Source organism: Neomonachus schauinslandi, chromosome 12 (genome assembly GCF_002201575.2).
Source record: "Neomonachus schauinslandi chromosome 12, ASM220157v2, whole genome shotgun sequence".
Taxonomy (NCBI): domain Eukaryota; kingdom Metazoa; phylum Chordata; class Mammalia; order Carnivora; family Phocidae; genus Neomonachus; species Neomonachus schauinslandi.
In genome coordinates, this window is record NC_058414.1 from 5185173 (window position 1) to 5257261 (window position 72089).

Sequence of the window (72089 nt, forward strand, 5' to 3'; positions counted from 1 at the left end):
TATCACCTTTGAAAAAATGTCTATTCAAGTTCTTTGTCCATTTAGAAATTGGGTTATTTGGTTTCTGTTTGTGTGTGTGTTTGTTTGCAATTGAGTCTTACGAGTTTCTTATGTGCTTTGGATATTAATCCCTTATCAGTCAGGTATGTGGTTTGCAAATATCTTCTCCCGTTCTGCAGGTTGCCTTTTCATTTTGCTGATGGTTTCTTTTGTTATTCAGAAGCTTTTTAGTTTGATGTAGTCCCACTTTGTTTATTTTTGCTTCTGTTGCTGTGTTTTTTGTGTCATGGTCAAGCCCAATGTCAAGGAGCTTTTCCCTACGTTTTATTCTAGGAGTTCTATGGTCCAGGTCTCACATTCAAGTTTTTAATTCTTTTCAAGTTAATTTTTGTGATTGGTGTAAGACAGGGGTCCAGTTTCATTCTTTTATATGTAAATATCCAGTTTTCCCAGCACCATTTATTAGAGAGACTATCTTTTCTCCATTGAGTATTCTCAGCTCCCTTGACAAATATCAGTTGACTGTATACGCATGGGTTTATTTCTGAGCTCCTGATTCTGTTCTATTGATCTTCATGTCTGTAATTGTGCCAATACCATACTGTTTTGATTACCATTGGTTTGTGGTGTAGTTTGAAGTCAGGAAGCATGATACCTCTAGTTTTGTTCTTCTTTCTCAGGCTGGCTTTGGCATCCAGGGTCTTTTGTGGTTCCATACAAATTTTAGGATCATTTTTTTTTTTATTTCTGTAAAAAATGCTATTGGAATACTGATAGGTATTTGTAGATTACTTTGGGTAGTATAAACATTTTAATGATATTATTTCTTCCAAACCATGCACACAGGAAAATTTCCATTTGTGTCCTTCAGTTTCTTACATCAGTGTCTTACTGCTTTCAGTGTAGATACCTTTCACCTCCTTGCTTAAATTTATTCCTAAGTATTTTATTGTTTTTGATGCTATTATAAATGGGATTGTCCTCTTTCTTTCTTGTTCAGATGTTTTGTTGTTCAGGTATAGAAACACAACTTGTTTTTGTAGGTTGACTTTGTATCCTGCCACTTTATTGAATTTGTTCATTAGTTCTAACAGTTTTTTGGTGGAGTCTTTAGAGTTTTCTGCATATAAGATCATGCCATCTGCAAACAAAGACAATTTTACTTCATCCTTTCCAATTTGGATACCCTTTGTTTCTTTTTTAATTTTTTTAATTTAATTTTTATTTTTAAGTAATCTGTACACCCAACATGGGGCTGGAACTCCAACGCTGAGATCAAGAGTCACACACTTTACCAAGTGAGCCAGCCAGGTGCCCCACTTTTTTTTTTTTTTTTGACTAATTTCTCTGCCTAGAATTCCATACTATGTTGAAAAGGAGTGGTGAGGGTGAGCACCCTTCTCTTGCTCCTGATCGTAGAGGAAATGCTTTCATCTTTCACTACTGAGAATGACATTACCTGTGGGCTTGCCCTACATGGCCTTTATGTTTCCTCTATTCACTTTGTTGAGAGTTTTTAATCAGGAATGGATGTTGGGTTTTGTCAGATGCCCTTTTTGCAGCTATTGAAAAGATCATGTGATTTTTACCCTTCATCCTATCACTGTGAGGTATCACACCTATTAATCTGCAGATGTTGAACCATCCTTGCATCCCAGAAGTAAATCCCACCTGGTCATGGTGTATGATCGTTTTAACGTGCTATTGAATTTACTTTGCTAGTTTTCAGCTGAGAATTTTTGCATCTATATTCATCAGGCATACTGGCCTGCAGTTTTCTTCTCCTGTGGTGTTCTTACCTGGCTTTGGTATCGGGAAGTGTTGGCTTCATAATGCGAGTTTGGGAGTGTTCACTCTGCTTTGATTTTTTTTGGAGGAGTTTGAGAAGGACTGGAGTTAATTCTTTTAATATTTGGTAGAATTCACCAGTGAAGCTGTCTGGTCTAGTCTTTTCTTACTGATTCCATCTCCTTACTTATTATTGTTCTGTTCAGATTTTCTATTTCCTCATGACACAGTCTCAGTAGGTTGGGTGTTTCTAGGAATGGATCCATTTTTCATAGGTTGTCCAATTTGCTGGTGCAGAATTGTTCAAGGCAGACTCTTATGATCTTATGTCAATTGTAATGTCTCTTCTTTCATTTATAACTTTGAGTCCTTTCTATTTCTTTCCTTTTTTTTTTTTTCTTTTTGGTGAGTATAGCTAAAGTTTTGTCAATTTTGCTTATCTTTTCAAAAGATCAACTCTTGGTTTTATTAATCTTTTCTATTGTTTTCCTTTTCTCTTTTTTGTTTACTTCTGCTCTAATCTGTATTATTTCCCTTTCTCCCACTAACTTTGGGCATAGTTTGCTTTTTTTTTTTTTTTTTCCTAGGTTCTTGTGGTATAAAGTGAAGCTGTCTGCTTGAGATCTCTCATTTTCCTTGATGTGTGCATTTATCATGATTCCCTGTTAGCACTTCTTTTGCTACATCCTAGAAGTTTTGGTATATTGTGTTTCCACTGTCATTTTTCTCAAGATCCTTTTTTAATTTTCACTTTTGCTTTAGCCTTTGATCCATCGGTTCTTTAGGAATGTGTTTAATTTCCATGTATTTGTGAATCTTCTAGCTTTCCTTCTGTTATGAATTTATGCTTCCATTTCCATTGGGGTCAGAGAAGATATTTGATATAATTTCTATCTTCTTGAATTTGTTGAGACTGGTTTTGTGGCCTAACATGTGGTCCGTCTCAGAGAACGTTCCATGTGTACTTGAGAAGAATATGAGTTCTGTAGCCGTTGAATGGAATATTCCGTGTATGCTTATTATGTCCATTTGGTCTACAGTGTTGTTTAAATCTACCTTTTACTTTTTGACTCTCTGTGTGGATGAGCTATCCATTGCTGAGAGTGGGGTTTTAAAGTCCCCAACTGTATTGTATTGCTGTTTATTTCTCTTTTTAGTTCTGTTACTATTTGCCCTAAATGTTTACGTGATCTGATGTTGGGTGGTAGTTGAGCATTATTTTTTTTTTTATTATTTGAGTATGGTTGACACACAACGTCACACTAGTTTCAGGTGTATGACATAGTGATTCACCAAGTTTGTACATGATGCTATGTTCACCACAATTGTAGCTACCATTTGTCACCATATATCACTGTTACAGTCTTACTGACTATATTCCTTAAGCTGTGCCTTTTATTCCCGTGACTTATTCATTCCATACCTGGAGGCCTGCATCTTCCACTCCCCTTCACCCACTTTGCTGATCTCCTCCCCCTGCAATCATCAGTTTGTTCTCTGTAATTTATATTTCTGATTCTGCTTTTTGTTTATTCATTTTTTTTTTAGATTCCACATATAAGTGAAATCATATGGTATTTGTCTTTCTCAGTCTGATTTATTTCACTTAGCATCATACCCTCTAGGTCCATCCCTGTTGTCCCAAATGGCATGATCGTGTCCTTTTCTTAAAGCTGCGTATTTTTATTTTATTTTATTACATATGTGTGTATATCTCACATATGCTTGGTTGTGTATTATTCTTGTTTTCAGGCTATGGTAGCCTAGGAAACCCCAGGTCTATAACAAACATATTCTCCAGGAGTGTTTTTTGAGAATCTGCTGATTCATAATGACAGAGATATTGGTCTAGGCTTCTGGCTTTCTCTAGAAAGATATTTCAGAAGGGAGGCCTCTGCTTCCATGCATGTCTTTATGACAAGGGTTCACTATTTTCCCGGAAACTTTTCACACACCAACAACAGAAACATAGGCAACTTTCCCCAAGAACTGCTGCATATTGCCTACCGAGTCAGAAGGGTCATGGTTGAGTGGAGATGCCGCTGCCCAGACAAGGGTTTCCTGGTGCACCTCTCTCCTGTGCTCAGCAGAAGAACATCACTCTTCTCCTTGCCAGGGACTCGTGCGTTTTCTTAAAGTGAAAATGCAGACTGGAATATCAGCCTTGAATGCTGCAGGCCTATTGGGTTCCATATTGCAATCCCATTTTTTCTTTTCTTTCCCTGATTGAATGAAAAACCAAGCACGGAGATAGTTCTCAGACACAGCAGGTGTCAACATGGACAGGCCAGAACTGTGCAGACTTATCTCTCGCCTACATGCCCCAGGTTAAAAATTTGCCCGAGTTAACAAATGTCTCACATGCATGTAACCTCTGGAATGTTTACACCTCTGTACATACTACTTTTGTTTTTCCAGTTAGTCACTTGACCATCACATGCCTCCTTGGCAGTAAGTCAACTCCTCCATCTTGAGGCTCCCACTCCTGGTGGCTTATCCAAGAATTCCATAGAGTAAGTGGGGTAAACAGGTCAGATCTTACTCAGTGGGGGCTAGAGCCCATCGGTGGTATGACAAGTTGTTGCCAACTTGTGTAAAGTGGAAGCTTGCACTTTCTAGTAACCTCCCAGGCATCTGCCAGGCATATACCAGACCCCAGGGCCCTGGGGGACAGGATGGATTCCTGGACTCTAGAGCAGGAGGGCCCCATCTCCAGCTCTGCTTCAACCAGGGCGAAACAATGGGTTGAAGTCACACAGAGAACAATCATTCTCACAAGGTCACCCCTCTGGGGCCAAAGGGACCTGCTTGTCCCATATTTTCACAACTCATGAAAGCACCAAGTGATCCTGGGAAGAATGAGGGGCGTGCGATTCTGGGTGGCTGGGCTTCCACCTGGCCTTTGTGACAGCCACCCCCTCTCTGAAGAGGAGGAAACAGCAAGCCCACACGAGGGGCAGGTGGCCCCGACACACAAGGCCACATGGAGCGGCATGACCTACTGTCCCAACACGAGTCCAAGGTGGATGCAAAACTCAGCCATTCTCATCTAGGGATGGAGCAGGGCAGGGCGGGGGCCTCTGGGGCTGAAGAGCTGCCCGGAAGTGGTGGCGAGACCCCAGAGACTAAGAGGGAGAGGCAGTGGAATGGGACTGCAGCAGCCTGCTCATTTAGCATCTGTCTCCAGCTGGGGATTAGCAGTGACAGGATATGTCCCCCTGCCTCATGTTCTCCTACTTCCTTCACTTCCACTAGAGACCGTCCTTAGGCTCCCAGGGCCCGGCAGCGTGCAGTCCAGGGGGAAATGACAATGCAGGTCTTTGGCTCGAAAGCTGGGTGGAGGGCAGGTGGGTGAGGATGCAGCTAGAGGTACTAAAATGGAAAGCTTTCCCTTTTTTTTTTCCATCATCTGTCTTTCAACTTGCCACAGTGTTTTTATGTGCCATTTCCGGTCATCCTAAGTAAAGAAAAACCAAAAATGCTAAGCTGTCAGCATGAATATTAGCACTAGCTTTATATTGTGTAATGTCAGTTTTAAGTGGGAGTGGAATTTAATTTGTGGGAGAGCTCATGCATACGACATGTGTGTTTTCCGTGGCTCGCACGTGACACATGTGTATTCCGTGGCTTGCATGTGACGCACGTGTATCCTGTGGCTCATATGTGACACACGTGTATTCCGTGGCTCATACATGCGTGCGCGTTTCCTTCATAGCAGAGCTGTGGAAGCTGCACAAAACAAACTCTGCTGTATGGGCGCCTGGGTGGCTCAGTTGGTTAAGCGACTGCCTTCGGCTCAGGTCATGATCCTGGAGTCCCTGGATCGAGTCCCGCATCGGGCTCCCTGCTCGGCAGGGGGTCTGCTTCTCCCTCTGACCCTCCCCCCTCTCATGTGCTCTCTCTCATTCTCTCTCTCTCTCAAATAAATAAATAAAATCTTAAAAAAAAAAAAAAAAACGAACTCTGCTGTTTTCATAGTTCACTTCCTGACGCACGCACATCTTGCCCACAAATAGGAAAGGAAGGACTGAACAGGGCCAGTGGGCTGTCCTATCTTACCATTTCGTTATGTGACATCATCTTCGGGGTAAGAGGTTGGCTGAGGATAACTAGCCTGCAAGTATAAATCGGTAGATGAGTCAGAAGAGGAAAAACTCAGGGCTTCTCTTCCTGTCAATGGAGAGTCGAGTCTTGTGGGTTGCCCCAGTTATTTGCAGGGAATCTGTGTGTGTGTATGTGTGTGTACATGTATGTGCATTTGTGTATATGTGTATACATGTGTTTATGGATATGCATTTGCATGCATGTACCGATGTGCGTGTGCATGTGTGTACAGGGACATGAATGTGTGTGTTTCTGTATATGTATGTGTGCATACACACGTGTTTGCCTGTGTGTGTACGCGTGTGTGTATGTGTGCGTGTGCCTGTGTGTATGTGAGTGTGTGTATTGCACAAGAGCGCATGTAGTTCAGTTGAGAACAGAGTAAGGGATGGATGTCCCTTTTCCAAAATATAATCTCTCTAGAGAGTTTTAAGCGAATACAGGGAAAGCTCCCCAGGCAATATCCTGAGCTCTAGAACCCGGAGGAGTGGAGGTGCATTTCCCACGTAGAGAGAGGGCCTCTCTGTGCTCCAGGCTGCAAGGGACTAGGAACAAAGCGAAGTGTCTGTGGGTGCTCTGGCCACGGAGACCATAAGATTTCCAGTCTCAGAACCACTGCCAAGACACACACAGAAAACTGGCACACTCAAAGGTTTGTCATCTCAGACAACATGGTTAAGTACTGGCATATTTCACTGTAGTTACTCTATGTGGAAGAGAGATCAAATAAATGGGAAAAGCCTAAACTCCCAAGTGGTAAGGAGTCGATTCCAGAAACTTGAGGAGCTGGTCCATGGTTGTTTCTCGGTCCTATGAGTTGCAAGTGTAGAGTAGTCAGCCCCCAATTTTGGACTTTAATCTTTATTCCCTCTTCATTGTTTTGGTCACTTAGCAGCTCTAGCTGATGAGAATAAACAGAGGAATGATGTTTTTAGGGCCAAGGAGAACACCCAGAGGCCATTTGAACCAACCTAGTTTAGCCTGACAGACGTGCTTAATGCCTAAGAGGAAGTAGGCACAACACGCCTCCCTCTTCCTTCAATGGGGCCAGAAAATGACCCAGCAGTTTCGTGACACTCAGACCAATGCTTCAAACACTCATAATTTCTCACCTGGACCACAGTGCCAGCCTCCAGTGGCTTCTTCCAGCTCCTATAATGCGCAGACTGCCTTAGAATGACCTGACTGGACACGAGTCCTGCCCCAGGCTACCAACCGACATCACTCTCCCGGAAGAGTCTTCACTGGTTCCCACTGCCTGAGAAAAGTCAAATCTAAGCACTGTGTGTAACACTCAGGGCCCTTCATAAACCTGGCCTCCACTTTGCCCTCAGGATTTTCAGCAGGATTGGATATGCCTAGCCCTGTCACATGGGGCTGGGATTATTTAGGTCCCGGGAGCCAGAAACCTGGCAGGGAATCTAATCCGATATTCATTCATTCATTCATTCATTCATTCATGAGGAGAGTGCATCTGAGCAGGGGGAGGAGCAGAGGGAGAAGGAGAGAGAATCTCAAGCAGACTCTGCTTAGCGTGGAGCCCTACATGGGGCTCGATCTCACGACCCTGAGATTATGACCTGAGTGGAAACCAAGAGTCGGGAGCTCAACTGACTGAGCCACGCAGGCACCCCTCCAATCCAATTTTTAAATGTTGAAATTATTTAGACACTTTAAAGCACTGTGCGGTCTATACCAGACGTGTCTGCAGGGCAATATACAACTCAGAGAGACTGGCAATTATGAACCCAGGAGAGGAGCATGCCAAAGTTGAAAATTTCCTTACTGCCTTTCCTCCACTTACCTTGGAGTTTATTGTTCTTCTAACCACAAGTCAAGGAGAGCACTCTACCCCAATGACAGCAGGATGGATGTGTGTTCTTTCCAAGTGGACAGGAGATAGTCTTCAAGGCAAAAAAAAAAAAAAAAATTCTGGACCATAAAACATAAAAGGATTCAGATCATGCAAAGTGTGTTCTGTGACCGCAACAGAAGTAAATCAGAAACCAGCGACAAAGTCAGTATCTGGAAAACCCCAAATATTTGGAAAATAAATGCCACACAGCTAAATAGGCCAGAGGTAAAATAAGAAGTCAAAACGGATATTAGAAAATGTTTTGAATTGAATGAGAATGAAAACACACGGTATAAATTCTGTCGGATGCTGGTAGGTCAGCCTGAGGACAGAAAACAGTAAAGAACTGTATTAGGAAAGAAGCAAGGTTTCCATGAGGTGACTTCAGTTTCCACTTTAAGAAACTAGAGCAAGGAATGCAAAGTAAATCCAAACCAAGCAGATGAAATAATAAAGAGCAGAGAGGAAATAAATAAAATAGAATGCAGCCAAACTTCAGAGAAAAATCAATGAAACCAAACATCGGCTCTTCGAGATCAGTAAGACTGGCCCCAACCTCTAGACAGGCTAATCAGGAAAACCAAGAGAAAAGATAGAAATTATGGGCACCTGGAATGAGAGAGGTCACACCACTAGATTCTACAGATATTAAGAAATAAATAGGGGTGCCTGGGTGGCTCAGTCGTTAAGCGTCTGCCTTCGGCTCAGGTCATGATCCCAGGGTCCTGGGATCGAGCCCCGCATCGGGCTCCCTGCTCAGCGGGAAGCCTGCTTCTCCCTCTCCCACTCCCCCTGCTTGTGTTCCCTCTCTCGCTGTGTCTCTCTCTGTCAAATAAATAAATAAATAAATAATCTTAAAAGAAAAAAAAGAAATAAATAAAAACATCATGGACGTTATCCTAATAGAATTGACAGCTTAGATAAAGTGGACAAATTTCATGAAAGACACAAACTGCCAAAGTACATTCAGAAAGAAATCACCTACAATTCCCAGAGTCTGTTAATGACTTTGAATTTGTAAACAAAAGCCTTCTTCCAGGCCCAGATGGTTTCAGTGGTGAGTTTCACCAACACTGAAGGAAGAATTAATAACTCTACAGAAACTCCTCCACAAAGTGGAAGAGGAGGGAATGTTCCCCAGCTCATTCACTGAGGCCACAACCAGAGAAAAATATTTTAAGAGGATTTTAAAAAAGGATAACCGATGCCCTTCATGAGCATAGATGTAAAAAGTCTTAGCAAAACTTTAGCAAATTGACTTCAATAATATGTTTTTTTTTTTTTTAATGTAATGTGATGAAACACAGTAACAAAGTGGATTTATCTTAGGAATGAGAAGTTGCTTTAACGTTCAAAATTTAATCATGTGTTTTGTTTCACCATGTCAATAAAATAAAAAGTAAAAACCATATGATCACCTCAATTAATGCAGAAAAGGCAAGTAAAAGTCAAACATCCAGTCCTGATTTAAATATAAAACACTGAGCAAATTAGGAACTTAAGTGAATTTACTCAACTTGATCAAGACACCCCAGGAGATGGGAGAAGACGCTGTTGGAAACCGTCAGGTCTGGAGACAGCAGAATTAAAATTCTGAATTACAGGGCACATCGATCACTGCTGACATCTCAGGGGTATCCATGGGGACTCAGGGAAAGTATTTTATGGAGCAGAGATACCAAGGGCTTCAGCCACAGGGTGAGGGGCACACGTGCTTTTCTGTAAGATACCCACCGTTGCCTCTAAGACCTCTCGTTCGGTCCTATGGAGGGTCCATCCTTCGTGGCTCCAGAGAGTGGGAGCTAAGAACCTGGGGGTGGGGGTGGGGATGGAGCCAGCTTTGGGGAGCACCAGGCTGACAACTGCTAAAAAACAAAATTCAACTGAGTAAAGTTGAAAAATTTGAAGATATAATTGGCTTTATTAAATGATTCATGAATCTGGCAGCATCCCACCTAGGAAGGAGAGGAGAGCTCCAGTGAGCTCCACAAAACAGAGGTTTTTAAAGGCAGCGAGAGGGCATTAAAAGAGAAGAAGAAAGACATTTTTCATCAAGGAATGCACTGCTTAGGCAAGGTTGCCTTCCTGAGGGGAACAGAAGGGGCGTATCAGTACATTTCCTAGTATTGACCTGGAAATTCCATGTGGGCTGGTTAAACGTTGCATTCCTGGGGGTGGAAACTGTGGTTGGGTTAGGTCTTCAGTCTTGGCTTCCTGACTTGGGGCCTCGACCTAAGTGACACCATTTTGGGGCCTGAGGTTTTCTTTTCCAACTGTGAGTTGGCTTTAATGGTCCCACAGATGCCTGGGGAGAGAGAGGCAGAAGTCTCTGCTTACAGACTAGGCTTGTTCTCTCCAGAAGCCAGCTTCCAGAACTGTTCGTATCTCCGCTAAGAGCAAAGAGAGAAGCCCATAGCGACACAGTGACATCAACCCGCTGGCCATTTGCTCTGTCCTGTGACTGTCCTATCCGAGACTGAGGGGACCCAATAAAACAAGAGTACACTCGGGAGAAAATATTTCAGCTCTGACTCATGGGACTCAATTCGTCATCCCCACTGTCTCTTCTGGACATCTCGGTCCCTGCGCTGGTACGCCTTCACACTCTCTTTCCAGGTGTTTCTCCGGATGGGGCTGCCTGAGGTGCCCAGACTGACTGCCCTTTTTGGAGCTGATAGACCTGCGTTGTCTGGCCATGCACTCAGATGCTACCTGGACCGACTCTTTTCTGGCATCTTCTCATTTTGTTCAACAAAAATGTGCCACGATGCCCATCCTGTTCCAGGACCTGCAGTAAGCAAGGAGAGACAAAGGTGAATGGGATAGTATCTGTATCCTGCTGCAGAGAAGCTGGAAGGTCCTCCTTGGGGACCCTAATGGTGATTCAGGGTTACAGACCCACAAAAACAGCCTGGGCATCGTTGCTGGATCCGCGACCCGTGGAACGTCTCACGCTGAACCAGGCGTTTGCCATGTATTTTTGATCTGGAGGTGGGTGCAACCTTGGCAATATACACTCTCTTTCAGGATGAATCTAAAAGTTCCTTTTTTTTTATTTTACAGGACAGAAGAAAGTAAGCTGATGTCTGCTGTCCCAAAGAATGAAAGGTGCCCAGGCAAAGTCAGCCCAGGCAGTGCGGAGTCCGACCCCAGGAGCCATCTGCAGAGCCAGGAGCATGTTCTGGAAGCTGGTTTCTGGAGAGAACAAGCCTAATCATGTGAACCTTTTGAAAATGGACTTTTGAAGCCAAAGAATTAGCTGAGAGATAGAGTCAAAGTGCAGGAGATAAGGCAGCTAAAAACGCAGGTCTCCTGAGTTGGGGAGCAGGGAGAAGCACAAATGCGGAGGCCAGGTGTGGGGGAAGAGAAGAGCAGAGCCAGAGGGGCCGGGACACCTGCATCCCAGGAACAAACTGCCCTGATGCCTGCAAGTGCAGGTCCTTTGCCTTTTGCTCTATGCCTCTGGACTCTACGTTTGCAATGCAGCCAATGAGCCCCGATGACCGGGTGCTGCTTCTGGCTTCTGCATTCTGAGACTCATGCTCCAGGGTGCACCACCACGCTTATGTTCCTTCCCATTCCTGAGTGAGAGGGCGTGGGAAGGGAATGGTGCCAGAATCCTCTGCAGTTAAAACCAAAACAAAACCAAATCTCCAGGTGGTGTCCTCCCTGCTCCACGGGAAGCCTGCTTCTCCCTCTCCCACTCCCCCTGCTTGTATTCCCTCTCTCGCTGTCAAATAAATAAATAAAATATTAAAAAAAAAAGAAGAAGAAGAAGAAGAAGTGTCCGGGCTTGCGGGACCCAGCCTCACCTCCCCCTTCCCCACACAGCTCCAGACTCCACCTCACCTGCCCCTGCCCCGGCCACAATCACCCGCCCGCAGGCAAAGCAAACTCAGTGCGGGCCTCACCTCCCATGCAGCCCTCTCTGAAATGCGTGTGTTTAAAATGATAAAAATGTAAAGACGGCATCAAGAGCAGTAAGGAAGAATAAGTTACACCCCCCATGCAGTTTTAAAACACTAAATAGAACTTTAATATTTTTTACATTTAAAAATAACACTTTGAAATGTTTTCAAATTATTTTTTTGTATTTTATTTATTTACTTGTTTGAGAGAGAAAGAGAGCACACATGAGCAGGCAGAGGGGCAGAGGAAAAGAATCTCAAGCAGATTCTGGGCTGAGGATGGCGCCTGACGCCAGGCTCCACCCCACAACGAGGAGATCAGGACCTGAGCTGAAACCAAGAGTCGGACTTAACTGACTGAGCCAACCAGGTGAAAACCGAAACGTTTTCAAGTTATTTTAGACTTACGCATCAGTTGCAAATACGGCCCAGAGAGTCCTTGTGTAGTTAGCATGTTACATCACAGCAGCACCATTTTCCAAGCGAGAATACTGCTATTAGCAGTGAATTATGTATGTATGTATATGTATTAACTAAGTCCTCGACTTCAGCTAAAATTCACCCGTTCTTTCCCTGATGTCCATGTACCATGGACTTCTAGAATTCTTTTTTTTTTTTTTTTTTAAAGATTTTATTTATTTATTTGAGACAGAATGAGAGAGAGAGAGAGAGCACATGAGAGGGGGGAGGGTCAGAGGAAGAAGCAGGCTCGCTGCCGAGCAGGGAGCCCGATGCGGGACTCGATCCCGGGACTCCAGGATCATGACCTGAGCCGAAGGCAGTCGCTTAGCCAACTGAGCCACCCAGGCGCCTGACTTCTAGAATTCTTAAGCTGACTGGTTACGATGTGACAGATATTTTATTTTTTAAACATATTAACTTACTAAAAATCCTCAAAACCCCTCCTGAAGTAATGATTTACCCCCACTTCACAGAGGAGGAGACAGGGCATTATATCATTGACTGCGTTCAGACAGGTAGTGGGGACAGAGCTGGGACTCGAGCCTTGCTCTGGGACTCAGCAGCCCACACTCAGCCACGATCAGTGGCTCCTCCAGGATAGACTCAGGGCTGGACACCTCCTGGGGGGCCCTCCCAGCCGCAGTTCTGGGTGCAGAAGACACCTGATGGGGCTCTTCGGGGGGCGGGGCAAGCTGAGGCACTTTTGGAGTGCAGGGCTTTGAGAAAAGACAAAATACCCACTTGACAGATCTCATCCCACTGTGTGACTCTTAGGGTCGATTGGAAAGTCAAAATAAAATTCTAGATGACGCTGTTTAGGCCAAACTCACTCTTGGGACCGGACTCTCTTCAACTTAGCTCCATGTTCTGCTTGGGTCTAGTTTTATTTTAAGGTAGAAACCATAAACTAGAAAGATGTCAGCTCAGAAATGTTTGAATTATGAGCAGCTAGATGGAGAACAATATCAAACAGGAAAAAGGTGGCATAGGGAAAAATGAATAGTCTGTTGTGAAAGCTATTGGTTCTGCACTGTCCTTGGAAGTTAATTATAATGCGCACATTGCAAACAACCTGTTAATAAGCGTTAGGGTTTGTTAATAAGTGGAGTTTAGAGGGGCGCCTGGGTGGCTCAGGCGTTAAGCGTCTGCCTTCGGCTCAGGTCATGATCCCAGGGTCCTGGGATCGAGCCCTGCATCAGGCTCCCTGCTCCACGGGAAGCCTGCTTCTCCCTCTCCCGCTCCCCTTGCTTGTGTTCCTGTTCTCACTGTCTCTCTCTCTCTGTAGAATAAATAAATAAAATCTCTAAAAAAAAAATAAGTGGAGTGTAGATACGGGGCTGTTCAACTCAACTCCCTTACATAACGATTAATTGCTGTATTTTCTCTTACACCCAAGACACATTAGTGAAGCTTCATGGTTCTTTTCTTTCACATAGAAAATGATTTCACATTCCATTAAATACTGACCCATGTCACATTTGTTCTTGTTTCTCACTTTTGAACATCTTGAACAAGGAACGTTTTCTGGAGATATATACTAGTTTGCCAGGGGGAAAATGCATGGCGAGCATTACCCAGGGAGTGGCTATCAATGGATCAGTGATACGCAGAGTAACAGAACAGGTGTTGTTCAGTGGTTGGACCTGGGCCCAGTATTGTTTAACATCTTTATCAATGGCCTGGGTGAGATGGAATGGAAAGCATGCTTTGTACACGTGCAGCTGATACAGAGCTGGAAGGGGACAAATCAGGCCCCAGCACAGGGGGTTGTAATTCCAATTGACCTTGGCAGGTAGTGGTTTCCACAATTCAGCAACATGCATAGACGAGATTCCACGAGTGGAGAACAGTTAGGAGAAAGAGAGAAGTATAAAGACAGTAGAGAGGGCTTTTGATTCTTCAGCGGTTTGCCAGCTGATGAGGGACCAGGGAAGGAACACAGCAAAGACGGTGGCCTGGGAGAGCAGGTGATGTCTTCTGCACGCAGCCAACATGGTGATTTCTTAGAAAAAGGAAGAGAGTATTGCCCAAAGGTAAATTTCTTAGAGCTGTACCAGGCTCAGAGATTGGGGAAGGGTTGAAGAGAGAGGTGGTGCAAGGTGTGGATGACTTGACCCAACAAAGGATGCATCTGCAGGTTAGTCTGGGAGGAGCAAAGCCAAAGCTGTCCCTCTTGTGAATGGTTATACAACCAAGTGGGGCTGAACAAGAAGGCATGATTTTGTAATCCCGCGGAAAATAAGTAACAAAAGCAAGCACAAGTAAATAAATGAATTCTTTAAGGTCGTGTAAGGTATATGCCAGTACAGATAAGAAATAAATTATTAATATAGAACATGCGGAACTAAGTGTACATAACATAGAAAAAGCTATAGAGTTATGACTTTTAAGAGAACCCTGAATCTTGTGTTTGGAGACTGAAGAAAGCCAAAAATCCTGCCATACTCATCACATTTCCTTTGAGAGCTAAACAAACAAGAAACAAAGAAGTAGATAAATACATACATATTTACCTAAATAAGGTGTGGGTAGAGGGTGGGATCTCCTGTACTCTATTGAGCTACCGTTCACGGTTCGTAAAATTCACACTTTTAAAGTCCTCCTGGGACTGCAGGTAGACCAAAGCCCTTGTTAGCCTATGAATGAGGTAGCAGGAAACCACTGAAAATAATTAACAAACTGGATTTGGTTAGTTTAAAGAGCAGGAAAGCTCGGAACCAGAATTTCCAGAGGCAAACAACCGATTTCCTAACTGCAAAAGTTGCTAAAGGAGGAAATGAAGTTACTGCCACAAAGACTTTTGAAATTCAGATAAATTCTGATTTTTATGTGTGCTTACATGACAGTAAGATTATACCCTAAGATTTTAGGGCTTTGTGTGTGTGTGTATGTGTTATTTGGTTCTGCTCTGTTATTTGTAAGCTCTCTGATTGTGTTACATTGCGAAGGGCAAACTCATAAAAAGGAGCAATCGAGAAGCAGGAAAGCAAATTGTTATTAGCCATTTGGGCCAGCGTATAATGTAAATATTTTCTCAGACCCTGACAAAATAGTCATATGAGCAGCTGAGTGTTTCTTCTGTCCTTCGTTGAATAGCAGTGCTCAATGTTGGAGTTTTTAATCGGCTGTCATCATGAAACCAGATGGCATAAAATGATGCAATGGGAAATATCAGTTCTCCCACCAACAGGGCGAGAAGTGGGCTGTGGTCAATCTCAAGCAGGCCTAGCTGGGTGGAACCAGACCAATGATCGTCCATGGTCACTGTGATGGGCTTGCCCTTCTGGTGATCTGTCCTGCTATAACTCACTGTGGAGACCCTGCCTTCCTGCCTTGAAAAGAAATACCCTTTCCTTAGTTGTATGATAACATCTGAACGTTCCCCCTTTCTCCCACTTTCGATGAAGGGGAAACAAATAGAATGTGGACAGCAGCTATGGGGGTATTTCACAGATGGTGCCAACTGATCTACAAAAGCCTTTTGTTTTCAGGTACCCTGCCATCTGACAGGTGTTGATGGTCCAGTGGACTCAACAGTTGGCAAGCTGGTTACCACCCCCGGTGAAGTTCATGGCTCAGATCCATACTGTCTCAAGGGAGAAAAGCCCTCAGTTGAGGGGGTGGGGGGCCACAAGGGGGCCAAGCAGCTCTGCATGAACAGTTATCCACTTCACATGATCAGGACCCAGAGTTCTCTTTAATCTGTTTCACAGTGTAAAGGTGATTCCCAAAGTTTCTTTCAATTCAGATGAAAATGCAAAAAGGTATCAACTCTCAGTAGGCTGATAAATGAGCCTTCCATAATTTCTACTCTCTCCTACATTTCCAACCCCCTCTGCCTTATTACCTCCTTCACCTCCCAAGCTGAAAGGGAGCGAGCATCCACCCAGCAAAAATGTGCCAAATGCTGTCTCCAGTACAGATGCCCCTGAAAATAGCAAAAATTAATACAAACAAAAACTGTGTTCTACTCCCAATGAAAGGAACGAAAAACTGAAAAAGGAAGTCAGGAGGCATTGCTTCCATTTGGAAATTTCTAAAGAATATTAGACTATGGGGGCTCAGTTGGGGTTAGGTGTCTGACTCTTGATGTGGCTCCATTACAAATTTTTTAAATGAATTTTTTTTGTAGACATACATTGGTGGAGGACACATATTTAAAAATTCTCTCCCTCTCCTTTTTGCTGGGAAGGAATTGGGGAGATAACAGATCAGAGGATCTCTGGCTTCTCTGCTCCAAGATATAGTAATTAAACTCCATTCCTCTTAATCATGTGCAGTTTAGGCACATTTCCAAAGAAAAGAGGAGTAGATGGTTGTTTGGTTGGATGGATGGGGTTGTTCATTAACCAACGGGCTTGCACTGATGTTAACAGGAGAAAGAGATCAACATTCCCTGTCATGGTTCTTGACTCCGCAACAATTCTTTAGCGCACCGACGGTCACAGGTATGACCACTGACACACCGTCAGGCCAGCCGCCTGCAATTCAGAGATTCATGTGGAGCCGCCCAGAACGGTGAGCACATATGTACTGCAGTGTCTCTTTCTGGATCCGATGTTCCCATGACACATGATACAGTCTGTCCAGTGGCAGGGCTGTTCACGTTTCAGGTCTGAGCTCTGATAGCACCTTCCAAATAAGGAAGAGGATAGCAGGGTGCGCCTTGTGAAGGCAGGTGTTGAGTTTCAATCCATGAGGAAGAACGTATGGGATCCCTGGTGTCAAGTTTGCCTTGGCATCCCTTCCCTTCCGGAAACTTCAGACACTCAGGGACCTGTGCGGTAATTCCTTGTTCCATGAGCAAATCTTTCCCCCGGGGTGTAGCGGCCTCACTTTGACTTACACATGTGGGAATGTATGCTAAGCTGTATTTGTTAACTTCTTAGGTTTAAATTTGCTTGCTGTGCCTACCAGTGACCCTAGTTTAAAGCAGATAGTGACATGAGTGGATTGCCCCACAATCCCTTGTCAACTGTGAAAATGCGAATAGAACCTGAGGGCGGACACTTTGTTTTCTGGCTACAGTGCTGCATTTGAAGTTAGACACGTAGCTCATAATTATCAGTGATAGAAACTAGGGCACATCACTTGGAGCTTCTAAGGCTCCCTTTCCCCAGTCTATAAAATGGGACAAAGAATAGTGAATGTCTTGTAGAATTGTTATGAAGCAGCAAAGCTTGGTAGACTGTAGATTGCCAAACTCATCTAAGGAATGACAAGGAATGTATTTCCTCATGTACCATTTAACTGACTGTTAAGGAAAGTCTGAGCAAAAATCTCACAGAGAATTGTGCCAGGAAGGGAATCAGCCATGACTCTGTGGTCTCTCTGCAAATCTTAGTTGTGTTGTGCATGGATGCTTGAATTTCAGGCTCACTTCTCCTTGAAAACCTTGATCTCAGTTTGGAAGTAACCTCAAAAAGCCATAGTGTCTAAATACTGCTCTACAATTTTATTTTATTTTTTTAAAGATTTTTTGAATTTTTAAGTAATCTCCACACCCAACATGGGGCTCAAACTTGCAACCCTGAGATCAAGAGTCGCATGCTCTGCTGGTTGAGCCAGCCAGGTGCCCCTACACTAAAATTTTGTGTATTTTTTTATTTTTATTTTTTAAAATATTTTATTTATTTATTTATTGGGGGGGGGGACGAGGGGCAAACAGGGAGGTAGAGGGACAAGCAGAGTCCACGCCCAGTGCCCAGCCCGATGCAGGGCTCAATCTGACTCCAAGATCATGACCCGAGTGAAGCTAAGAGTCAGCCACCCAAATGATTGAGCCACAAAGGCACCCCCACACCACATTTTAGAGATTCCATAGCTTTGGTCCAAAAAGGGTGAATTGACCTTGCGAGGAGGCTGCATCCTGACCAGTGGGTCGCTGGTGAAATGGTGAAATGGTAGAGAAATGGTGGCCTCAGGCCACATCAGCTCTATACCCTTTGCCTTCAGACTGACGACTGTCTCTGATTCCATTTTTTTCTGGCTATGATTTGTTTTCCATGTAGTAAAGACACCTCCTGTTGGTTATGACTAACATCTCTTCTTGGCATCAATACACCTCATCACAGTTTAAGAAGTTGAGGGGCACCTGGGTGGCTCCATCATTAAGCATCTGCCTTTGGCTCAGGTCATGATCCCAAGGGTCCTGGGATCGAGGCCCTCATCAGGCTCCTTCCTCGGTGGGAAGCCTGCTTCTCCCTCTCCCGCTCCCCCTTCTTGTGTTCCCTCTCTCACTGTCTCTCTCTCTCTGTCAAATAAATAAATACAATCTTAAAAAAAAAAGTTGATACCTGGTTTCTACGTTGCTCTCTTGTGGATTTGGTTAATGGAAATCATCCTCTTTAAACAAATCGGTACGGGCTTACACATACGCAGAAACTTCCACCTGAGGGCTGATGATAAGACCCTGAACTGAGATGAGTTTACGGTGGAAAAGGAACCTGGCCTGACCCCAGACCATGGTCCATCCACTTCCTTTGTTGAAATCCAACCGCCCGGTTTTTGTGGTGGTTGGCTGGTCCTCCCTGCACTACCAGAGAGTACCAGAGGTGGCGCGCTGACACCCCCACCCCTCCCCCCCGCCCCCCCGCTGCTCCTGGAGACCTCACTAACAATCTCTGTACAGGTGTGCTCGCTGGGTTTTTACAATCAGAATGCTGAACCCCCAGAGGGTAAGAAATGAAGATAAATTTTAGAAGTGGCGGTTGCATGTGACAGGGTAGTAGTTCAGTTCATTAAGCGACCTTTCCCAGACTATCGGGTGACACTGTGTCATTGGATGAGATGTCGATTCTCCAAGTAGCAGCATGTGGGAAAATTTACTTGGGATTTTGTCCCGCTCTGACCCTGATCCATAACCATTTTCTGCAGCACCAGCCTGAAACCGGCAGCTTGGGAGGCTTGGTGCACTTTACCTGCTAGACAGGTTTCCCTTGGGTGGAGGGGTTTGACAAAGACAGCCTTTATCCGTCACCTAGAGTAGTTCCACTTAGCCACTGTTCATTTTGGTATGACCACTTGTTGGCAAAAATCCAGGATTCCCTAATTGAATGAAAACTTTGTTTACAAGGTTTCCCAAATGTATCACATTTATAAAAATTAAAACAAATTGTATCTGAGTCACAAATATGAGCCTCAGTTCGACCACAAAGGATATAGTCATTAAAAAACAAAGAAATCTAGAGGGAGGAGAGAGCCAGAGTGAGCTTTCAAAGTACTATGCTGCTATGATTTCTATTGTTGGTTTAAACTAATGTTTTTATCTCAAAGTGCTACTTCTTTGAGTTAATCCTTTAGATCGGCTTTCATTTACTAAGTGTTTATTAATTACCAATGGATTTATTGAGAGCCTACTATGTTCTAGAATCTCTTCCAGGCACTGGGAACTCTGAGCTAGATCAGAAGTCACTTCTGCTGGAAAGGGCCTTCTGATCCATAGCTCATCTCTTTGGAGTTCTGTTATTCTGTTTAAAAAAAAAAAAGTGGGTCCCATTCACCTAATAAAATCTTGTTTTCAGTCTACAACTTGCATTTTCCATCTAGTTAAGCTCTTTTCTTATTTACTTAAATTTTGTTATGTGTGTTCGTGTGGCCAAGTGCGCAATTCTTCAAGTTCTTCATGAGTTTTTTTTTTAAGATTTTTTTTTATTTATGAGAGAGAGAGAGAATGAACAGGGTGAGAGGCAGAGGAAGAAGCACACTCTCCGCTGAGCAGGGAGCCTGATATGGGGCTCGATCTCAGGACCCTGAGATCAGGACCTGAGCTGAAGGCAGACGCTTAAACGGCTGAGCCACCCAGGGGCCCCAATATCTAGTCTATTCTTGATTCATATTTGGGTTGATTTTAGTTTTTGTCTATTATGAATGAAGCTGCTATGCACATTCTAGTGAGTGTGTTTTTGTGGACACAAGCATTCATTTCTCTTAGTGTTACATCTGGGAGTAAAATTACTGGACCGTAGAGTCAGCATATATCCAGGTGCAGAAGCTGCCCACAGTTTTCCGAAGTATCTGTACCAATTCACATCCCCGCCAACAAAGTATGAGAGACCCAAGTGATCCACACTCACACTGTACTTGGTGTTGTCATTCTTTTAAGTTCCAACCATTCCAATATGTTTATAGAGGAGTTTCACTGTGGTTTATAGTGGAGAACTGCCCTGGTGACTCACGCTCATCACAACTGAGTAAGTGGATTTTCTGGTTTCTATATCTGGCTCTTATGAATTTAGTTAATGTGAATCATTGTCCTTGATCAAATCAGTGCTGGGCTCACAGAAAAAGTTGAGTTTCTACATGGAAAGCTGAGGATAGACCCCAAACTGGGATGATGTTACAGTGGCGAGGTGAGCTCAAGAGGGGGCATGCAGATGGCCATGCGCCATTGTCCTGGACGAGATTCTTTGTCTTTTCCAGAATGATGCTCAGTGGATTAAACGTCCATCCTCTGAGCTGCTTCCTTGTATTGTCCAGCTTCTTTAACTTGTGTTCCCTAGATCCTGACTCCATATTTCTGTGCAACCTTCCTGTCTCCAGCCCTCCCTATCATGTGGGTCCCTCTGTTCTTCACACGCAAAACACAGACTGGAATACAGTGAGGCCCAGTGGCTTTTCCTTCCCCTTTCTCAGCCTCACTTGTCATGGGACACTGATGGGCTCCTCCCCTCGCTGCTGTCCATGAAGCCGGGTTTCCCAATCTCCCCACCCTCTAACCACTCCTTCACTCATTTCCTTGCTGGCATTTGATTCACTACTCGTTCTTTAATGAGGGAGCCCCAGATCTCTGTCTTTGGCCCTGTTCACCCCACATACATACACTCACAAGACAGCTCAACCATGAGTGTGGTTCTCATGTTCAGGCTGACAACCCTTAAATCTGCACTCCGACTTAGATCCAGGGATGGTTCTGAAACAGCCTATGATATAAAATTTAACCTCTCTTCAAAAGCAGTCATACAATGTAACGTGTATAGTCTATCTCTGGCTTGTGGCATGTGGGAAGTTTCCACCCGGCAGAAGGGATACTTCTGGTTTGATCTCATCGTAGCTGGAGGATTTTAACTGGGTCTCGACATAGAGGCAGCTCATGGGAAGCTGGTAAGAAGGAAGGTCTGAGATTGAAAGACCATGTGAGTGAAATCATAGAGGTGAGCTAGTTCAGGTGAGTAGATTGTCCTGGCCACTTTGAGCTCAGCCCTCCGTGTAGTCTCTAACAGCTCACTGCAATGTATGGACGCCTTTCGGCTCTCCTGTCATGGTTCCTCCAGGATCATGTCTCTCCCCCATAGTGGCTGAATACCATGTAAGGTCCTCATTTCTGTTCTTAGCACCTGCCTGCCACACCTTCTTAGAGGTGGCGGTCCCTTAGTCATACCCTCAGCCCCCTGAGACCCACTCTGCTCTGACTGTCCTGTCCCCCTGACTTCATTCCTTCTTCTGTTTCCATCCCTGCCACTTGGCATTGGCTCCCTGCGTTCTCTGTCCTTTAGTGACTTTGGTTCCTTTGGGAATGATTCAGAGATCCATGTTCCTTCCTGCGTCCTTGGGTCACTGAGGTAACTCTTCTCCTGGTTCAGCCCCACCTTGAAACACGCTTGCCTTGGCTCTGTGCCTTCAATGACTGTCCACCAGCACTGCCATAGCTAAATAAACAGGTGGGCACTCAGTGAGACAGTGGGGTGGCCGGGCCGCGTGACGGACAGCCTGGCCCGCGGACCAGTGAGTTTGGACCTCATTCTGATGAGGGCAGGAAGGAAGGGAGTAACACAGTAGGGGTCATGTTGCAACACCGAGGCTAATGTTTGCAGAATGAGTAACAGAGTGAGGGGCCGCTGAGCACCGCTGCTGGGATCCAAGAAAGACAGGGTGGTTTGATACGGTGGGAAGTGGATGGATTTCAGATGTTGGGAAAGAAGAATGAGTTGTCCATTTATAACCTTAGTGACTGTGCTTAGAACAGAAATGAGGAATCTAAACAGAATTCTGGGCTTGGCTACTAGGTGCTAAGCTGTAAATATGTTGGCTGAGCCACGGCTAAGATGTAGATACCCTGTCATTCCCATCTAATTATGGACACAGAAACACTTCCTCACTTGTTCCCAGGTCCTCACAGTTTGGATTATAAAATATGTATATTTTTCAAGATTAAACTTGATTTTAAAAAAATTACCTTGGCCATTAAGCAAATCTGGTCTTTAGCCAAAATATTCATGTTGTGTCTAAGGAGAATAAAGTTTGCAAGATGGAGCCTCAGTGACAGCCGTGTGGGATGCTGTGATCACTCTGAACTTGAGGGGCTTGGGCCCCTTCCCCACTCCAGTCCAAACAGCACCACCTTTTATGAACTCATACTTTGGGGTTCTAGGCAACATCTTACTTGAAAGCTCACTTTCTGCTACTAGAAAAACAGTTTAAACGATTAGACTAGGTTTCTTTCTTAAATTATTTTTTCTTTACTTAGAGAGAGTGCAGGGGAGAGGGGCAGAGGGAGAGGGAGAGAGAGAAACTCTAGCAGACTCCACACTCAGCTCAGAGCTCGACATGGAGCTTGATCTCAGGACCCTGAGATCGTGACTTGAACCAAATTTAAGAGTTGGATGCTTAGCTGACTGAGCCACCCTGGATACCAACAATTAGACTAGTTTGTTATAACATACATTAGTTTGTAAATGGTGAGACAATGATTAATATGCTTTTCTGCTTCTTATGTTCTTCTGTATATTCCTGGACGTAGAAACCACATCATTACATTTAGGGGGCTTCCCTTTTCTTATAGGAACCTTACCTTTCTCTATACTGAGAGAGAATTTTCAAGCACACACCTAAAGTTTGGTTTCTTCTGGAGTACAAGGCAAGTGTCTGCCTCTGATTCTTCCAGTAAAAATCAAACAAAAATTGTGTTTGTCTTATGGTATTCCTGGGACATTTCAAGTATTTCAGAAAATAAAGATATATATGTATATATATATGTATATATATGTGTATGTATATATATATATGTATATATATATGTATATATATGTGTATGTATATATATATATATATACACATATGCTATATTTTTGTGTATTCTATATAGATCCTTTGATGTTATCATCTTTGGTGGGGAATAGAACTACTCCTATTGGTTAAGTACAGACATTGTATCCTGAGCATGGAGACCCATGGATTGGACAGAATGTGTCAATCATTGTGTCCTTACTTGTCCTGAAGATAACATTCCTCCCAGGTAATGCAGAGAAACGTGCTAATGTCCAGACTACAAGGCTGGGAGACCGACTTTGCCCTCCTGTGTCCTAGAGGTGGTCCTGAGCATCAGTGATGTGTGTTGATGACAACGGACCAGCTGGAGGGCAGTGACTCAGGAGAAGAGTGGCCTGCCCTTAGGGGATTCTCTTCCCCGGGGAACTTGTACCTGGCCCTGGATCTTGCCTGGATCAGTCTTATGCCTTTCTCTCCCTTCATGCATAAGCAACCACACTCTCTCTCCCCCCACCTGCCACCCCACTGCTTCCTTTCCTCACTCACGTTTGACCTGACTTCAATGTGCCACCTTGGTTATTCATTGCCTTACTGTGGCCTCGGAGCTGATGGTCCTCTTGGAAAACATGTTAATCCTTTCTCTGTCCTTCATGTCCTTCTAGAAAACTGTGGCGAGGTGGGTAGAGAGCCAAAGGCAACTAAGTGAGGGCCTCAGTAAAGCCATGACCTCACCCTGCCTTTTGTCGAGGATGGAAGGTGTGCTTGACCGTGTTCTCCTTATCTACTGAAACGCACATTAACCCACAAAGAAACAGAGGGACTGTTTTACTTACCGTTTGGGCAAACACAGTAAGTAAATGATGGCTCTAACTCAAGTAAAGTCTGACTTCTCACTCCCTTTGAACTTGTCAGTTTGCAAATCTCCCTGCTTGGCTGGTCTGACATAAATGATCCCATAGTGGAAAATGTCAGCAGCACCCAACACTTCCGGACGGGAGAAGCTATTCTGGGTTCAAACACCCGACTCTCTAGCCTAATAGGCATCATTTTATCAGGCTTGCTTTAATGCTCTCCTTTTAGCTTGCTAAATAGGAAAACATTCATCTTTATTGCCCCCTAGTGATGAATGGTTGCAAACACTTAACCACCAAAGCATTTACTGATACTAAGTTGTATTGAAAGTCCCGTTGTTTCATTCTGCATATAAAGGTAAGGCACACTTAAGATAGAAAAATACAGTGTATCTGGACCTCTCTTTTGAAATTCAGGGGTATTTATCCAAATGCCTACTCTGCAAGTCTGCGTGGACCTCCATGCCCATCTCGAACTTCCGGTTACCCCAGGAAACCGCCCTCGCCACAGTGCTCCCCACCTCCTCCTGCTCGGAGCTCCAGCCATGGTCTTCAAGATCTCCCCAACCTCTCTCTTTCTCCCATATCCCGCATCCTTTGCTGGTGTCCCTACTTCAAAATAAGTGTACTGGAATCCAGTCTGTTCTTGACACCACTGATTCCACACTGCCGATCCAAGACACTGTCATCTCCCGCCTGGATTTTGGCAAGAGTCTTCTTGCTGGTCTGCCTGCTTCCAGTGTTATCCACTGAAAGTCTGTCTCCCACAGGGCTGCAGAGCGCTATCCTTTTAAAACAGAAAAATCCAGTAGTGTCCTCTTTACTCTCAAAGCCTTCCCAAGACTCTTCATCTCATTCAGACCAAAAGCCAAAGCCCCGCAATGGCCTGTCAGCCCTCAGGATCTGACCACTGGCTATTTCTCTGATCTTACCTCTTACTACACTCCCTGGTTATCCACTGGTGTGCTGCAAATGTTTAACTGGCACCCCAGGTGAAAGGGCCCTGATCTGTACCATTTGTCAGTTTCCATGGTGTTAATTCTCCCATTACGGCCAATTCCAAGCTACCAGTGTGAAGTCCACTTGCACACAGAATTCTGAAATGTTTCATAGTGGACCTTGGCTGGCTGGTAGGGCAGCTGCAGCCCTTGACTGGCACCCACTCCAGGAGCTCAGCTTGGCCACGTGGGCTCCTTGCTCATCCCCGAACATGACAGGTGTGTTCTCACCTCCTCTCTCTGTACTGGCTGGTCTTTCTGCTTGGAATGCTCTTCCTTCCGCAGTTATGGGGTTTAATCCTGTTCTTTCTTCCAGTTGCCTTATCAGAGAGATGTCCTCTTACTAGAATATTTAAAACTGCGCTTCCTAATCACCATCCCCTGCTTAATGTTTGTTTGGTATTCATCATCACCTGACATATTATTTTTTCTTCTTATTTTTTTTTTTTTAAAGATTTTGTTTTTAAGTAATCTCTACACCCAGCATGGGGCTCGAACTCACAATCCTGAGATCAAGAGTCACATGCTTCACTGACTGAGCCAGCCGGGTGACATCTTATTAACCCATTTACCTGTTGTTCTGGGCTGATTGTGTCCTTCTCTTTCCCCCAAAATTCATATCTTGAGATCAGGATGTGACCATATCTGGATATAAGGTCTTTAAAGAGGTAAGTAAGTTAAAATAAGCAGTGCCCTGTGGGAAATCTAGGTCCACCATGGGAGGGACACAGGATGTGGGGCTGTGAAAACTATGCATGTACCCTTAGTAGATGTAGACATATCACCAAGTCTCCAGTCAGGGCTCCTGGAAGAAGAGCTCTCTTCATGTGACATCGTAGGGTGCTTCCCTACCTGCTTGCTGTGCATCCCGTCCATGAAGATTCAATGTTCCAGCCTTATGCTCTTTTTTTCAAGTGTCTTGCACTCAAGACGCTGACCATGCTTCTCTGCTCCTTGTCCACAGATGTGTGACACTATGCTTGCCCTTACCTTGAACTTGTTCCCCAGACCCCAGCACGGGCAGAGTCACAGAGGCCCTGCTACCTTGGAGCAAATGTCAGTGACTAAAATCAGGGTCAATAAATAGTTTTCTGGGCTGATACTTCTTTCTGCATATGAGGATAAAATCGTGATCCCAGGGTTGCCAGCCGGCTGGTGGGGCTCCTGGGAGTATCTTGATGTTTTATTTGCCTGAGATCCTTTTGGAACTTGGAGGGCATATATAAATACATTAATTTTCTAGTATTTTTAATTTTTAGTTTTTAGTATTTAAGAATTAAGAAGCAGTTGTGCTCCACTCATTCAAGAATGAATAGGTCTGGGCCCTAATCTTTAATGGGTATTAACATCACAAAAGGAGAGACAGACCCCAGGGAGGCACACAAAGGATCTGTGTATTTTTATCAAAAAACTCTGAATTAGAGGAAGGCCCAGAAAATGCATGATCAGGGGACATGTTGGACACCATCATAGGATGTGTGCGGTCAGGAACGTGCAGGCTTGCAGAAGCTCTACCGGAGCATGACCCTGGGTCTTTCAGCAAATTCACGTCAAAGAAAAAACCAGAGATCTTTAGGAGCCCTATCAACCAACTGCGAGTGTCGACATTTTTAGGAGCTGATTCAAAAAAGAAACTAAGAAACAAAAGACACATTCAGAGACATTTGAATGCTGCCCGGATATTGGCTGGCTGGCATAAAGAATCAGTGTTAATTTTCGGGGGAGTGATTGTGATTATTTTCTTCAGGGAGAATTTATCTGTTAGAAATGCTAAAATATATACGGATGAAATGATCCAGTGTTGGGAACTGTTTGGTGCAATCTGGAGCACGGAGGATGGGCGGGAGAGAAGGTTCACGCAGGCTGTGAGTTGCCGACGTGGGGTGATGGGCACAGGGGAGTTCATTTTATGATTTTTCTCTATTTTTGTATCTGTTTAGAAATGTTCACATTGAAAGCAAAAAAAAAATAAATAAATAAAATAAAAAAGGAAGAACAGCTAGATGAAGTTTATAGCCACAACCTGATTAGAACAGAGACTGTAATTAAGGGATGAAAGACAAATCCAAATAAATAAGTCGAGTGTTCTTGCTTAAGAGCAACATAATGAATCATGTGACACAATTTCATTCACATAAAGTGGGCTTACATAACTTTTGCATTTATAAGCAATAAGATTCTGGGGCACTTGGGTGGCTCGTTTGGTTACGCATCGGACTTTGGCTCAGGGCATGATTTCGGGGTCCTGGGATCCAGCCAGGCATCAGGCTTCCCGCTCAGTGCGGAGTCTGCTTCTCCCTCTCCCTCCGCCCCTGCCCCCCACTCATGTTCTCTCTCTCTCCAATAAATAAATAAAATCTTTATACACACACACACACACATATACACACACAATAGGATTCCAAATTTGGGAACAAAAGAGGAAAACAGTAATAGTCACATGGGTTTTGGCTGCCGGGTGGCTGGGGGCATCCAGGGAGGAGAAACACTTGGTGTGTCCTAGGTTCCTTTCAAAGACCACAGTGGCGGACCCCTGCTAGCCTGTCTATACTTCCTGGTCTGGCAGCTTGCCATTTCCAGGGATTTCCCTTTCCTACTTCCTATGTCTCTACGCTGAGGGTGTGAATTCACTAATCTCGTCAATTGAAATGTGTGAATTTCCTAGTGGAAGTCACTAAGGGCATAAGAGTTTATCCAACTTTCCTGCGGGAGAGATACTTGCCTATGTTTTATGATGGCGACATACTAGGAATACATTGTACAAAAGCAGCATTTTCTTTTTTTTTATGATTTATTTATTTATTTGAGAGAGAGAGTTGGATGAGGGGCAGAGGGAGAGGGACAAACAGATTCCCTTGATCCCAGGACTGCAAGATCACGACCTGAGCTGAAATCAGGACTCAGACGCTTCACCAACTGAGCCACCCAGGTGCCTCTAAAAGCCTTTTCTTTTCTTTTTTTTTTTTAAGATTTTATTTATTTATTTGAGAAAGAGAATGAGAGAGAGAGAGCATGAGAGGGGGGAGGGTCAGAGGGAGAAGTAGACTCCCTGCTGAGCAGGGAGCCTGATGCGGGACTCTATTCCGGGACTCCAGGATCATGGAGCTGAAGGCAGTTGCTTAACCAACTGAGCCACCCAGGCGCCCTCTAGAAGCATTTTCTAAGAGGTAATCAAATTGATTTCAGATCATTGGAAAAGCTGTACAGGCACACTTTGTTTTATTATGCTTTGCTTTATTGTGCTTTACAGACACTGTATTTTTTATTAAGTAAAATTTTGTGGCAGCCCTGCGTCGAGCAAGTCTGTCCACGTCATTTTCCCCACACCATTTGCTCACTTTGTGTCTCTGTGTCACATTTTGGTACTTCTTGCAATGTGTCGAACTTTTTCATTATTATTATGATTATTATGGTGATCTGTGATCAGGGACTACAACTCACAGAAAGCTCAGAGGATCGTTAGCATTTATTTAGCAATATGGTGTTTATTAATTAAGATGTATATTGTTTGCTTAGGCATAATGATATTGCACACTTCATAGATTACAGTACAGTATAAACATAACTTTTAGATGCATTAGAAGCCTAAACATTCATTTGACTTGCTTTACTGCAATATTAGCTGATTGTAGTGGTCTGGAACCAAAACCATGATGCCCCTGAGGGCCTGTATTCTCTCAGGGTCGGAGGCAAGGGGCCCTAGTCCAGGGGTGCTGGTCAGTGTGGTGTCCTGTCAAGCCTACTGCATCATGGTGGCCACCTGGGCTTGGTGATAAGGACTGTGGGCCTCCCTTGGCAGGTGAGGAGGAGCTCAAGGAGCAACTACTCATGTCTGTTGTGGGCACAGAACGTGCCACGCAGTTTCCCACCACAGATTTGCAGTGGATGCACAGAGCAGCGTTTCAAGTGTGAACATGACAGGGAGGGATGATTGGTGTGTGACAGGGGCCGAAAACCAGGGTCGAAATCTCAGTGCCACTTTTCCTAATTGTATACACCAGGCCAAGCTGCAGAGACAATGCCTTTCCTTCCAGGAACAGCGCCATGAGGTGAGTGGAGTGGGGAGCCACCCAGAACACAGAATGGGCTCAGACCAGACCGATGGATTGCTGGAAGGTCTGAAATAGACAATGAGCCAGCCAGGAGTGGGGAGGAGGCCAGAGGCTCAGATGTCCAGGCTCTACACTTTGGGGAGTCCCACCGGACTCTGCACGCAGGCAGGGCTCAGTGAGGCTGGGTGAGTCTGTGCCAACGAATCTCACCTGCATTGCTGAGGTGGCCCTGGTGATGTGTGCATCCCACATGGCAGCCAAAACCTGGGCCTGAGCACTTGCAGAGCTTCTCCCTCTGCATCACGGGGCCAATAAGACACTGGCTTCAGAGGGAGCGTGTGAAGAAGAGCGGATGGAATTGTGTACCCAGCACTGGGTAAATGGGCAGGGCTTGACCATGATCTGCAAGAACGTGGTTGGAGCATCTCCATCTGAGACCAGCAGGGCTCCCTCCGGAGCTCCCACCTGGAGACCTGGAGCAAGTGAAGTACTCACTCAATCTAAACAGCAGCCACTTCTGTCTGGTGGGCACTCTGGCAAACTGCAGGACTGGGGACTGCAAGGCTCTCCGAAGGGACCAGGACCAGGTCATGCCTGCAGGTACAACTCCCACAGTGCAGCAAGCCTTCCTGGTCTCCTTCCCCTGGATTAATGGTCTTCCAGCTACAGGACCCAGTGAGGAAAGCTACCTGCATCTTCAGTATGAAAACCCTTGGGGGCAACTCGGATGCTGGGCTCTTTGGTCTGAACAGAGGTGTGGCTCCAAACCCAGGGAGAGGGGAAAGGTCAAATGTTCCAGACCACAAAGCCCAGTTCATAAGAGACGGACTGATAGAGAAGCGACAGACACACAAATGAATAAGCCGTGAGTGGCTTCCAATCTCTTTGGGATTTGGCAATAAATGAATCATAAATAGTTCAGCTAAACCTATTTAATAGCATGACTATTTGTTTTCACCTCTCTGCGCACACGAATATACCATGTTTCCATAGGAGGACATTTGAGTAATCTGAGTATTTGAGTAGAAGTAATTTTTGTACTTATGTTGCTACTAATAGGGGAAGGTTCCTAAGTGTAGGCAAGGCTGTCTTAGCCTCATCCCAGACAACAGGTGCAGCTGTGGATCCTGCTGGGCATCCTCTGCTACACTCACCTGCGACCCCATGGAGCCAACTCCACCCCAGTGCATGGGCAGGACTGTGGTTTCAAGACTTCATTTCCCTTTACCGTTTTATTTCTCTGAAGACCATACATGCTCTGCTATCCCTTTTCTTAACTTCTTATTTTGCAATCTCCAAGAACTATTCCCACCCCCCACCCTTGTTATCCTCACAATGACCATTTTGGAGTCATTGAATCTTAGAGTCAATAGGGACTTCTCAGGACTTGCAAGTCCCTATTCTGAATAAAGCAATTAATCACCTTCACCACTGCACTGCAGGAAGCTCCTAATTTGACAATTATTACAACATTGCTTATTTCATAGAGACATAATTTGTCCTGGAACATCCTCTCACTGGATTCTCCATGCGTATGAAATTTCTGCTCCTGACTAGTTCTTTCCTACCATTCTAGTGCTAGTGTGGTGAGGTCTTGTTCCGGTTGATCTAAATTAGAATTCCTCTAGTCACTCCCTAGGACAATGCCCTGTTTCTGTTCTATTTCCATCTGGCTTGTAGCTTCACCCAAACAGTTAATGTAGTCTAGAAAAGCCCTCTCACTCTTCAGTCCAGTACCCCAGAATGAGTAGAATCCTTCATACAAATTAAATTTCTTTAAAACTCTGAAAACAATTGTCACAAGCTGCCTCTGATTTTTTTTTTTTTTATTCTGTATTCCCTTCTTGGATATCCCTTCTAAGTGTCTTTATAATGTACCTCCCCCTCTGTGCTTCCATAGAAATCCATGCAGATGATGTGGTAGAATGGAATGTTCTATTATCAGTGGACATATTCTTTCTCTTCACCCCACTTTTCCACAGCATGACAGAGACTCTCATGGCATATTCATGGGCCACCCCACATTTCCCTGCCAGCTGGAGGTGAGGCAGGGCCAGGTGGCTTGTTCTGGCCAATGGACCATTACTGGAAGCAGGTGACATCGTTTAAGTGTTGGTGCACTGCACTCAGGATCTGTCCTCCTCTGCATTGATGACGTGGGAGGCCATGTGTTGAGATAGGTGGTCAGTGGTGCGCTGGTAAATGTTGAACAACATTTGCTACTTCTGGGGAACAAAGGCCATGTGAATGAGGCATTTGCCAATTTCATGGTGTAAATACTTCCACCAAGGCCAATTTCACGCTGCCCATGGGTTGTCTCTGAACACAGATTTGGGAGGAGATGCCAACATTTGGCCATTGCAAGCTGGTGCAGGCAGCTCTAGCATGACACTGGAGATACTGAGCGACCGTGTGGAACAATCAGGATGATTGTCTTACCAATAAACAGACATTACATGAGTGAGAAACAAACTTTTGTGTTTTGAGCCACTGAATTTTGTTTGTTGTTGGAGACCAAACCTGATTAATTTCCCCATATTGGGTGCTAGATTTCAGGTCTGCCATTCCCAAGAGTTGGTGAACCAGAGCATGTGCAAATCAAATTCTTTGTTCTTCAAGTTCAAATACTATGGTGTAGTAGAAGACAAGATTGAGAACTACTTCTTGAATAAGTTACTTTCCCCCCCCGTACTTACTAAGGGGTCAAAATTACTCTTCCGACGGAGGAAGACAAGAGACTTGCAGGTAGGGGAGGATTATAGGTCCTGAAGGGCGTTGCTTCCTGCTCCTAGAAGCATCACCTCCTCTAAGGGAAGGATGGGCTCTCTGGGGAGTTGGGAATTGCTCCAGAGGAGAGGGCTTGTGTCCATCTTCTGGAGACCGATGAGGCCTAGGGGCAGTGAGTATGGTTGGTGGATAGTATGCATGGGCAGAGCAGGTCTGAACAGTGTTCCAAGTCTCAGGTGGCCCCAGGCGAGGACCACACTTCTCACCTACATGGACATCAGAGCAGAGATTCAGGGCACTGATCAAGAGGTGGTGTGGGTGGTGTGTGGAGGCCCCTGGAGATGAGAAAACCCACAGTGGAGAAGGCACATCTAGGTCCATGTGTCATCAGATACTCATGGATCAGACACATGGACACCTTCCCCTCACTACCCATCTCCATCTGTGATGCTGCCTCAGTCCCTGAATGTCAGAGGGAACTCAGGGGGCAAAATCAGAAATCAGGAGTGCCTGAGTTCTCATCAGAAAGTGATCGAGAAAATCCTGATTTTTTTTTTTTTTTTTCATCACGGAAGATGGAAAAGAAGGAGAGGTTGGGTTGTGGAAGATACCCTTCTGCACACGTGAGTTTAGTGATATGAAAATGTTCTTACTCTAATGGCGCTGAATGGCTTACCACTCTTGTATTAGTATTCTACTGCTGCATGACAGATTACCACCGTTTAGCAGGTTAAACAATGCTAAATAAATTTTCTTACAGTTTTGGTGGATCGGGATTTGGAGAATGGCTTAGCTGGATCCTCAGCTCAGGATCTCACAAGGCTATGATCAGGACGTTGGCCAGGGCTGGGGTCTCCTCAGAGTCTGGGCTCCTTTTCCAAGCTCACTGGTGGTTGACAGAATTCCTTTCCTTGAAACTGTACAACTTATGGAGGCTTGCTTCTTCAAGTCCAGCAGGAGGGAGAGTCTGACTCCATTCTCTGACCTCCAAGCCCCCAAGCCCAACCAGGATGATCTCTTTTTTGATGGCTCAGAGCCAACTGCTGAGGGACCTCAGTTATATCTGCTAGATCTCGCAGAGTCTGGGACTTTTCAGCCTCTATAATTGTGTGAGCCGATTTCTTATAACAAATCTCTCTTTTTTTTTTTATAACAGATCTCTTTATATATAAATATATGTTTTATACACACACACACATCCCATTGGTTTGTTTCTCTAAATAACCCTGATTAATATAGTGTCTTACCTATTTTTAATTATACGGTTCAGTGGCATTAAGCACAGTAGAATTGTTGAATAAGCACTATCCCACCCATCTCCAGAACTCTTTCATCTCCTAAAACTGAAACTCTGCACCCATTGAACAATAGCACCCCATTCCCTCTCCCTCCTCCCAGCAGCCACCATTCTACTGTCTGTTGCCGTGAATTTGACGCCTCTAGTTACCTCATTTAATGGAAAATATACTATATAATATCACCCATATATCATAGTCACATATATATCATGATATATGTATACATTTTGTACCTGGCTTCTGTACTTAGCATCAGGGCTTTAAGATTCACCTACATTGTGGCACGTGCTCAAACATTCTGGTTTTTCCACATCTTTGCCAACACTAGCTTGGTTTTGATAGTAGCTGTCCTAAAGGATGTGAGCCAGCAGAGGCTTCAAATATTTTATTGACAAAATGAATTTTCATGGGAATTTTTTAATGAACCTCTTCATTCTATTTAAGCCCCAGATGCCTCATTTATATAAATAATTTTGCCCCAAAGTATGTGACAAAGTCTCCGGGCTAAGGCTGTAAAGGATTAATATCCTTGCAGCATGGAAACGCTCGAAACTTCTCAATGCAGCACATTCACAGAGGTGCTATTCTGCTGTGAAGCGACGCTGTGTGTCTTTGCGGGTTCTGGTCACATGAAGTGTCAGATGGCTGAGAGGTGGGACTGGGACAGAAAGGAAAGATGAGGTGGGATGCACAGACTTGAGTTCTGATAGGAGATGGTATGAGGGTAAAAGAGCTGCTGGGTTGGCCTCCTAGGCAGATCTCCCGTACACCTACCTGGTCCAGAGGTGTTTCTGCTTTATGGGTTCTGCCTCCACTGTCCATGCTACTACCCACGCAGGGGTAAAAATGCACAGACCCAAGGGGCTATGCCCATTTGGAATCCAAATTCCCTTCCAGACCACATCCTGGACCCCAAATTTCTCTTCACAAGCATCCCCAAGTCCATCTCCAGGGCATGCAGAAGGCTTTTTTCCTAGTTTTTCTTCCAGGTGGTGGATCATACCATCCGTGTGAGTGCCCATGAGCCTCAGAGTTGTCCAAAAAATGGTTGATTTCAGAAACTCTGGACAGAATCTGGACTTCCAAGCTGTGGTGCCCACACAGCGGTATGGTGGTGTCGGATGGACCCTCCTGGTGTGGGATGGACCAGGAGTGGGACAAGAAGGGAGATGGTCCAACTGAGGGCTGGGCATCAGGGGCTGGCTGTCAGCCCTACTTGTGACTCATTCTGATGTGGAATGACAAGACATCTGATAAGCCCTAAGACCCTTGAGGTCCTTACCAAGCTACCTTTATAAAAGTAAGAGGACAGAAAGAGCATTCTGTTTAATAATTGTTGAACCTAATTGGTAAGTGCTGATATTTTAGACATAGGGTAAATGAGCCTCCGTTTGTACCCTTGCTCGGGGTCCTGCAATTGTTAGGTTTTCTGGCTTATGAAGTAACTGGTTGGAGTGATCTCCTAAGATAAGGAAAGGAGGAGGAGGGGGAACAGGTTGATGCCAAGCTTTGTCAGTTATTTGGATACCACTGGAGGCTTCACTGTGCCATACGATTTATGGTGGGCTGGTGTTGCAAGGGCAGCCCATGCAGTACACTGGGGAATAGCTCCTGCACAGTGCCAACATGGGGATGTCTTCTTCCTTCTGGGGTGGCCTGGCTTCTTGTATTCAGGCAAACACCTCTTCTCCAAAATCCAGCTCGCTTCCTCTTCTCTTCTTTTTCTGGTTATTCAGGCAGAGTTCATTACTTTTCCACCCAAGCTCCAAGCTTTTCTCAAACTCTGATCTAGCACTTATGACCCACAAGGTTTTACTTCTTTGTGTTTTTCTCCCTCCTTAGATTGGGAGCTCTTTAAAGGCAAGCACACTATCTTTTAAAATCTTGAATCTGGAACATCTAGCATGGTCCCTGGCATATGATAAGACTCAGTAGGTATTTGCTCATAGAATGCATCATTAAATACTTTTTGCTAGGATGGCCAACACATTAGATAATGTAGACATATGGACAAATCCTTAGAAAGACACCAATTACCAAAAGTGACAGAAGAAGAAATAGAATATCTGAATATACTTCTAACAAATAAGTAGATTGAATTGGTAATTTATTTTTTAAGACTTTATTTATTTATTTGAGAGAGAGAGAGAGAACGAGCAGGTGGCAGAGGCAGAGGGAGAAGCAGACTCCCCATGGAGCAAGGAGCCTGATGCAGACTCAATCCCAGGACCCTGGGATCATGACCTGAGCCGAAGGCAAACACTTAACCGACTGAGCCACCCAGGTGTCCCGATTGAATTGTTAATTTAAAAGCTTTTCACAAAGAGAAGCATAGGCACAGTGGTTTTACTGGTGAATTCTATCAAACATTTCAATAATAATGAATACAAATCCTTCAAAAACTCTTCCAAAACACAGAAGAGGAGAGAAAACTTCTCAATTCATTATATGGGGCAATATTACCCTGATGCTCATACCAGGCAAACACATCACAAGAAAACTATAGATCAATACCTTTTATGAATAAAGACACCAAAATCCTCAGCAAAATACAAGTTAACTGAATCTAGTATTAAAAGGAGATACATCATAACCAACTGGGATTCATCTCAGGAGACTAGGTAAGTGTAGCATGGGAAAAATCAGTCACTGTTATATACCGTATCGATAAAGGACAAAATAAAACACGCAATTACCTTGATAGATGAAGAAAAAGCATCTGACAAAACCTACTGCCACTTCATGATGAAAGTATTCAACAAATGAAGAATAAAGTAAACTTCCCTAACCTGATAAAAGGCATCTATGACAAATCCACAGCTAACATCATACTTAATGGTGAAAAAACCAAATGAGAAAGATGTCCACTCTTACCACTTTGATTCAGCGTTATCCTGGAGGTTCCAGCCAAGCCAATTAGGCAAACAAAAGAAATAAAAGCCACTCAGATTGGAGAGGAAAAAGTGAAGTTACCTTTATTTGCAGATGATATGATCTTGTATATAGAAAATCCTCAGGAATCCAATATAAAATAATTAGAACTCATACACGAGTTGAGCAAGGTGGCAGGATACAAGATCAATATAAAAATCAATTACATTTCTTTTTTTTAAAGATTTATTTATTTATTTTGGGAATGGGGGCTGGGGCAGAGGGAGAGGGAGAGATGGTCTTAAGCAGACTCTGTGCTGAGTGTGGAGCCTGATGCGGTGCTCGATCTCACAACTCTGAGATCACAACCTGACCTGAAACCAAGAGCCAGATGCTTAACTGACTGCACCATCCAGGTGCCTCAAAATCAATTATATTTCTATACAGTAGTGGTGAACAATCTGAAAATTAATTAAGAAAGCAATTCCATCTACAATAACATAACATCAAAAAATAAAACACATAAAAATCTAACCTAAGACATATGAAACTTGTATGCCAAAACTACAAAACATGAATCAGAACTTAATTGTTTGTAAGTTGGCAATGCTTCCCAAATTCATCTACAGATTCAATGCAATCTGTATCAAAATTTCACGCAGAAAATGGCAAACTGATCTTAAAATTCATGTCAAAATGCAGAGAAGCGAAAATAGCCAAAACACTCTTGAAAAGCAGAATAATGTTAGAGGACTCACACTTCCCAATCTCTAAACTTATTACGAAGCTACAGTAAGACTGTGGTGCTGGCATAAATATAGGCGTATAGTTCAATAGGACAGAGTGGAGGGTCCACAAATAGACCATTTGTAACCATTTATGGTCAATTGTATTTTTTGCGTGGTACCAAGGAATTCCCTGGAGAAAGGATGGTTGTTTCAAAAAACAGTGATGCGACAACTGGATGTCCATATGCAAAAGAATGAATTTCAACTCTTTTACATTATGTGCAAAAATAATTCTAAGTGATTTATAGGCTAAAATGAAAGAACTTTTGTCTTATATTTAAAGCTCCCATGTATTTATCAATTATATTCAACAATTATCCAAAAAATTAAAACTTCTTGAAGTATAAAACTCCTAAAAAAACACAGGAGTACATCTTCATGGCCTTCAGTTAGACAGTGGTTTCTTAGATATAACATGAAGAATGCGCAAGCAACAAAAGAAAAAGTAGACAGACTGAATTTCATAAACTCTGAAAATCTTTGTGCTTCACAAGACACATCCAGAAAGCAAAAAGACAACCCATGGACTAGGAGAAAATATTGTAAAGCATATATGTGACAAGATATCAATGTCCAGAATATATAAAGAGTTCTTAAAACTAAATAATAAAATGACAAATTACCCAGATAACATTTGTGTGGGGAATTTGAATAGACATTTCTCCAAAGACGGTATTCAAATGGCCAATAAGCACATGAAAAGATGATCAACAACATTAGTCATTTGGGAAATGCAAATAAAGAACACAATGATACCACTTCACACACACTAGGATGGCTAAATATAAGACAGACAGTCACAGGTGTTGATGAGGATGTGAAGAAATTAGAAACTTCATGCTTTGTTGGTGAGAATGTAAAATCGTGCAGCCACATTTGGAAGTTCCTCAAAATGTTAAGAGTTAGCATATGACCCAGCAATTCCACTCCTAGGTGTATACTCAAGAGAAATGAAAACATATGTCCACACAAAACTTGTACATGAATGATCAGAGCATATTCATAATAGTCCAACTGTGAAAACAATCCAAATTATCTATCAACTGATAAATGCATAAACAAAGTGGGTATATCCATACAATGGAATACAAGTTGGCAATGAAAAGAAAGAAGTGCTTCAGCCTGGATGAATATTGAAAACATTGCACTATAAATAATACGGATCATATGCTAAAGAAGCCAGTCCCAAAGACCCCATATTATATGATTCCATTTAAAGGAAATGTCCAGAGAAGGCAAACTTATGGACAGAAAACAGGTTAGTGGTTGCCAGGGGCTGGGGTGGGGATGGGGGTGCAGGCTTAATGGGTGACTTTTACAAAAGAAATGTATGCTCTCCCAGTTCTGGAGGCAGGAAGTCTGAAATCAAGGTGTCAGCATGGTTGGTTCCTTCTGAGGGCTCTGAGAATCTATTCCATGCCTCTTCCCCAGCTCCTGGTAATTTTCTGGCAATCTCTGGTGTTCCTTGACTTGGAGAAGCATCACCCCAAGCTCTGCCTTCATCTTCAGATGATGTTCTGTGTGTGTGCATGCATGGCTATGTCCACATTTTCTCCTTGTATGAAGACACCAGTCATATTGGAGTAGAGCCCACCCTAATGACCTCTATTTTAGTTTAATTAATTACAACTGCAAAGATCCTATTGGCAAACAAGATCACATTCTAAGGTACTGGGGGTTAGGGCTTCCACATATGATCTTTGGGGGGACACAATTAACCCATTCTGGGAGTGAATGCTATTGGGTCTCTTTCGGGGGTGAATGAGATGTCCTAAAATTAGACTGTGTTGATGGTTGCACAATTCTGGGAAGATAGTAAAGACCATTGAACTATACACCTTAAATGAGGAAGTTTATGATATGTGAATTATATTTCAATAAAGCTCTTACCAATTGTTTTCATTAGTGCCCCAGGGTGTTTTCACATCTGTTAAGTAATAAAACTTATAAAGGACTTTAAAGAGTGTCAATTTCAGTGGAGAATATTGACATTTATTGGAAATTAACATGTTTTTCATTGTATTAAAAACAATGCTAAACCAGTTTGGAAATTTGATAAACGTGAATGTTGAATCTTGAAATAAGTCGTTTCTCCCTCCAGAGTTTGCTGTGAAGCACAGTCTGGAGTCATGATTTCTAAGAATTTATGATGCCATCTTAATTCTAAAAATGTACTGTGAGCCAGAACAAAATACCAAGGCGGTTCAATGGTTTAAACACAGGAGCATAAACTTTGTGTCAAAGGGAAACAAATTCTTGATCGAATATGATAATATTATCACAATCGTATACTGTTTATACAAGAACATAATGTTCATGAAAAATAGGGAGTTTTTTTTTTTTTTTTTTTTGCAGGACAAAAATATGCTCCCTCTTTACCCCTGGCATCTACATCTGAGCTATGTGCTATTTTTGAAGAGCTCAATTAGCTTCTCACATCTGTGGATTCCACTGGCTGCTGACAAGTGGGTTTGCAGACACTGTCCGGGGGTATGGGAGGGTGTTGCAAAGGAAGAAGTGTTACAGATGAGAAATCTGCGAGGAATTTGCCTGGCAAGAAACTTGACTCCTCTCGTGGTCCTCTGTCCTCTCCTAAACTATTGCTCTTGGCAGAAGCTGCTCATCATGCGTGACTATGGACCCTATGTGGGTTCACAGATATTTACTGAGCGCTCCCCGTGCCAGATCTCCATGGGATATAGAGGTGAAAATGGAAGGGATGGTCAGGAAATCACTTTCTTATGACACCTCCCCTCTGCCATGCATTCTGCCTGTTTTCCCACTTAAGCCTCTACAGTCCTTGCCTTATCTTTCCTGATTACAAGGTAAGGAAAGAGAGGCTCAGAGAATTTAAGTAATTTGCTTGAGGTCAAACAAATCTTGAACCTTGAATGTCTGAAGTCAAAGCTGGAACTGGTGGAGGAGGGATGAAAACAAAGCCGTCCCAGAGAGAAGGAAGAAGAAAACATCATGTGTTTCAGGGAAGGGTTTTCCAGTTCTGCAGTGTGATGGACAGGTCAGGGAAGGTCAGGGCTGGGCGATGCTCACGGCTCCTTCAAGACCCTTGAAAGACTCACAGCTGTAGGGTTTCTGTCAAGGGGATGATTGGAGGCCAGATAGCTAAGGATTAAGGAGTCATGTATAGACTCCATCCTCCTAGTGATGGGATGGGGCTCCCAGTCCTGCCCTGTGCCCAGTCCGGAAGAGAATGGGGGGCCCAAGAAGGACATGCCACTCTTCACTGCCAAGTCCTGATGGGTCAAGCATCCTGGGGCTGACCAGCTGGGCACAGGGCCCCTGATCCCCACCTCGATGCCAGGGGCATGAGAAATGTAGCGTGGCTGAAAAATTCCTCCCAGTGGGAGGAATCAGGTTCTCTGGGCCATTGTGCAGGGCAGAAATGTGCAGACATCGGGATGGGGTGGGAGCAGAGGAACAGAGAGACAACAGACTGCAGGGCAGTCATGCTGATGGACAATGTTTCTCGAAGGGCTGGGCTCCTGTGCTGTCACAAGTGGAAGCGAAGGGGGTAGGCTTACAAGGAGCACCACTTCTAAGATTCAAGGAAAGGGAGAGTAGCTGAAGTTACCAAGAAACTGTAGGAGGACAGAAGGAAATACGGGCGTTTGTGACAAATCCTTTAACAAATGAAGTTCACTTATTATAATAGTAGAATATTTTGCAAATAAGAAATATGACCGAAAGGAAGAAGTGGATAAAAGGTATATTTAAGGATGATAATACCTGGTGGAAAGCACATAAGGATGGGATCTGGAGCTGAGGGTCCCATTTCTGCTCTGTGCATTTCTGCTGGCCGTGTGGTTTTAGAAAAGTCTGGTTTCCACTCAGCCTGGCTTTCTTACCAGTGAGGCGGGAAGAGGACTGCACATGTTGCCACCAGCTCTGTGTGGGGCACCGGAGGTGGGGGGCTCAGAGCCACTCAGAGCACTAAGAAGAGCCACTCAGGGGAGGGGGGGAATGTTCTGGAACCTTCCAAAGCTCAATTTCCTCCTGGGCAAGGAGGGAGCCAGCTCCTTTCCTCCTGGGGCTTTGAGTGCAACATTAAATGAGATTGACACCGTGCGTTTTAATGAGCACTCGGCTCACGTTAAATCCCTTTCCCTGGAGAGAACAGTAAATCCTGCAACTTTTCTGAGTAATGAACGCTGCCGTGTGCTGCATTAAAATCACTGCAAGAGATATTTTCCACAATATTTACAGTAGCTGAGTAAGATGAGAACACAGGTGTCTGATCTAAACCTGATGTGTCAATGGGTCTGCCCTTGAATGTGTTTGTTGATTGTCTTTCTGAATGAGTTGCTGGAGGCCTGAGTGTTTGATGTGGGCAGACAGGTCCTGTACTGCTTTCTGTTTGTTCAAACGATTAGTTAAGGTCTTGCCATAAATTGAACTATGGTGATCTTGAATATGTGCTTCTTGTCAGCCTATGGAATCAGTCATCGTAACACCGGTGAATACGTTAAGGTAAGCTCATCCCTCATTGCAAATGATTAGGATTTTTATGCATCAGTGAAAGATGCACGTCGCGTGCTGGGATGTCTATCACCCAGGACCCGGAGGTAGAGCTTTGGAAGAATAAGGTGTTTTGAATGGATTTCAGTTTCCATAGACTTGATCTCTTGAACAGAGCTTGGGTAAGATCACGCCAACAGGTAACACGTCATCCTATGATGGATTTTATAAGTAAAGAAAATATTAAAAACGTGCATATATTTGAGGTTGTAAAAAATGAGAAACATAGTAACAGAATTAATTTAGAGTTTACACTAGTGTAAAGAGTACTGGCTTATAATTACCTGTTTACTGCTTTAAATATTGGCCATGTGGGGGCGCCTGGGTGGCTCAGTTGGTTAAGCGACTGCCTTCGGCTCAGGTCATGATCCTGGAGTCCCTGGATCGAGTCCCGCATCGGGCTCCCTGCTCGGCGGGGAGCCTGCTTCTCCCTCTGACCCTCCGCCCTCTCATGTGCTCTCTGTCTCTCTCATTCTCTTTGTCTCAAATAAATAAATAAAATCTTTAAAAAAAATAAATATTGGCCATGTGTTTTCAAAAACTGATTGGCAAGCTCATTTAATTCATGATTTCTCTGACTTTCAGTTGTTCATATATTCTCTACGTGTTTCTGCCAATCCGAGTATCCCTTGTGCTTATTTTTACTGATACCCTTTAAGGTGTCATGCTTTTTTACTTAAATACATGTATTTGATAAGAAAAATGTGTATCACTGCTGTGACTACATCCATCGTTATCTGGCATAAATATGAAGAGTCTGTACACCTACTTCAGAAGCCAAGAGCTCTCTGGCATGTGACCCGGAGTCTGAAGCTAGGAACAGAGCTGTGACTGAGAGTGAGGAGGAGCAGGGGGTCTGGGGAGGTCCCGGAGAGACAGCACCCCAGGGCACGCCTGTCGTCACACAGTGGCTGGGCTGGGAGCACACCTGGGGGCCAAGCGAGGGGCATCTCCATGTGAGGAAGCCTTTGTAGGACATTATGCTTGGGGGCCCGTTAGGTGGGCTTTGTGTGGTGGGAAACGCTCAGCAGGGTGGGGGAGGGAGGACGCTCTCTGACCATGGGAAGCACCTCCTTCAGAACTAGAAGAACAGTTTATGTCGCTTCCCCTGGGTCGTGGGTGGGAACTGTGGCTTGTGAGCCAGGGTCTCACGCGGCTCATCACCCGGTTTCTGAGAACGAATGCGTTACTGTGTGTTATTGTTCTGTAATGTACATCGAAGCACCTCCTAAAATCATCTCTTCTCACTCCTGGATTGTGGCACAAGCCCTGTGCTCTGCAAAGCACCGATCTGTTCCAGCCGAAGTCAGGCAGGTGGATTTTCCTTCTCAATATCTCCTGAATGGTGTTGTCTTTGCCTTGAAAATCTCATGAAAGGGATGCAAGAGATAAAAATGAAAACGATGTTCTTGCCCCGTGGAGTATCTCTAGTCATCAGAAGGTCTTAAACCACACCAGCACTCACTGCTCTGTAGCTTCTGTGTGTTCAGGTTGTTCTGGTTCTTTCCTCTGTGGTCATACAGCTGGTGACCTGTTCTTGGTTGCAGAACATTGCAAACTTTCTCTAAAAAACTAGCGAGTATTGGGGCACCTGGGTGGCTCAGTTGGTTAAGCGTGGGACTCTTGATTTCGGCTCATGTCATGATCTCAGGGCTGTGGGGTCGAGCCCCATACCGGGCTCTGGGCTCAGCAGGGAGTTGGCTTGAGATTCTCTCTCTCCCTCTGCTCCTTCCCCCTATCTAAGATAAAAAAAAACTTAGCTAGTATTGAATTGGCCCTTAGGACCTTCCTCTAACTGCTCTCCTGGCTGTTCTAAAATATTCTCCAGTGTTTCTTGCATGTGGGTCCTCCCATCCCCGACACTCCACTCCAGGTTTCTCCACCCTTCATATCCCTTTGTCACTTAGCATGAGAATTGGAGGGCCAGGATGGAGAGGTGTCCCCAGCTACCCTCTCCCCATGATGCTGGCGGTTACTTTTGGAAGATCCAGTGAAGGCATTTTCTTTCATCACTGTTAAATATCACGAGTGTTTGGGAACTGCATCTGTGACCAGTACACTATACTCTATAACTCTCTACTCTCTACTCTCTATAACTCTATACTCTCTACTCTATGCTCTCTATAACTCTATATTCTATGCTCCCTATAACCAGCCTGTGGGTTGTGTCACCCGCAGCTCTGGTCAGCACACCCTACACCTTGTCTGGAGCAAGAACAGAGACCCACAAGGATAACCAGAGACCTGGGTCTCAGCCGTATATCTCTCGTGTTCATCAGCCTCCTTTGTGGAAATTGTCACGGGAAATTGGGTTCCCCTCTTGGTGGATGTGGAGACAAAAGACACAATTGAGCCAAAGAATAAGAAAAGGAAGGGTTTTACTTGCAACAAGTAAGGAGAACACCGGGCATCTTTCCCAAAGCAGTGTGTCCTGGAACAAAATTGGGCAAGGTTTAAACTATAAAGGTGCATCCATATTCACAAAGGGGCTAGCACAATGGGGACTACAGCATGGAATTGGGGCAAAGGCCATCTCAAGGTGACTGAGTCCCAATCAAAGTCCTGAGGGCCTGCAGGGGCGGGCATCATCAGGTCTCTGATTCTGGTAGGTCTAGCTTCTGAGTGCTCAGAGGGGTTTAGACACTGCGAAGGTAACTCAAGAGTGTGCATCATTCCAGACCTCACTTTTGAATCAACACTGGGAGTTTTGTCGCTGATCTACTGTCTCTGATATGATAAGGCTGTCTCCTGGCTTGGTACAGGCTGCAGTCCTTATACTCTTTCATAAGACCCCTGGGGCCCCCACTCTTCCATAAGACCCCCGGGACTTCTCTTATATCCAGAAAGCTATGTCTGTCTTTTTCTGGGAACCTCTGTCTCTTTCTGCTTGCAAATTTCTTGTTTCCAGCTAGTTTACCCGCTTACAAACTCTGCCCCTAAATATAGGTGTTCTTCGCTTGTTAGCATTTTGTTCCTAAGGAAATGTGAACTTCGTGAATATGCCAGGAAGACTGGTCTCTTGAGCATCATGATGGGGGACTGCTGCCATCTGGTGGCGCTGATTCTCATTGCTGGTGGCTCTTAGGGCCGGTGCAGGTGCTTCTTGGGCGAATGGGAAACAGCCTCTGGAGAATGGCTTGGGATGCACACGCGCATGCGCTTGTCATCTCATTGCTACAGCTCTTCTTAGAAACCAAGATGCCAATAATAATGAAGAACGCATAGCTCTGGGGGTAGGACTGCTGGTCAGTTGGGAAAGTCTACTTGAGGCAAGAGCTCTAGTCATGTGACATAGATTCTGGGTTCTTTTGGGTCAGTTGTAGATGGGACCAAGATTACATGACAAAAAGGGTGGTTGCATTTTGGGGGCGGGTCGGGAATTTGCTGGAATGAGTCATGAGGGATTTTGGGGGCTGATGGTAATGTTCCCTATCATGACTGGAGTCTTAGGTTCAGGGTGTGAGTGTTTATTAGGACCCATCAATGGCATACTTAGGGTTTGTGCATTTCATTGTATGTGAACTTTACTTCCAAGAAATAGCATTGGATCACAAGCAAATACTGCATTCTAGCTAATGACATGTGGAAACGAACAGATGTCTGCTTCTTTCAAATGCACCAAAAATAAGATGGATTGATGATTGGGTAGAGGAACAGAAGGTGGAGAGTGAAGTCATGAAGCAAGTACAGTAAAACATTAATTGCAGAATCTGGATGGTGGGTATATGGGTGTTCACTGAGGCATGGTTCCAGCTTTTCTGTGTGTTTGAAAAGTTTTGCAATAAGTTGTCAGGATAAAAATAATTCTGTATTAAGTGATGGGCACTCTAAAATGTCTGTGTCATCCGTTTTAGCACCATGCTATAAGGTAAGTATTGCTATTATTTTAAATATACATTAGGAAACTGGGTTCCAGAAGTCTAAGGAAGTTGACCAAATGTACATGATTAATGGGCAATAGAATACCCATCCACACCCACGTTGTCTGGATCTGAGTTTGGTGGTTTTTCCACTGCAGTGCCTTGTCTTCTACAGATTGAAAAGCAAACCATCTTTTGAGAGTGGAGGGGAAGTGTCGTGGGGCAACTATGTTCTATGATTGGAGAAGTAGCTCTGAGTGCCTGACTCTGGTCAGGGGGACCGTCTTCCTTCAGGAGAACAGCCTACCATCAGACAGCTGCAGCCTTTGGGGATTTCTGGAGCACCAGCAGCTTTTGCCCTATATTTAAACCTCCACCCTCCTTCAGAGTAGGAACAAACCAATCCCTGGCACTAGATTTTATCTCCAGCTGGCTGCGATTGACAACACTGTGCTCATTCTCAGTGTTGAGTATTTCAATATTAGTTTAAAATTCAATGAAGATCAGAAGCATCTTCTTACTTCTTCCCACACACTTCTTGATATTCCCTCAAACTCAACGCCATGTGTTTTGATGTCATGGAGAAAAATTGCGGGCCTGGGACGTCCACGTTTGTGTCCAAGCTGCAGAGTCGTTGGCTGAGGTAATGTGCGTGTCATGGGACCTGTCTTCGCCTCAGTGACCTCTGTGGTTTGGCCCGGCATTAACAGCCTGTCATCGTCCCATCTACACCCGGTTCACAAGCATCATTCTTTGGGCTCATCTGTGTTCTCTGGCTCTTGCTGGGGTGGTTGGCACTGAAGAGGCCTGAGCCTGTATCCTCTCCTACCCACATCTCCACAAACGTTGCCTATCTACCTTCTCTTCCTTGGATTCTTTCTCAACATCTGGTCCTTGAAGACTCTTCACATTACCCTCCGCTAATCCCGGGTAAAGGAGAGATTTCTGGAGCCTCCAAGTGCTTCTGGCCACTGGGTGTCACTGCCGGATCACAGAATTCCCAGAATGGCTTTTCCCCCCCCAACCAAACTGAAAACATCACCATTATGTTTTCAAAAAGTGTTTCACTTGGAAATACTTAATCGCTTGTTCAACAAAAATATCTTCCCCTAAACCACAAGGATTGCAAGTCTGAATGTAGGAAGGGCGCTCTGGGGGACGCGTGTGTGTCAGTGGGCAACAGAGCTCACTGGGCTGTGGCTCTTCACGTGGCGGCCAGTATTCTGACAACCTTAGAAAAGATTAGTCTTTTCTTTTCTGTATTTTTTGGAATGGGTAAACAGATTGAGAATTGGAGTGATTCACACCTTTCTCTTTTTCAGGCTTATTCTCTTTGTAAATATGATGATGGACAGACTGAACTCTGGGGGCTAAAGAATTAATGGATTTAAGCAGCCCCGAATAAAAGGAAATGATTCTAAGTGATATGTATTAATAGTCCTTTGCTAGTGATTGCCTCCCATGATTTATTATTGTTTTTCTGCAAACTTGATTGTGCAGATGTTCTGCAGTGCTTGGGTGGGCTTACCCCAAAGGAAGGGAGGCGGGATTCGAGAGAGGAAATAGCACTGATGCTTTGGAAATGTAGAATTCTGAAAGAATCCACTTAAACAAAGATCCAAACATGCATAAATACAAATTGAATATCGAGTGCCTATTTTACCTCCTTGGTTTCATTCTTTTCTCTTTACAGCTTAGTCTGAGAAAAGTGCTCACATACATTAAAAATAAGAGGATACCTTACTTATGTAGCATAAATCCTGAAAACCTTCTTGTCTGAAGCCAAATGCATTTGTCATCTAGACTTTGAACATGGACTCGCTCTGAACAGATGTGGTCCAGGAAGTACATTTTGAAAAAAATATACTTTCAGGTTAAAACCGGTAATTTTGTAAAAAGAGATACAGGGACTTATGCACAGACCGGAGGAAAAATCCGCTCCCTTTATTATTCTCATTTTCATATTTTTAGATCAGAGACTGAGAGACTGTAATCAATAAATATGTAATGAATTCAGAGGAGAGGCAGGAGGTATGAATTATTTTGCACAACATCCTCTCCCGAGAGCCCACAGCAGAAATTCTCTTGAAATGTCAGCATCAGTCAGGTTTTTCATCTGGCAGACCCTGGGAACCCTATCACCGTGTCCCTCCTTATGTGAGAGGAGCACTGGATGTTTGCCGGAAGATGAGAACTAAGCATTTGTGGCTGCTCCTTGTGGCCACCACAGTTAGATGCTGCTAATCTACTGTCTTACTCTTCCGTCAGTCTTGTTTTTTGTGCCTAATTTTTAGCCTGTATTTTCTTGTTTCTTATTTCTTATAGACATTGCTGTAAGCTGTGTCAAATCCTTCCTGAATTGAGGTGATGTGTGTAAGAGGAAATATAATACATGAGAATGAAGGTGCACTTGTAGTCCCCAGTCCATGGGCATATTGCAGTTTAAAAGCGCTGGATATTTTGCAATGCTTGGTTCTCAGGCATAAGAACCAAGTGGTAGATTTGAGGAGTGGGAAGGAGCTCTCTCTTCTGCACTCCTGCAAAGAAGCATTTTGAATAGAGAAGAGAACAAAGCATGTGGGCATTCTGTTTGTGTGCTGGAGACACTGTCCCCCTCTGACTGGGAGGTACCACTCTTCGCCCTGAAGCTGGAGGTAGGGGGGTGATGGTATATCCCACCAGGCACAGAGTGAACTGTGAACATCGCCGTGTGAGAGTCTCTGCAGGGGGCAGGGGTGCAAGGGTGTCAGGGGGCTCCACTGGCTTTTGTGGAGCTTAGATTCGTCCAGCAGAAGCCCATGGCCAGGTATGATGATGCTATATGACCATAGCACACAGAGTCCTCGCGACAGCCAGGGAAGTACACAGGCCCCAAGAAGATGCGTAACTTGAACAAATTCAGCCAGGTATTCAGTGGTGGAATGAATTATGAGCAGGGCATCAGCCTCAAGCTCTTCACTGTTTACTGGTGTCCGATGCTCCACATACAAAGTGAGAGGATGACACCAGACACAAATGTGCAAAAGAGCCTAGGGATGAACATGAGTTCAGGTACCAGAACAGGGTAGGAGAAGGGAAATTCAAGAATGTAGGCAGCAAAGTCCTAAGTGGTCTTCAGAGGGCTCTTATGCAATCACAGGGGCAGAACACTTACTAAATTAAGACTAGATGTTAAGTAAATTCAGAAGGGTTTTGTAAGCCCATTGCAAGACATGTTAAAAGGAAAAAACACCCGCGTATACAGAAGGGTAGAGAAGTAGACATTAGCCGACCCCACGGAACTTGAGACAAGATTGCGACTTGGGGCACTTGCATGTGGACACTCCTCATTGGCCACTAACCCTGGTTACCACCTACAGATTTCATGTGCTTATTTGAAATGTTAACTCTGATTGGATTTAAAGTTGATTTTACCCATTCTCAAATAATCTCTTTATTTTTTTCTTTTTGAAGTAACCACATGAAGACCTGATCCAAGAAGATTTTATAGTAAAAATAAATGAAATCAATTTGATCCAATGGACTGATTAATTTCATTTAGTCCAAATAGAAGATGTTACACAGTGAGAAGTCTGAAGTATTCTATCATATGCCTGTAATACAGAAAATACTCAATGGCTATTGAATAAATGAATGAATGAATGAATGAATGAAGTGGGTAGATTCATGATCGGTAATGTTACATTGCAGGATCCCACAGAGTGTTGCATTATCTAATTGAGGCTTGCACGTGGGTTATGATACCTGAGACAAGCCAAAACCCCTGCCCGCACCGACAAAGTAGGAAAGTGGGGACCACAGGGGTCCTGGTTTCAGGGAGTCCAACTTTTGTTGGAGAGATAAGACAAAGACCCTTAAAGGTAATTATCCATTGAAAGGAAGGGGTGAGCTCTTTATGGAAGGACTGGAAGACTGTGCTCCTGAGGGTGTTCCATAGTGTGTGTGCCCCTGCAAGCATGTTTGAGCAGTGCATATGGGTGCAAAGACAACACTGAGATGGGGAGTGTGCTGGAAACACCAAGAGGCAGAACACCAACAGGGAGCCCAATGCAGGGCTCGATCCCAGGACCCTGGGATTATGACCTGAGCCGAAGGCAGACGCTTAACTGTCTGAGCCACCCAGGCGCCCACCAAGAGGCGGAGCTTAAAGGTGGTGAGACTGGAGTCTAGCTATGCACAGTGGCCAGTGATGATAAGAATTATTGTCAGTGACTTAAAGGCCATGATCTATTCTGTGGATTGTCTATAGGTTTATCATGGAGCATAATCCAATCCTCTTAACAGAGGTGCTTGTTCTAGGTGTGTGGCAGCACTGGGAATACTGCAGAGAGATCAAGTCCTTGTCCTAGAAGAACCTACAGGAGGAAGCCAGATCGAATAGGTCTTGGATCCACCTCTTACTATTGGCTGATCCTGGGGTTGGACCTCTACCACTTCTGATTCTTTGCTTGCAAAATGGGTTTGCAAACATTTGCTCCCATGTAGCTTGATTTGAAGAATGAATTACCCTCTGGAACATTCCTGGCTGTCAGTGGGAGCCCAAGTCTGAGGTCCCATGGGCAGGTGAGCATCACAGAGGTGGGGCCCACCTGTGTCCTTCATGTCTCATCCCCAGCAACGGGAACATTGTGCTCTGTATTTTGGGTGGGATGCCTAAAGTCAGACATCCTCAATCTGTGAAAAGGGCTGTAAATTAGGTATTAAAAAGTTATGGAGCCCTGACCAAGAAAAGGTTAATTTTCCTGACTGTGGAGAGAGATGGGGAGATCCAGAAAGCCTCAAATGCGGATAACAGTTGAACTGAGCCCTGAAAGAAGATTAGAATGTTTCCAGGTGAGAAGAACCACAGTTTGAGCCTCAGACATCAGTATTGCTGAGAGAATGTGTTCAAACGAGCCCAGGGGCTTCTGATTCAGTCGGTTTGGGGTGGGGTCCTAGAATTTGTATTTCCAACAAATTTCCAGGTGATACTGATGTTGGGGGTCTGGGGAGCGCACAGGAAAATCCAGGGTCTTACACAGAGGGAGGGGCTTTGCGCCTGGTTCTGAGGAAGCAGCCCTGCTTAAATGGAGCTTAAACTCTGGGATGAAATGAGGCTAGGTCTCATTTGACAACTTTATTCCTCACTCCTCACCCAGTTCCGCATGAGCAGGCATAAAGACTTCCCCGCAGTTTGTTGGGGGGACCCACAACAGCCTGAGCCAAGAGCTCCTGCAGAGCCCAGAAGTCCAAGTTGTGTACTTAGGGTGAGGGCACGTCACGTCATGGGCAGACCAGACACACAGCCAGACAAGGAGGGAACAGAGCTCTGCAAAGCCCCAGGTTGTTGCGGGATGAGGCAGGGGTGTGGATAAGAAATGTTAATGTTGGCAAGTGGGTAAGGCATCAAATGGAAACTAAGGATTTGAATAGCAGAGGCCATTCCAGTGACATCTTATCCTTGGGCTGGAGGGTCATGCTCTGAGGCTACTGGAAATTACAGAGCTCAAAGGTGTGGAGAACACAGGCAGTGAGGATTGCTCACCTAGGAAAAGGCCAGCTGTAGAGATGGCAAGGGGGCTGTGGTGGCCCCAGCACTGAGTTGGGGGATTTGCACATGTTATCTCCTTGCATGCCCACAGCAGCCCCGTGGCGTGTGTTAATATCCCCATTTTATGGATGGGGAAACAGCCCAAGACAGGTAATCTAATTTCCCCACAACTACAGGGTAGCAGATAAGAGTTCTCCTGACAAATCCTGAGAAGCCAGGATCTTTCTGAAGGCCACATGCTCTGAACTCTGTACAGCTTCTTATTCCCAGCTCCCCCATCCCAGTCAAGCCAGTGGGGGCTTATTCAGACTCACCCTTTATTTTCTGGAAAATGCACAGCCCAGTGCCTGGAGCATTCCTAGTATTCAGTAAATGTTAGATTCTAAGGAAATTATACAAATACATTCAGGGGTTCTCAAACTCCATGTACTGTAGGATAAATACCCCTGCCTTAAATGGCTATTTAATGGCTACCCCTGTGGGGACAAGGGTCATTTTTGGGACTTTTGTCTTTTTCTTTTTTTCCTCATCTTCCATTTAATTTTTAAAAATAAAGAAACAAACAAGAGCCAGAAACAGATTAATAAATACAGAGAACAAACTGTAGCTTGCTAGAGGGGAGGAGACTGGAGAGATGGGGAAAATAAGTGAAGGAGATTAAGAGTACAAACTTCCAGTTATAAATCAAATAAGTCACAAAGATGAAAAATACAGCACAGAAAATGTAGTCAGTAATATTGTAATAACATTGTATGGTACAGACATATTCATTTTTTTTTTTTTACATACAAATGATTTTATTTTTCAAAGATGGTGTCAGTTACGATCAGATGCAGTCAGTACCAGATGAAATGCTAGGACAAGGGCTCTCAGGCGCTCTCCCTCAGCCCGCCAGGGCCTCCTCTTCCAGTTTCCACCCAGAGCCTTGTCCCTGAGCATGGAACCTACTCCACCAAGGGTTTGAGATGCAGGCCAATTCCAGGAACCCTGGGCCTGGCCAAACAAGGCCATCCTCCTCCTCTGACAAGCGCAGTTGCAAAGGCTTACATAAAAGTCCACGTTTCTCCCGGAGGCAGCAGCTGGGAAGAACCGAGCAGGGATAGAAAATGCAGCTGGAGAGGTCTAGCACGCTCTGCTCCTGCCGTGGTTCTCCATGAGTAGCTGAGCTGGGATGCAAGCCCGGGTCCATCTGTCCCGAAAGCCTGGGCTTTCCTCGCCATCAGCCCCTCTGTGCCTGTTGGTCGTCTTATCAAACATCAGCATTGCATCCTCCACCTTGCCAAACTGCTCAAAGTACTGCTTCACATCTTCCACCACCTTGTTCGCAGATAATCTGCCTACAAATATTTTCTTTGTTCTTCTGACCATCTGCCGATTCCTCCAGGTACTGAAAAGCCGAGGGCTGAAAAGAAGGGTCCACCATCAGAGGATGGAGAGGATGTGATGGAGCAGGCCAAGGAGCACTTGGAGGAACCACTTAGTGACCCAAAGCCCCACCTGCCACCCTTGCCCCAGGCTTTGGGCTCCCCACACAAGACCTCCAGATCCTTTAGAACAGGGACCACCTGTTCCTCCTTTTAGCATCCTAAAAATAATCCCCTGTAAAACTGAGCCATCCCCAAAAGCCATCCCCCATCCTAAAACAGCAGAATATATATCTTTTTCAAGGGCACATGGAACATTCTTCAGAATCACAGTTTAGGCCACAAAACAAGTCTCAACAAATTCAAAATGACCGAAGTCATACCATGCATCTTTTCTGACCAGAACGCTATGAAACTTGAAGTCAAAGATAAAAAACAAATGAACAAACAAAAAACCCCAAATAGACCAAAACCAACCAACCAAACACACACAAAAAAACCCCCAAAACACTGAGAAGTCCACAAATATATGGAGGTTAAATGATATGCTACTGAACAATGAATGGATCAACCAGGAAATCAAAGACAAAATCAAAATTACATGGAAACAAATGCAAATGACAACACAAGGATTCAAAACCTCTGGGCTGCAGCAAAAGTCATTCTAAGAGGGAAGTTCATAGTCATAGACGCCTACCTCAACAAGCAAGAAAAATCTTAAAAACAACCTAACCTTAACACTAAAGGAGCTAGAAAAAGAACAACAAATGAAGCCTAAATCCAGCAGAATAAGGGAAATAATAAAGATCAGAGCAGAAATAAATGATATAGAAACTAAAAAAAAAAATAATAGAAGAGACCAATGAAACCAGGAGGTGGTTCTTTGAAAAGATCAACAAAATTGGTAAACCTCTAGACTGACTCATCAAAAGAGAGAGAGAGATAGAGATAGAGAGAACCCAAATAAACAAAATCACTAATGAAAGAGGAAAAATAACAACCAACACCACAGAAATACAATTGTAACAGAATATTATGAAAATCTATATGCCAACAAATTAGACAACCTGGAAGAAATGGATAAAGTCCTAGAAACATATAACCAGCCAAAACTGAAGCAAGAAGAAATAGAAAATTTGAATAGACTAATTGTCAACAGTAAAATTGAATCAGTAATTTAGAAACTCCCCAAAACACAAGTCCAGGACCAGATGGCTTCACAGAGGAATTCTACCAAACATATAAAGAAGAGTTAACACCTATTCTTCTCAAACTGTTCCAAAAAACAAAGAGGAAAGAAAACTTTCAAATTCATTCTATGAGGTCACTATCACCCTGATACCAAAACCAGATAAAGAGACCACACCAAAAAAGAACTACAGGCCAATATCTCTCATGAATATAGATGCAAAAATCCTCAACAAAATACTAACAAACCAAATCAACATATTAAAAAAAAAATCATTCACCAGGATCAAGTGGAATTTATTCCCAGGACTCAAGGGGGGTTCAATATTTGCAAAACAATGTGATATATCACATCAACAAGAGAAAGGGTAAGAACCATACAATCCTTTCAATAGATGCAGAAAAAACTTTTGACAAAGTACAACATCCAAACATGACAAAAACCATCTGCATAGTAGGTCTAGAAGGAACACACCTCAACATTATAAAGTCCACATATGACAAACCCACAGCCAGCATCATATCGAATGGTGAAATACTGAAAATTTTTTGGGACACCTGGGTGGCTCAGTCGGTTAAGTGGCTGCCTTCAGCTCAGGTCATGATCCTAGGGTCCTGGGATCGAGCCCCACATCAGGCTCCCTGCTCAGCGGAGAGCCTGCTTCTCCCTCTCCCTCTGCCTGCCGCTTTGCCTACCTGTGTTCTCTATCTCTGTTAAATAAACAAATAAAAATCTTTAGAAAATAAAAAGAAAAGAAAATGTTTTCTCTAAGGTAGAAACAAGGCAAATATGTCCATTCTCACCACTTTTATTCAATATAGTACTGGAAGTCCTGGCCATAGCAATTAGACAACATAAACAAATAATAGACATCCAAATTGGTAAGGAAGAAGTAAAATTCTCACTATTTGCAGATGACATGATGCTATATATAGTAAACACTAAAGACTCCACCAAAAAACTATTAGAATTGATAAATGAAAGTCACAGGATACAAAATCAATGTAGAGTAATCTGTTGCATTCCTATACAGTAATAATTAAGCAGCAGGAAGTGAAATTAAGAAATCAATCCCACTTACAATTGCACCAAAATAATAAAATATCTAGGAATAAACTTAACCAAAGAGGTGAAAAACCTCTTTCAGAGATAAAACACTGATGAAAGAAATTCAAGATGATGCAAAGAAATAGAAAGACAGTCTATGATCATGGGTTGGAGAATAAATACTGTTTAAAGGTCTATACTACCCAAAGCAATCTACAGATTTAATATAATCCCTGTCAAAATACCAAGAGCATTTTTCACAGAACTAGAACAAACAATCCTTAAATTTGTATGGAACTACAGAAGACCTCGAATAGCCAAAGCAATCTTGGGAAAGAAAAACAAAACTGGAGGCATCACAATTCCAGATTTCAAGTAATATGACAAAGTGGTAATTATTAAAACAGTATGGTACTGGCATAAAAATAGACACACAGATCAATAGAATAGAGGAGAAAACCCAGAAGTAAACCCATAATTATATGGTCAATTAATCTTTGACAAAGGAGGAATGAATATTCAGTGGGAAAAAGAATCTTTCAACAAATGGTGTTGGGAAAACTGGACAGCAGCAGGCAGAAGAATGAAACTGGATTGCTTTCTTACACTATACATAAAAAATAAACTAAAAATGGATTCAAGACCTAAATATGAGACTGAAATCATAAAAATCCTAGAAGAGAGCACAGGGAGTAATTTCTCTGACATTGGCCATAGCAACATTTTTCTAGATATGTTTCCTGAGGCAAGGGAAACAAAAGCAAAAATAAACTATTGGAACTACATAAAAATAAAAAGCTTCTGTACAGTGAAGGAAACAGTCAACAAAACTAAAAGGCAACCAATGGAATGGGAGAAGATATTTGCAAATGACGTAACTGATAAAGGGTTAGTATCCAAAATATATAAAGAACTTATACAACTCAACACTCAAAACACAAATAATCCAATTAAAAATGGGCAGAAGACATGAACAGACATTTCTCCACAGAAGACATACAGATGGCCAAGAGACACATGAAAAGATGCTCAACATCACTCATCATCAGGGAAATGCAAATCAAAACTACAATAAGATATCACCTCACACCTGTCAGAATGGCCAAAATCAACAACACGAGAAACAACAGGTGCTGGTGAGGATTTGGAGAAAGGGGAATCCTGGTACACTCTTGGTAGAAATGCAAATTGGTGAGCCACTGTGGAAAACAGTATGGCGGTTCCTGAAAAAGTTAAAAATAGAACTAACCTACAATCCAGCAAGTGCACTACTAGGTATTTAATTCAAAGGGATACATACACCCTAATGTTTATTGCAGCATTATCTACAATGGCCAAACTTTGGAAATAGTGCAAGTGTCCATCGAAAGGTGAATAGATAAAGATAATGCAATATTACTCAGCCATAAAGAACAATGAAATCCTCCCATTTGCAATGATATGGATGGAGCTATAGAGTATAATGCTAAGTGAAAATAAGTCAGAGAAAGACAAATACCATATGATTTCACTCATATGTGGAATTTAAGAAACAAAACAAATGGACAAAGGGAGAGAGAGAGAAGCAAACCAAGAAACAGACTCTTAACTCTAGAGAACACACTGATGGTCACCAGAGGGGAGGTGTGTGTGTGGGGGGGGGTTGGATAGGGAAATAGGCGATGGAGATGAAGGAGTGCATTTTGAAAAAGATCAAACAACTGTATTTTAAAGATTTTAGGCGTTCTTCCTGCTTCCTAAAATCAGGAAGAAATAAAAATTTAAAACCTAAATAAAGCCCCACAATAACAATACAAAGCATTGTGTGATGACAAAAGGTGACTGACTATACCTTTGTGGTGAGCACTGAGTAACGCAGGGAACGGTCCAATCACTACGCTGTATACCTGAAACTAATATAATATTGCATGACAACTATACTTCAATAATAACATTTCTTTTTTTTTTTTTAAGATTTTATTTATTTATTTGAGAGAGAGAGAATGAGAGAGAGAGCAAGCACATGAGAGGGGGGAGGGTCAGAGGGAGAAGCAGACTCCCTGCCGAGCAGGGAGCCCGATGCGGGACTCGATCCAGGGACTCCAGGATCATGACCTGAGCCGAAGGCAGTCGCTTAACCAACTGAGCCACCCAGGCACCCAATAATAACATTTCTTTAAAAAACTAATTAATTAATGCAATAGTTGAGTTGGGCTCTTCACCAATGTTGCGTCCCTCTCAACCAACCCATTGTGAAAGTCAAGATAGCCCAGCATGGTGTCTGCTTATGTTGGGCTCTGTAGACAGAGCTCAGGGGAGACACAAAGGAAAGAGAGCTAACTTAGGCCATGCTGAATGCAGGGGATGCAGTGCAGGGGGCACTGGAAGAGATAAAAGTTACCACCATGAAATCCACAGGAGGGTGCCATAGGAGGCCCCCAAGAGTTTCATACAGAACAAAGGTTTGCTGTGATTCACTTTGAAAGGTGTCCACATGAGCTGGCTTGGCACTTGCTGAATCCTGCCCGAGGCAAAGCCCCTGCCCTTTCTGAGGCTTTCCAGGGGTCCCTCTCCCTCCTCACTCTCTCTGCTGATCAGGGTGAGGGAGGAGGCAGGGATGGAGGCCCACTGCCCAGGCTTGCCAGGACCTCCTGAGCTTAGACCGAATAAAGCTTAAGGGAGCCTGGGTATAGAACTGCCTTTAGAAAGACATAACTCTCCATCTAGGAGGATGCACATTCCAGTTGGCAGCAGGCACTGCCCCAAGGCTGTAGTCTGTGTTTATGAAGGGAGTGGGTCCTCCTTCCATAGCCTCCTCCTGCTGCAACCCGAGGTCATGAGGCAGTTTCGGCAGGCGGGACTTGGGACCTAATTTTTAGCCAGTGCAAAAGGGAAATGTGGGCCCTCCTGTTCCCAGGAAGGGGAAAAATGCTGTGAAAGGTACTGAATTATAATATTAAGGTATTATACTATACTACGGTGTGGTATAAATTTAATATCTCCTCTGCTCATGAGCATCTTCCATCCTCCCAGAATATTTCACTTACAAAAAATCAAATTCAAAGATAAAATTATTAAGACTTTCTAGACAGTGCCAGCAAGGCAGTAAACACTGTGGGCTCTTCTGAGTGCAGACCTGTGAGGCTGGCACAGGCTTTCTGTGTGAATGAAGGAGGCATAATGAGCCCTCCCATGTAGCTGGAGCCATGCCCAGTGGGCAGCTGCAAACTTAACTCAAGAAGGTTGGACTGTTCTGAATCTAAGTTGAAAAGATGAGTCTGTGGTTCCTGTCATCTGCCTGACAATGTCAGGTGGGATGTTCTTGTAGGTCGGGTCTGCCATGGTCCTGTCTTCTGGATTTGGACCCTTTTGCTTTCCTGGGAGTTCCATGGCCTTTGAGTTTGAAGGACAGGAAAGTGCAACAGAGTTGATTGGAAGTTTGTGGTCCACCCGTGAGCTGGATGTAGCTTGTCCTTGGCTATAGGAGCCAAACAAAACATAGGGAGAGGGAAAGTTCCTTGTTAGCATGGTTCTTTTGCTCCCAGCACCAAGGGCAGAGCCAAGCCAGGAGTTATAAAGCTGACTGAAATCCCAGGGATAGTGTGACAGGTAATGCCAGTGGCCCAGCTTACCAATGAAGGCAACAACTGGTGCCCTCCAGCCCCCTCGTACCACAGGAGGGTGGCCATCAGCCCCCTTCACAGACATCTGACAGAACAAAATGCCACCACCAGCAAAAACCAAAGAGCATTATGGATGGGGATTGATATAATACAGAGTTTTTTACAGTTGAGAATTGATCTAATACAGAGTTTGCAAACTGGAGGCCCCAGGAAGTTTGGTGTGCAGACGTGTTCAGTTTGGTCTACACGGGGACCTGAAAGGAATTGAAATAGTTGGTGGTATTTGCACATTCGGAGACTTTCCACATAGCAACAAAAACTTTTCTCTTAAGAATCAGCAGATCTGATCGGAATTGGCACAGGTGCATTCTACAGTCAGGAGCCCTGGACTTAGACCCTCCAGGCTTGTCTGAAGTCACGGCTGGCTGTCCCCAGCTGGGCCAGAGCTCCAGGTTGAAGTCATGGCTGCCTCTGGGCAAAGGGACCTTCCTCTTCCCTATCTGCCCTGTCATTCCTGGGATTCTGTCACCATAGCCCAGGACCCCATCTCCTGGCTTCCTGCCAAATAAGATGTCAATGAGAATAATTGCTTTTTAAACTGGGGACTTAATTCTTTCCAACATATCACAGTCAATTTTTTCTCTATGGTGCTAGAATATCACTTCAAGGAAATTCTGGAAAGCATACCAGAGCTGTAATGGATAAGGAAATAAATAAATAAATAAGTAAATAAAATTACTTTATAAATATAAATACTTACCTGGATAGGCAAAAACCCAGAAATGTGTGTTCTAAAGGGCTGGTGAGAGATTGGATTCCAGCTAAAGGATCCTTTCACTGTGTGTTTGTTTTTCCTTTGAAATCTCATGATTGCAGACGTTTCTGTCGAGTTGATGCCGGGCGGCTGGGGAGTTATTTGCCCTTGAATTGTACTAGCCCTTTTGCCTGATGCCTCTACCATCTGTAAACCAGGCTGGAGACACCCAGTCCTGCCTTTTTGGGCTGACACACCAGCCTGTGTGGGTGAGTGGTTAGCCCCCGGGTAGGTGGCAGGGGACGCATGCACCAGCACAGGAACAGAAATGTTCTGAAAATCTGAGGCTACTGTTTCCTTGGCAATCGAATGGCCCTTTTAACCAAGGGAATCTTTCCATTCGGTACAGATCCATGTTTTTTTTTTTAAATGTTTGTGACGCCTGGCTCTCAGCGCTCAACTCCGAATAGCTGAATAGCTGTAGTCTGCACGCCAGGGTGCCTCACTTTGAGGCTTCTACTGCAAAGCCTCTGAAAAAGAAAAAGGAATGCAGAGCAAATGAATGGGTGGCTATTAAGACAGAAAGAGGATCAGGCTATCTTTCCATAGGTCAAATATTTGCTGTTCTTGTTTTCTGTCTATTTCCTCTGTCGGCACCTATTGGAGATGTGCCAGGAGAGAGTTTATATTCACTGTCACTGATGCCAATGTTTTGTCATTAAGATCGTTCCTGGCTGCTTTTTGTGTCTTTAAGGTAAAAATGCTTGCAAGATCATGGGGAGACATGTGCCCTCTTTCATCTCTTCCGGAAGGGTCAGCAGGCCCAGCACTGCCTGGCCACCCTCCTCCATTCCCCCCTGCAGTTGATGGTCCCTCCAGCTCTGAGGACACTGCTTCATGCTTCTCCTCTTGTCAACCCCCCAGCCCTCCTGCTCCTCACTCAATGCCCTTAATTCACTGAGAAAATGGAATCAACTAGAAGGTGTGCACTATGTTTCCATACCATCAGGTCCATTCCCCTTGCTCCTGGCCCCTCTTCACTGGGCTACAGTGACCACTGGGGACCCTCCCCATGCCCGGACACACTGGCTCCCTAATCCTCTGGCTTAAGAGAGAAGTGGCCTCTGCTGATCCCCCACATTCTCGCTCCTGCGTCGGCACAAATTCCCCCTTTCACATGGGTGCACGTGAGCTGTAAATTCTCCTGCCTTTTCTGAGATTCCCAGAACCACTTTTCTGGATTTTCCTGAACTCCCATTCTCTCTTGAATCCACTGTACTCCTGCCTTGTCCCTGTCACCCTATTGCGAAGGCCACCAGTACACCCAAATCCAACGATTTGTTTATGGTCTCCCTCAACTGCTCAGGACCTCTCATTCTCCTGGCTCGGCTTCCAGAGAGCTTTCTTCTTGCGGCTCGGCCACAGTGCCCATCTCAGACTCTAGAATGTTCCTTCTGCTCCCTGAACTATTTAAATGCTGAGGAAGTTGCACATCTTGGGTCTGCTCCTCACCTCTCGTCTTATCCTTCAACCACCCCTACATCACCTTCTCCAGCCTCAACCCCTTTCCTTCCTCAACAGCCCTCCACACGCCACCCCTAGCCCCGACTTCTCTCCTGAATGCCGCCTGGTAAAAACCAGACAACGGGCCCCACACCGAGTTGCTTACACTAAGCCCCATGTCACCAAACCCAGACTTACAGAAATCAGTCTCCAACCAAGCAATCAGGAATGCCCTGAGCACACTGGTCAGGTCACCTGCCTCCCCGCACATACACATACATGCATGTCTCTCTGTTATACTGTTTCTGTGTGTACAGAATCTTCCGTGAGCAGCCCAGGGTCATGTCCATGAGCAGCCCAGGGTCATGTCCATGTTCACATATGTCTGAATCATAAGGAGACAGACTTGGGCACAACTGGAAAGCCAGCCACACCTGTTTTCTGAAGTGCGGAGGCTCCAGAATATGAGAGTGCAACCTTGTAGAAACCTTCCTTCCTTCCCTTATTTGGGGAGAATAGCTGGGTGTGGAAGCTGGGATACAGCCTCCTGGCCGCATGGAGACCAGGCCAGCAGTGATGTGGCAGCAGAACTGTGGCTCCTGGAGAAGTCCCTTGTCTCTCCAACCCCCGACTGCAGCCCAGGTTGGCCTCCTTCCCCGGCACAGGGGGAGGACGGAGATGGAGCGAGGGCCCCTGGGTCCTAGGTTGGAGGTGCACCCACAGGACTGGGTACCATTTGTGTACGGCATCCTCTGCCTTTGGTGTTGCTTCAGCCCCACTGACAGGGCAGGAGTGGGGCTCTCTTGCATACCCAGCTCAGGGCCAGCCACCCAGGGCGCCCTCCCCGTGGGGAAGTGACAGTCGCATTGCTATCCTGGACTTCGCTCTGTCCTAGGACAGTGGGTCTGTCCCCCGGGGCACACAGGCTCAGGCTGGGTTCGTCAGGAGAACTGCCTGTTTCACAACCGAAGGTGATATAACCTGGAAGTTTCTATATGTACCTCACCAAACTTGGAGTTCTCCAAAACAATCCTTTTATTTTAGCTAGAAACTAAGGACTATGAATGAACAAAGTTTATTTGATCTCTGTAGAGAGCAACAGGGATGAGGATCTGTTTGGGGCAGTTCTGGCCACACGCCGTGTGGAGGACTGCAGTAACGTTGCATTCATCCAAACTGAGCACCACAGAAGGTCGGCTGATGTCCCATACGAGGGGGAAGAAGATAGAGCCCCTTCGAGAGTGCGCCTGCGTCTACCAACCAGACACTGGTGCAGAAATCAGTAACTACAAAACCTGGGAGTTTCTACTGTTGAGTTCGAAGCTATGTGGGAACCCAGAGGGGCCTCAAGAAAAGAGCTCAAGTTTACACTGGACCCAGAGAGGGCAAACATCCACCAAGGATCAACAAAGGACCTAGAGAGGGCAAACATCCACCAAGGATCAACCAAGCCAGCAATGCAGCGTGGAGGATGTGGCAGGAAGCCAGTGGGACTGAGGTCTGGAGGAGCCCCGACCATCTGAATCCTAATGAGGCTGATGTCAACCTCACCTGAGAATCAGTGATGCTTGTTGTCATGAATGGGGACACCCAGGAACGTGACAGGTAAACTGTAGGTAGAAACATTCCTTATGCTGGGAAGGGAGGCCATTGTGTTGGGAACGAGATGACTGGTACCTTATTTGGTAGGTGCCTTTTTAAGATCACAAGCATAAAGATGGAGATGGGAGGGGCGCCTGGGTGGCTCAGTTGTTAAGCATCTGCCTTCGGCTCAGGTCGTGATCACAGGCTCCTGGGATCGAGCCCCGCATCGGGCTCCCTGCTCGGTGGGAAGCCTGCTTCTCCCTCTCCCACTCCCCCTGCTTGCGTTCCCTCTCTCACTGTGTCTCTCTCTGTCAAATAAATAAATAAAATCTTTAAAAAAAAAAAAGATGGAGATGGGAGGCACGTTTGGCTTGAATTTTTTTTCTTCCATTCCGATAACAGAAATAATATGGATTAAAATATTGCCAAATTTTGGGCAATTTGATTCTGGAAATAGGACCTTTCGGTTCCTTCCGGTTTCTTAACAACGTTTTTCCTCTCAGGTGATACAGAATGACAATGCTAGGTCTCACTGGCAAGGCTATTTAAGAAGTTTTCTCCCTTAGAATTTGTTAAATCTACTGCGCCCTTCCCCCGCTCCAACAAAAACAACTTAGTCACAGGCCTGCAGGAAAGCATATTAACTATAGAAAGAAGGGGCTTCAGGTTCCTTCATGCTGTCATCACATACGCTGAGATTAGTCCAAAAGGCAGGGGGTGTGGGTTGCCGGCCCTCGAGGGAGGAAAGAGACTCCTGGTCAGATGGGGTGGAGAGGAGCTTTGTTTTAAGGACCAGGGAAGGGGTGAATCTGAGCATAGAACATCCCTCCTTCCCAGCACCACATGCACATGCCTGAGCCTGGAGCAGGTGAATGAGGATGGACACAATGGTAAAGAGATGTTTTTGTAACACCTGCGAGAGAGAACAAGACAATGCTGCAAAATGGCCTGTCTGCGAGGTGTCTCAGTCAGCTCAGGCTGCTGTAACGGGCCACCACAGGTGGGGATGTGAGCAACAGACACACTTCTCATGGTTCTGGAGGCTAGAAGTTTAAGATCAAGGTCCAGGTCTGAGAGGCTCTGCTTCCTGGTTCATAGACGCCATCTCTGCGCTGTGTCTTCACATGGCGGGTGTGGGGGGGTGCTGGTCCCTTCCTCTCCCTCTAAGTCCACTAATCCCAGCCTGGGGCCCCACCCTCTTGATCTAATCTAAATATCATTACTTCCCAAGGTCCCCACCTCCAAATGCCATCCCACTGGGGCTAGGGTTCCGATATATGAATTTTGGGGCACATGCAGCCCATAATGAGGAGTGAGTGTGGGTTGGGTGAAGGTCGCTTCCTTCCCCTCAGACCACTATTGGAAGATGAATTACCCCATGGGCCTCAGCGTCACACCAGCTGTGCTGCTTCTGAAGTATAAGATGGGGCTGCCCCAGGCTTTCCAAAAGCAGATGGGCAGAGAACATTCACTCAGAGTTTCAGGGATGAGAGAAGGGGATGCCGGGCAGCCAGCACATGCAAAATATGTCCTGGGGGCCCTGTGAGAAAGTTGAGAGGGCAGAGGTTCTCACAGAGCTAGTGAAGTATTGCCCCTAGAATAAAGCAATACAGAATGTGGAATAAAAAGCTTGCTGGCACGCCTAGTCTATAATGTGGGTGCCGTTAATTTTTCTGGGACCTCAGGGAGCACCACAGCACTTGAGGCTTACCTCTTGGTGTCATGAACCTACGGAGCTTCTGTTGAAGTGTGTGTGTGTGTGTGTATGTGTGTGTGTCCACGTGCACATGGATGCACGTGTGTGCATATGTGGAGAAGCAGAAATATCCATGCTGAAAGGTTAGGAGGCCAGTTGGGGGCTGGTGGGAGCAACCTCCAGCACCATCACTACTTTATCCTACAGTCTGAGTCCTACTGGCCAGTTGCCAGCCTTCCCGGAGGTGGTTTTGCTCTCAGCCTCCTCCTTCCTATCAGATTGGAAGGACCTACCTCCTTCACTTCCACTCTCTCTCTCTCAGAGAACTGAGGCTGTCTCATGGTCTCTGTGTCCCACTCTGTGTGTTGGGTCAGGGTGGAAGAAGGTTTATCACTGAGCCCTGGTCAGAACGGCATGAGTGTCCTGGAGCTACCATGACAAATTACCGCAGGCTGGGGACCTAAACAACAGACTTACATTTCCTCAAAGTGCTGGGGGCTGAAGTCTGAGATCCAGATGGTGGAAGAGTCCTCTCTCCTTGGTGTGTAGACAGCAGTCTTCTCCCACTGTTTTCACATGGTCTTCCCTCCGTGCATGTGTGTCCTAAGCTCCTCTTCTTATAAGGACCCCAGTCATTTTGGACGACAGCCTGCTGCAAAGACCTCAGTTTAACTTTATCACCTTTTTAAGGCCCTACGTTCACAGTCATGATCTGAGGAACTGGGGGTCAGACCCCAATGTATGAATTTGGGGGGACACCACGGAGCCCCCAGTGGTGCTGGACTCGGTAGAGTGATGTGGGTCCACTAGACAACATTCTCAAGTCCATGTCTGAGGAGGGCATGGAGAATATTCCCATTGGAGGTGTTGTACTGAAGCATCAGAGACTGGAAGGAGGGGGAAGTCAGGTGTCTCTGTGCATTGTACTGCAGACATGGCCTCTGTGCCTTGTGCTCTGTGCAAGGCGTTAGGGTCAACACAGAGCCGAGCATGTGTCCCCTGCTTCTGAAGCGCTTCGATTGAGTTGTGGAATAAGAGAATCTCCTTCGTGACAATAAAATAAAGCAGGATTTAGTAGTTAAAAATCTGCTGTTGGGCATTAGGAAATCTTCCTGGAAACTGCCCCCCTCCTCCCCAGTATCTGTGATACATGTTGAATGATTCAGAGTACAATGAAGATAGAACAGGGGATGAATAGGTCTTTTAGGTGGAAAGAATTATTGTCATGTACTGAGCCTCTCTACTCTATGCATTGGGCTTTGTGTATATTAGTTTGACGGCACTTGGTGTCAACCCTACGAGGAAAGCCTTCTTATTGCCACTATACCTCTGAGGAACTGACTGTCAGGCATGGGAGATACTTGCCCCAAGCCCTGAGCTGGAAGTGGGGGCTGCCAGCTAGAGAAGTGCTCACAGAGCTGTGTCCCCAGAAACCTGCCCCTCACAGGCCAAATTCTAGAGGAGGAACACCTTGGTGGGAGCAGGTAAAGGGCCCAGACCCTGTGGATGTTCTCCAGGAATGGGAGGGTAAGGACAGGTTTTCCAGGAGCAGAAGTTCTCACAGGGTAGTGCCTCTGAACCTCCTGGAGGACATTAGAGCACTAATTTCTGAGCCCAACACCCAGAGTTCCTGACTCAGTAAGTCTGGGATGAGGCCACAGAGTTGCTGTTTCTTGCAGGTTGTAGTCTGGGGCTTGCTCTTTGAGAACCATCCCCCTGGAGGAGAAGAATAAGAGAGTGGTGGAGACATGAGGACAAAGAGAAAGATTATGTGGAAATTTAACTTAGTGATTCATTCAAATCCAGGTATATTCATGTAAATACGCCTATAGCTGGGTATCTTTGGATTTTCTTTCTCATTTATCCTATGTGTTATTCTTTACAACTCCAAAGACCATATGTCTCTCGACCAGACCAGAGGCCACGTCTTGGGGAGAATCCTGGTTCAAGGTGGGTTCAGGATGAATGTGACAGACAGTACTGGGGACATGCGTCATCTACTGGCCTCTCTCTGGAACTGGAAACCAACATTTGGGGTCAGTTCCAGTGGCTGTTCTTCTCCATAGGGTCCTAGAACCTCCATGCATGTCCTTCCAGAGGACCACCTCCCCACTCCACCTAGAAGCACAGGGGCTCTCTGATTTCCTCTGTGCTTATTTTAAGCCCTGACTGGTGACAGACCCTTTTTAAAGTGCTCTCCCAGGAGCCAGAATTGACATTCACATCGCTGTCTAGGTCCATTAGCGCTCAGGCCCTAGCACTCCTGCTGGGGATTAAATCAGATCATGGAATTCAGTGGTTCTGGCACAGAGGCTTTCAGGGAAAAGTATCCTTAGTTAACTAGGTTCTTCTTTAAAGGTCAGTCAATAAAACTTTTCAGTTTAGTGCTTCAGCTGCAAAGTTTGCCCTCCTTTCTGTATATCCTCATTCATGTACCTTACCTAATCAGGTAAGGTACTGATTTCTCGGTTGGGACCCTCAGCCTTACGATGGTTCCTACCAGCAGAGAAGAGGACTCTTTTGGTACCACCATACTCACTGGCTTATTTAAGTATTTCCTTGAAGAACTCTTAACTCATCAGGAGAATATTTTAAAAGGAGAACCAGCTTTGGAAAAGATCATGAGTATTTATACCATAGCCATTAGAACAAAGGACTTGAGGCAGATTATAATAAAGAACTCATTCCCTCAGGAGGGAAGGAAGTAAAAAGTGCATTTGAAAAGAGAGGCTGAGCAGGGGAGCTCTAGCAGAAATCCCACTGGAGTGCTGTGGTCACTTAACCCTTCATTCCCTGGCAGTTTGTATAAAGGGAGAGGCATAAAGCAGGTGGCAACTCTTGTGTTTTATTAAAAGAAGCTGCAGGGGCACCTGGGTGGCTCAATCAGTTAAGCGTCAGACTCTTGATTTCGGCTCAGGTTATGGTCTTGGGGTCCAGGGATCAGGCCTGCATCAGACTCCACGATACAGCAGGGAGTCTGAGATTCCCTCTCTCCCTTTCCCTCCCCCCCGCCCCCAGCCTGCAAGGGCATGCTCACTCTCTCTCCAAAATAAATGTATAAATAAAATAAAATAAAAGAAGCTGTAAAGGATTGTTAGAAGAGTCACCTCAAGCTCAAGCTCAGAAGTCACCTCTCAGCTCAAGCTCAGAAAAGTTTTTATTTTTTTAAGACTAGATAAGCCTCACTGAGCACTGAGCCACAATCAATATTTTAACAGAAATTTAAAAAAAAACACAAGGTTTTTTTTTCCCATATAGCTCTTTGCCTTAAAAAGAATCGGGCAGAGGACTTTAGTTTTCTGGTCAGGCATGTAAGGAGCTTAAAATCACCACTCCATCCTAACGAGTAAAAAGCTGAACAAACTGAAAAACCAACAACTCCTCTTAGATCTGCCAGAGAAGAGAGGTTGCAGGGAAAATGGGTAACCCCAAAACTGGAGACACAGACAGGCTGAGACAGGGAATCATAACTCACCAGAGCAGAAACCCCCAGAGAATCCAGGCCAGGGCAGGCGGACCTGAACCGTGACTGGTGACTTGCTGGAGGCTCAGTGTGGACAAATCGGAAAGTTGAAAACTCCAGGGGGACCCAGTCATAGGAGAGGTTCCCACGATTTTGTGAATTCCACTTCTAGGAGCTCTACCAGGTCCTTATAGTGATTTTTACAGAAAAATCCCTTTGTGTTTCCAGCAGTGGGCAGGATAAAAGGATAATTTTGAAATACGTCAGAGCATTTTGTTCTTTTAAAAAAGGCTTGTTCTTAGAACACATGATCTTATCAGAACTTAACCTAGTGGGGTTTTATCAGAGCCTAACCTGCTTGGGGATAGGGAAATACCCAACTCCAGGTCCCTGTAGCCATTTTGTTCCACATGAAGGGAGAAAACAAAAAGTGAGAAGCACTGGGGAAGTTCACAGTTCAGGGGCTCAGGCTCACCAAAAGACAGACCTAATGATCAGACTGTAGGATGCTTCCCTTCCCCCACCCCACGCCTTGCCACTAGATTACTAAAGGCCTATTTACTGAAGTTTCTTTTATGAGATACATCGCATCCACCTTTCACACCTCATGGTGTGAGGCAAACAGAACCAGAGACAGTTATGGCAAGAATGTTGAAATGATCAGATCAGGAATTTTTAAATGCTGTGATTAGTACACTAATCACATAATAATTTAATGAAAAAATTAGACAACATACAAGAGTAAGTGAGCAATGTAAGCAGAGAGAAACTTTAAGAAAGAATTAAGAGAAATGCCAGAGAAAACAAAACAAAACAAAACAAAAAAACCCAAACACTGCAATAGAAATGAAGAATGTCTTTGATGGGTTCATCAATAGACTGGGCATGGCTAAAAAAAGAATCTCTGAGCTTGAAGCTATGACAATAGAAACTTTCCAAACTAAAAACAGGGCAAAAGACTAATAAAAAATAAATAAATAAGTAAATAAATCAGAATAGATGCAAGAACTGTGGGATGATTAGAATAGGAATGCCAGGAGGAGGAGAAAGACAGGGAAACAGAAGCAATATTTGAAACACAAATGATTGAGTATTTCCCCAAATTAATGTTAGACGCCAAGCCACAGATCCAGGAAGCTCAAGAAACACCAACCAGGATAAAAGCCAAAAAACCACCACATTTAAGCATATCATATTCAAGCTTCAGAAAATCAATGATAAAGAAAAAATCTTTGGAAGAAGCTAGAGGCAAAATACACCTTACTTCTAGAGGAGCAAAACCAGGAATTACAGCTGTTGTCTCCTCAGAAATTATGCAAGCAAAGAGAGTGGAGTGAAATATTTTAAGTGCTAGAAGAAAAATAGTCACCGGCCTTTTAAAATTATCTTTCAAATCTTAAGGAGAATTAAGGACTTTCTCTGACATACAAAAATCAAGGGAATTTGTTGCCAGTAGACTGTCTTACATGAAGTGTTAAAAGAAGCTTTTTAGACAGAAGGAATTAGATTAAGATTTTATTTATTTGACAGAGAGAGAGACAGCGAGAGAGGGAACACAGGCAGGGGGAGTGGGAGAGGGAGAAGCAGGCTTCCCGCTGAGCAGGGAGCCCAATGCGGGGCTCGATCCCAGGACCTGGAGATCATGACCTGAACCAAAGGCAGATGCTTAATGACGGAGCCACCCAGGCGCCCCTCGGTGTAGGTTTAAGTGTTGCCACTCTCCTGGAGGATGTTGATAGTGCGGGAGACTGTGCATGTGTGGAGACAGGGCTTATAAGAGAACTCTCTGTACTTTACACTCAATTTTGTTGTGAATCTAAAACTGTTCCAAAAATTACTCAAGCAAAAGAAGAGATATTATGTTACCTACGTATGTTACCTACGTCATGAGCCTACCAGGATAATCACGTGTGCGTGTGTGAGCGTGTTTGTGCTTGGAGGAGAATGAGCCAGTGCTCCTAGAGTTTACAGCTTTCTGTTGCCCTTGGTGACTAAGGCACAAAATATGGAGGGTTTTCAGAATGGAATGGTTGGTTAGCTTAGCCTCTCCTCAGAATCAGCTGTCTTTACTAGGCATTTTTTCCTTTTTTAAAAAATAGAATTTAAGATTTGATATTTGTTTGTTTTTCAAGATTTTATTTATTTATTTGAGAGAAAGAGAGCACACACGACAGAGAGAGAGAGAGAGAGAGAGCATGAGCAGATTGAGGGGCAGAGGGAGAAGCAGACTCCCCCGCTGAGCAGGGAGCCCGATGCGGGGCTGAATCCCGGGACCCCGGGATCATGACCTGAGCCAGAAGGCAGACGCTTAACCCACTGAGCCACCCAGGGGCCCAAGACTTGATATCTGAAATGGAGCTTCTTGACTTGAATCTGGAGGGAATAAAAAGATAGATATGTGTGTGCTTGAGGTTTTTTTTTTTTTTTTTTTTTTTTTAAGCCTTTTAGGCATTATGCTGATGCATTGGGCCGGTGAGGCTGGCAACCATTGACATGAACCGTTTGGGACCCTCCAATTGGGTGTCAAGTCTACAATGGTTGGTGAGGGTCCTATCAATCACCAAATCACACGTATCATTGAAACTGCTGTCCATGGGCTGTCCGCATTTGCAGATACACTGCTGTGGCCCATGACACACTCATGGAGGAGCTGCCCACACACAGGTTAGCATGGAAGCAGTCATGTCTTGGGGGTGGTAGGGGATGCATATTCTTCTGAGTTCCAAACTCTTCACCTTGGAGTTGGCTTGCCAGATCAAACACCAGCATGCCATGGCTCTGCTGATCTCTGTATGTTTATACTTTCCTCCATGAGTATTTGGGGCATACTTATACTAGTACATTATTTGGGTGCACTGAAATTACAGTTTATCTGGGCATCCATTTTTATTCACCAAGTCTGACATTTCTACCTTGGAGCCATTCTTATTGATTCTCTGGGAACCCCATGGACCATTTTCATTACTCTAGAAGCTTAGATTTCAGGGAATTAATGGATCTTGTGAATTCTCTCTACAATTAAGTTAGGCGCTGCCCTATTCATGGCAGTTGGCAATGACTGCATTATGCAGCAGCTCAGCTGGGTCCTTAGTGGATTGACCAACTAAATCAGAAGGAAGAGTGCACTTTCAATGAATTAGTGTTTGCAACATAAATTTATTTCTTTCTTGTTTAATGGGGCCAAGAATAAACACATAGTGATCACTATAGCCACTCAGATGGTATCTGTGCAAGAGAGGGATTTAAAACAAACAATCACACGACCTTTTGGTCTTCAGATGATATGTAGGAAGTGACCAGGCCTGGGACCAGGATGAGGTTGACATATGTGGAGGGAGAAGGTGAATGCACTGGTGGTTCTGAGTTTCACTTCTCAGGCCTTTGGTGACTTGTGACCACAGTGTGTGATCCTGCGTTCATTATCTTGTGATCACAGCTGGGCTCTCCAAGTTTCCCTTGGGTTTCAAACCCTGTCCTCTTCCTCCCCCTGCAACCTGCAATCTCTCCCAAGGCTCTTATGCTTCATGTCTGTACGTTCAAGTCTCACCTTTCTGATGGGATATTTGCAATTGTAATTCTACTGTGTCCTCTCCGCTAGGCTGAGCTCATGCTCACTGCTTGTGTGATCCTGGCAGAAGTTTCTGCTGTGTTTCTTGACATTTTTAATTGGTGTTATGAACACAGCTTTTGACTATAATGGAGATGTTTGTCCAGACATGATTTTATAGTTCCCAGCTAAATTTGCAGAACGCTAAAACAAAGGTCTCCTTGCTCAACAGACTCAGCTTTCATGCAGGTATGAGGAGCATCTGAGAGCCTCAGACATGTAGGATCCAGGTTGCTTTTACAAAAACTCACAATCCCTCTTGATTCAAGATTTTTAAATCACTCATGCCTTAATACAAAGAAATTGAGAGGAATTGTCGATTGTCTTCTTTCATAGTTATAGGAAGAAGTGGATCTTTTCATACTTGAAGTCTTGAAATGACTTTGCTGTTTTACTGACTCAAGTTTGTGGAAATTTCCTGCTGTGAGATACCCAGGATGGCAGAAGAAGTCTGTGGCTCATAAGTACATGGAAATCTATGATTAATATCATTTGTTCCAACTGTGAGTTAATGCAGGCACAAATAGGAAAATGCAGGGATCCTGGCACACATTTATTTCATGTGATGATGTGAAATTGTCGCCTAAACAGATGACCAGCTGTTTCAGATTATTCTGTGAATTACAGTAATTTTGGTAATTAGGAAAAATATTCTGATTTTTTTTTTCTTGGCAAAACCTCTAAATGTCTGATACCCTCTGACCTCAGAGAGAAGCTCTTCCTCCCATCTGCAGATAACCCAGAGGGGAATTAATTAAGCCAAATTAATGCAGTCATTTCTAAAATGGCTCCTAGAACAGCTCAATATTGAGACTGTTGAAAGGACAGCACTGTTTTCCTTCCTGTTTCTCCATCAAAATTGGAAGTTGAGTGTGTTGGAGGACACGTTCTCCCCAGAGCTTCAGGAGGTACTGCTTTGGGGAGTGTGGGTGTGCTCTGGAACCCTCTTCCAGTCCTGGACTTGAGATCCATCCGGGGAGGTTTCTGGCATGCAGCCAGCCTCAATGTGGAGCCAGGCTGTTGAATTCAACCTCAGTTACAGAGTTATGCCGTCAGATCTTTTATTCGCATCCTGACCTTTAGCCTCAACTAGCTCTTGTTTCAAAAACAGGACTCATCTTGCCTGTATTTCTTTGTTCACCACTTCTGATGACCTTGGACAGGCTGTTGAATTCCCTAGAGACACAGTTTGTCCATCTGTGCAGTGGGAATCTCCATGACTCCACACACTAACTCACGCACCTGCTTTGTGAATTTTAAAACATTGAGGCAGCTGTGGCTGTGGGGAGATCTGACCTCTATCCAGGGCCAGGAATAGAGGCAACTGTCCTTCCTTCATAGCTCTGTCTTCTCCTTGGTGATAGAGAATACATACAGCGATAGTAGTGAGAAAAAGCTATAATTTAAATTATTTGTATGCCAGAGAAGGCTGCAGCTACGGGTTTCTAAATTCAGATTTCTCAAGATGCATTGAAGCTAATGGATGTGAACCTTACAGCTACATCTCAATTTAAATTCAGTCACCAAGTGCCTAATTTCTAAAAGATTATTTGCACATTTCCAATAGAATGCATTTGGAAAGGCAGGAGGCAGAAGTGAACATATTTCCTTTGAAATAAAACCTCCTACTTGGGTTGCAGGTGGCTCCATTTATTACCACAATGGCTGA